The 71,903-nt window shown below is 44.7% G+C and overlaps 2 protein-coding genes across 2 annotated transcripts; both read left to right on the forward strand.

Annotated features, from left to right (window-relative positions):
- Nucleotides 1-996: 996 nt before the first annotated feature.
- On the forward strand, nucleotides 997-13,628 carry Umod (uromodulin). The gene is made up of 10 exons (XM_052175123.1): nucleotides 997-1,090; nucleotides 1,859-2,638; nucleotides 2,731-2,838; nucleotides 4,849-5,057; nucleotides 5,918-6,066; nucleotides 7,620-7,865; nucleotides 10,562-10,724; nucleotides 11,271-11,352; nucleotides 12,056-12,097; nucleotides 13,564-13,628. The coding sequence occupies exons 1-10, from the start codon at nucleotides 997-999 to the stop codon at nucleotides 13,626-13,628; spliced, it is 1,938 nt and encodes a 645-aa protein (XP_052031083.1).
- A 3,972-nt stretch (nucleotides 13,629-17,600) lies between these two features.
- Nucleotides 17,601-33,231, forward strand: Gp2 (glycoprotein 2). The gene is made up of 11 exons (XM_052200314.1): nucleotides 17,601-17,683; nucleotides 18,787-18,922; nucleotides 21,373-21,816; nucleotides 23,137-23,247; nucleotides 23,751-23,962; nucleotides 24,466-24,614; nucleotides 25,746-25,991; nucleotides 26,910-27,072; nucleotides 28,622-28,706; nucleotides 30,291-30,335; nucleotides 32,930-33,231. The coding sequence occupies exons 2-11, from the start codon at nucleotides 18,835-18,837 to the stop codon at nucleotides 32,986-32,988; spliced, it is 1,602 nt and encodes a 533-aa protein (XP_052056274.1). The 5' UTR covers nucleotides 17,601-17,683; nucleotides 18,787-18,834; the 3' UTR covers nucleotides 32,989-33,231.
- Nucleotides 33,232-71,903: the final 38,672 nt, after the last annotated feature.

Below are 71,903 nucleotides of genomic sequence, written 5' to 3' on the forward strand. Positions count from 1 at the left end.
AATCTCGAGGGGCAGAAGCAGAGGATAACTGGGGGGAGAGGGCCAGCCTAGGGCAGACGTGTATATATTGATCACAGGCACTGCCTTGTGAATGGACCAGTCCTGGCCTGGGTTCAGGTAAGGCTGTCTGGAGCTGTCACCCCCACAGCCACTTCTCCTCTATCTAATCCCATTCTCTTTCAGGGCAGTGGGGGAGGAAGTTTAGCCGCCCGTGCTAACCATCATGCCATCCTAGCAGCTGCTGTAAAACTTAGGGTAACACTTGTATCCATCTGAAATTATTTCACCTGTTGCAACCACAGTCGTTTTGGAAATACTGGTATGAATTGTAATTATATATGTCTATAAAGTTAATCCTCTCTAAAATTCCTTATCTCTTGTCATTTCTTTACATGAGTTGTATGAAGACGTAGACTATATTCATGATTCTCCTTGCTCTCTAGCACCTTGTCTGGCACATAGCAGCCACTCAATAAATGTTTGTTAAAGGAATAGGCAGGTGTGAGCAAACTGTTAAGTTCAGGTAATCGAGAACCGCCAGTAAAACTCCAAGGCTCTCTCTAGTAAGATATAAGTCCTGAGCATGACATCATCTTGCCACTTTTTGCTCCAAATGAAAGATTCAGTTCTTCAAAATGTGTACCATGTGGAGGTTTGGTGGATGGGCACGGGTCATGGGGCATAGGGGTGTCTCCACAGAGGCTTTGGAAACCTACCAAACCTAGAGTTAGAGCACCACACAGTCTCCCTCATCCATAGAAACGGTGCCTCCTGGTCTATATAAATGCTGTTTTCTGACCCATGTCGATGGTACACAACAAAAGCATTTCTTCTGTCCACAGGAAAGGGAGTTAGATCATGCGTGTGCCTCACCCATCTCTGTTCTCAGGATTTCAGGCATCAGAAACACAAGGGAAATCCAAAGTGCCCAAACTCTCCTAGCCTTTGGGCAGGTGTTTCCAGCAGCAGAAGGAGAGGACAGTGTGTAAAGAAAGGATGGGGCGGCTGCTCCCTTTCACCTGGATGCTGCTAGTAGCGGTGGTCACCCCCTGGGTCGTTGCAGCTGGAGCCAGTGACTTAGCAGAAGCAAGTAAGTGTGTGTGTGCTTGTACATGCGTGTGCTTGTACATGTGTGTGTGTGTGTAGCAATATTCCCTTTGCAGAAGCAATTTTAATCCCTTTTTTTTAGCACACAATGCGATATTTATTCTAAGTCCATTTCTCAGATTATAATGAGCACAGGCCTCACTTTGACGTTTTGTTAAGATACAAATTCTGCTTTAGTAGGTCTAGCAAGAGGCCTGGGACTCTGAATTAGTAACAACAATTTGTGGGTGATGCTCATGGTAGATCAAGGGGCTAGAACATCTCTGAATCATTTCTGCACGTCACAGTAAAGTCCCAAGCATGCCCAGTTATATAACAGATTTGACTCACCTCTCCAGTAAGTGTGAAGTCTTCCCATGGGGGTAGCTTTGCCTTGTACTCTGGAGTACTCTGGAATTACGCTAAATATAATTGTGAGGCCATGGTTAAGAGCACATGTTCTGTGCTCAGGCCATGTGCAAGTGCCCTGTTTGACAACTTGCAAGGGCCTTGTTCTCTTTCTGAATCTCCGTGTTCTTTTCTGTAAATAAAGAAAATAAAAATGGATATGGGCGGGGGTGAGGGAGTATGCACTGGGGAGGATTTAGTAAGCTCCAGAATGAAAAGTAGATGAATAGAGGACTCTACTCAGGACCTTGGATGGGTGGGGTTCAAAGGTATCAACAGTGTAACAAGTCATGAAAAGCAAGGAAGTCTGTGCCCGGGCATGTGCAGCTGCTGCTGTTCTGAGGCTGGGTTCTTTTGTCCGCAGGAAAGTGTTCTGAATGCCACAACAACGCCACCTGCATGATGGATGGGGTGGTCACAACATGCTCCTGCCAGGCAGGCTTCACAGGCAATGGGCTGCTGTGTGAGGACGTGGATGAGTGTGCCACTCCGGGGACTCACAACTGCACCAATAGCACCTGCGTGAACACACTGGGCTCGTACGAGTGCTCCTGTCAGGATGGCTTTCGTCTGACGCCTGAGCTGAGCTGCACTGATGTGAATGAGTGCATAGAGCCGGGGCTCAGTAACTGTCATACCCTGGCCACCTGTGTCAACACGGAAGGCAACTACTCGTGTGTGTGTCCCGAGGGCTTTAGAGGGGATGGTTGGTACTGTGAGTGTTCCCCGGGCTCCTGCGAGCCAGGGATGGACTGCTTGCCCCAGGGCCCGGATGGAAATCTGGTGTGCCAAGATCCCTGCAATGCATACGAGACCCTGTCTGAGTACTGGCGCAGCACAGAGTATGGTGCGGGCTACTCGTGTGACTCTCGTCTGCACGGCTGGTACCGGTTCACAGGACAGGGTGGCGTTCGCATGGCTGAGACCTGTGTGCCAGTTCTGAGATGCAACACGGCTGCACCTATGTGGCTCAATGGCTCTCATCCCTCGAGCAGAGAAGGCATTGTGAGCCGCGAGGCCTGCGCACACTGGAGCGGCCACTGCTGCCAGTGGTCCACAGAGATCCAGGTGAAGGCTTGCCCAGGTGGCTTCTATGTCTACAACTTGACAGCGCCCCCTGAGTGCAATCTGGCTTACTGCACCGGTGAGTCTTGCAGTGCTCTGCATCCTTAGTCTATAGGGGTGCGTCCGTCTTAAGGTACAAGCTGTTGACTATATATATTGGTAATATTGCAGATCCTAGCTCTGTGGAGGGGACTTGCGAAGGATGCAGGGTAGATGAAGATTGCATATCAGATGAAGGCAGATGGCGCTGCCAGTGTAAACAGAACTTCAACATCACAGGTGAGACCCAGAGGGAGATTTATTGAGAAAATGATCAGCACTTAGCCATGAGGCTTATGCTGGTGTGGGTCCGTGACCCAGAGGACACATATCCAGTCAGTGAGCTGGAAAGGTCACTAATAGCCTGGGCAGTTTGGGGGTTCCCCCTCAGTTGGCTCCAAAGTCCTCAGAGGGTAGGGACCGGGCACGGCCTCTTCCTGTTCAGTGTCTTCTTTCTGAGGACCCCGTGGCAGGCCCACTAGGTAACCAGAAACTGCAGAGTCACCTGCCACATCAGAAACTGATTGCAGTAGTTCTATGGCCAGTGTGGGATGCAGGACAAGGCACTGGCCCTCTCTCATCCTGCTTTCTCACGGTGTCATTGAAGATGGCTAAGTCTCTCCCAGACTTGGGTCATGAGCAATGCTCAATGGTCTGATTTTGCTGGTATCCAAGTACTCTCTGTATGGTGAATTTTATGAGGAACATAGTCCTCTCCAAATTGGTGGTGCTTGCTTCCCTGAGGTTAGTTCAGGGTGTGGGCACTCATACTGCATTTGCAGATCACACCTCACAAGGTTAGCTGTAAAAAGGAACACAATGGAAGGGAAGTTAGTACACTTCTCTAGTGCTTTAGTAAAATACTTTAACAAGACTCAAAAGTGAATTATTTAAAAAAAAAACAAAGGTTTTAAACTTATTTATGTGCATGGTGTGTGTGTGTGTGTGTGTGTGTCTGTGTGTGTTTGTGTGTGTGTGTGAGAGAGAGAGAGAGAGGAAGGGGGAGGGAGAGGGAGGGGGAAGGGGAGGGGAAGGGGAGGAAGAGGGAGAGATGGAGAGAGAGAGGAAGAGGGAAAGAGAGAGGGAGGGAGAGGAGGAGGGAGAGAGAGAAGGGGAGGGGGGAAGAGAGAGGGAGAGAGAGAGGGAGAAGGAGAGGGGGAGGGAGAGAGATTGGGAGGGAGAGGGGGAGGGAGAGAGAGATTGGGAGGGAGGGGGGAGAGAGAGAGAGAAGGGGAGTGGGGGAGAGAGAAGGGGAGGGGGAAGAGAGAGAGAAGGAGAGGGGGAGGGAGATGGGAGAGGGAGAGAGGGAGAAAAAGAGGGAGAGAGAGAAGGAGAGGGGAGGGAGGGGAGAGGGGGAGAGAGAGGGAGAGAGAGGGAGAAAGGGAAGGGGGAGAGAGAGAGGGAGAGGGGAAGGAAGGGGGAGAGAGGGAGAGAGAGGGAGGGGAGGGATGGGGGAGAGAGGAGAGAGAGGGAGAGAGAGGGGGAGAGAGGGAGGGAGGGAGAGAGAGGGGGAGAGAGGGAGGGAGGGAGGGAGAGAGAGGGAGAAAGAGAGAGGAAGAGAGAGAGAGAGAGAGAGAGAGAGAGAGAGAGAGAGAGAGAGAGAGAGAGTCATGTATACATGAGGAGGGCCTAAAGTACTATAGCACATGAGTGAAGGGCAGAGGACAACTTTTGGAAGTTGGTTCTGGTTTTCCACCGTACAGGTCCTAAGGACTGAACTTAGGTAGTAAGGCTCGGCAGCAAACACCTTTACCCCAATATCAACCCCCAAATACTTGACTAATAAGAAAACTTTCTAGCCTTTCCTCATAACCTACTCCAAACCCTGAGCCTATTCTTTGTCCAAGAGAGAAACTAACCAGTATATGGCACAGAGTCACTGTCAGTGAGGGGACTGGCACCTGTATGTAGCAAGGAGACCCCCCCAAAATGGCAATAAACTTTTTCTTCTTTCTATTTTTCCCTGTCATAGGGGTTTGGTGTTTAACAATGGATGAATGAAAGACCTTCAAACTAACCTAAATTTTGTATACCATTGACTCTTAAAGGAACATGGACCCGGGTGGCGGTGGCTGGACCCACCCACCGATGCTCATAACTCAGTTTTGTCTGAGAGAGGACTGTAATTAGCTGAAGGCATCTTAAGTGCCACCATCTGGTGGCCAGCCCAGTGAACATGCTGTGCCCCTGGGGACATGCCTGGCCCCAGAGGCACAGGTTCCTAATCCTGTTGTTCCTGACCATTTTCAGATGTCTCCCTCCTGGAGCACAGGCTGGACTGTGGGGCCAATGACATCAAGATGTCCCTCAGCAAGTGCCAGCTACAGAGTTTGGGCTTTATGAAGGTCTTCATGTACCTGAATGACAGACAATGCTCAGGCTTCAGTGAGAGGGGTGACAGAGACTGGATGTCTATAGTGACCCCTGCTAGGGATGGTCCCTGTGGGACAGTATTGAGGGTAAGTCTTTGCCAGTAGAGACAACAGGGTTGGAGTAGTTGGTGCCTAGTTAAGCCCCAAGTCCACTGCTTATATGAGCTTTGGGTGAGTTGTATGACCTGCCTGAATAACTTCATCATGGAGGAATTGTTACTTCTCTGTAGGGTATTGAGAGGATTAAATTAATCCACGTGTCACACCTAAGCTCCAGCTATAAAGATGACTGCCCATTTTTCAGATGGGAAAGGTAGGGCTTGGCTGGTAGTGATGGCTTCCAGTCAGTAAGGTCAACACTGGGACCAGAGGCAAGCCGGTTTGTGTCCAGGGATTCTGGAGAAGAGCCTCACCCCGCCAGAACCATCTGCAGAGATCAGCCCAGAGATGTTCGTGTGGCTGGTTCCTGGCTTTCTCTTCTCTCCTTCATCTCTGGAAAGAAAGTGGGAAGGAGCAACAGGACAGGTGGGAAAGAAGAAACTGTCATTTGTTAGAGACAGTGTACAAAGAAATTAGTGATAGCCTGCATATGATTTTTAGTTTTGAAGAGAAAACCTGCCATTTTGAAACTAGCCCAGGCTTTGTAGATCCCACTCTCTGCAGGGCCATACTCAGATCCTAGGGAGCGGTGAACGCCCATCCCTTCATCCGTGAAGCAGGGATTCAGCAGTCCTGCTACTTCAGGCCATTGGAAGCATTGCCGGGATGATGCAGGAGGAGGATGTAGCTTGGGAATCTAGAACATGATGTCTTCTCCTAATGTTACTTCTGTTGTGGCACAGAGACAGATAGGGCAGCGTTCCGGTGTCCACAGACAATCGCGTTGACTGTGAAACCCTCCTCAGGGTCTCACCACCCTTTCTCATACTCCTCTTCCCCCAACGCAGAGAAATGAAACCCACGCCACCTACAGCAACACCCTCTACCTGGCAAAAGAGATCATCATCCGGGACATCAACATCAGAATCAACTTTGAATGCTCTTACCCCCTGGACATGAAAGTCAGCCTGAAGACCTCTCTACAGCCCATGGTCAGGTGAGGCCATCAAGGACCTCCAGTGCTCCTGGGGGCTCCACCCAATATCCCTGACCCCATTTAGCCCCTCACCCCCTCACCTCTTCAGCTCCTCATCCCCTTAACCCTCAGCCCCTCACCTTCACCCCATCAGACCCTCAGACCCTTAGCCATGCCAAACCCTTCAGCTGCCTTGCCAAATAGGAACTGGCTTTGGAGGCTGGGAGGCAGGATTACTTAATGGAGACACCTAGTGAGGAATTCCAGAATCCAGATTCCAGTCCAGGCTTTGCCATACATTAACTGGATAGCCTTGGGGGATCCCTGCTCCCATTGCCCGGGGGCTTTAACAACACTTCCACTGCTTTTCTTAGGACAATGATACTCTACAAAGGTGAAGAAAATAGGAGTCTCTGTCTTTTCAGAAGGATTGGGCGGCCTTGCTTCTGGAGGGCACTCTGGGCAGTCATATCTCATCTTTAGATTTCAGTTTTTAATCCTTCTCTGAATTGAAAATGTCTTATTAAAGAAGCACTTACAGATCATGCTCTTTAGAGCTGCCTTGTTTGGGTACAAAAGTAGCTGGAGAGGTAAACCAGAAAAATTCCATCCATTTCAATTTTTTAAAAAATAGAATTCCATTGCTAAATAAAATTGAAAGTGTCTTATGGTGAGTCACAAGCCACTGATGTTCATGTTGGGAAAGAGAACAGTTGCAATCACTAGTTTTTATTGAGCATTTGCTCTAGGCTAAGTATCATGTTAAATGCTTTATAGGAAACATCTCATCAGAGTATTTCAGTAACCCTAAAACAGTGGTCCTCAACCTCCTTAATCCTGAACCCCTTTAATATATTTCCTCGTGTTGTGGTGACTCTTCCAACCATAAAATTATTTTTGTTGCTACTTCATAACTATAATTTTGCTAGTGTTATCAATCATAATATAAATGTTTTGGGGATAGAGGTTTGCCAAAGGGGTTGTGATCCACAGGTTGAGACCTACTGCTCTAGAAGGGAAGAGTTCTGGGCTGATATGTGTCTGACTTGCTTACTTTGGGCTATTGAATAGAGTACTACTTGGCTAGCCTCCCATTTATAAGACCCAGTCTCCTGTAGGTACTGAAAGTAACATCATGATGGAGCCTCAGAATTCAAGTCTGTATGACTCCCAACAGCTCATCTCTTTCTGCCTTTTGAAGGCTGAGACTTAAGAAGTTCAGTCAGGCCCCTCAAGAATTTGTCCTATTTTGAAGAATGGTATCGAGGGGAGACTAGCAGTGCACTGGTCATGATACTCAAGACATGGCCTATGGATCTGTAAAATCAACATCATTGCAGCTTGCTAGAGATGTAGAACCCTCAGTGCCACTTCAGATCTACTCAACTGGAGCATGTTTCTTCCCAGCATCCCATGCCCCTGAGTGCTCACTGCAGTTTCCTAAGCTGTGGGGAGGGATTCGGTGCTGCCACTGAATAAGAATGCCAGATAGCTGCAAGGAACCAAACAAGACTGCTGACCAGAAAGGGTAGCCAACTATGAGTGTTCTCAACTTAGCTCTTCTTCCTCTACAGTGCCCTGAACATCAGCTTGGGTGGGACAGGCAAGTTCACTGTGCGGATGGCACTGTTCCAGAGCCCTACCTACACACAGCCTTACCAAGGTCCTTCTGTGATGCTGTCCACTGAGGCTTTTCTGTATGTGGGCACCATGCTGGATGAGGGTGACTTGTCCCGGTTTGTACTGCTAATGACCAACTGTTATGCCACGCCCAGTAGCAACTCCACAGACCCTGTGAAATACTTCATTATCCAGGACAGGTAAAGCAGTTGGTCCTATTTGGGGGCTCATGAATGGGGTCTGGGGAGATGTGTTTATAATTAGGGGGGGTGAATAAATCTTCACAATCCTGTAGCTTAAACTTAGCATTCTGACCCACCCCAAATATAGGCAAAAAACCACAGAAGGGCTTGATAACACGCAGATCTACTTATACTATCCCTTAATTTTTATGTGCTAATTCATTAGGATCCTTCCTAGATCATATTATGTAATGAATTATCAAATATGGTTTTGCAAGTATAAGAAGCACATATCAAATGATTTTTTAAAACATTTTAAGAGATGAACTTCAATTTAACTTTTTTCTTTGTATTCTTGAAAGATCTTGTTTTATACAATAAAATATTATATCTGGAGAGGGTTTCATACATTCATTGGAGTGCCACGTGGGCATCCATGACTCAGAAAATATTAAGAAACCAGATGGAAAGGCAGGCTCAGAGCAGCAGGTAGAGAGGACCTGGCTGAAAAGAGTAGGGAATTGGTGTGGTCAGCTTAGGAGCAGTTGAAACCATGAGGGCACAGGTGTGCTGTCCCTTCCACCAGAGACCTTAATTAACATATATTTTGAAAGTTTGCTGATCACCAGGTGTCCTGGTTACCCTGGTGAGGAGAAGAGTTGAAACCCTTTACACTCACACAGCTTAAATTCAGAAGGCAAGATGGACAGTTGAATGAAAGTGAGGTGTGCAGTGTTGGAGAGAAAAGGCCTCTTGGATGAATGAATTGCAGAGGGAGAGGCTTCTCTGCCTGTGGTGCAGGCAGGACAGCACTCCCAAGAGGCCTTGACTTACCCTTTCCTGAGGGTAGTTGTTAGAGTCAGTCTGATTATCTAGAAGATAAATGCTCAGTTGGGTGCTCATCCAATTTTGACCCTGTTTAGAATATCCATATAATAAAATAGAAGTCTGTTCTAGAATTTCTTGATAGTAATAGTGTCCAACTAACATCTGATAGCTCTCATGTTTAACAATGTTTTTCTCACTTGTGAGATCTCTTCTGTTCATATGACAGGTGACTCAAAGTGATTGCCATGTGTATTTATAATCAAAATGTATACAGGAGTGATCATAAGAAAGAAAAAAGATGAAGTAAACAACAATCCAGATGTTGGGACACACAGGCAACCTGGATTGTGACAATGTTGTTGTGATCTTGACAGGGCATTAGAAGAATATGAGTCCCATCCTTAGCTTTTCCATTTCCTTGCTCTGAGGTGCAAGTCAGCTCATGTACTTGGATGTTTGTTTTCTCATGCAAACAAACATGGGGATAAATAACACATGCTCTGCAGGAATCACTAAAGTTATTTTTCATGAGTATAAAATTGTACCAAGTATGTTCTGAAAAACAATCAGGAAGAAATGTGATGTGTATTTGTGTCTCTGTGGGTGTATAAGGAAGCTGGCCTGAGTGTTATGAGTCATGGAGAAGTATTACAACATCACAAGACAGGAGGCAAATCGAGGACACTGAGGGTGACCAGAGAGGACACTAGGATATCTGCTTGTGTTGAGTATTTGGAGCTGTTATGGGCTGAGTTGAATATAGATTTCCCTTTTGGAATAGGATACTGTTTAATCTCAAGTCGTCTTCTTCTTCTGCTTCTGCTTCTTCTTCTTCTTCTTCTTCTTCTTCTTCTTCTTCTTCTTCTTCTTCTTCTTCTTCTTCTTTTCTCCTCCTTCTCCTTCTCCTCCTCCTCCTTCTTCTTTTTCTTCTTTTTTCTTCTTTTTTCCTCCTCCTTCTCCTCCTCCTTCTTTTCTTCTTCTCTTTTTCTTCTCTTCTTCTCTTCTTCTTCTTCTCCTTCTCCTCCTCCTCCTTCTCCTCCTCTTCCTCCACTTCCTCTTCTTTTTCCTCATTTCCTATTCTTCCACCTCTTCCTCCTCCTGCTCCTCCTTCTCCCTTCCTCCTTTCCTTCCTCATCCTTCTACTCCTCTTCTTTCTTCCTCCCTCGTCCATCTTCTTCCTTCTTCATTTTCTTCCTCTTCCCCCTCCTCATTTTTTGTCAAGTAGAGTTTTGGATGCTAGGATTCAATCTGATCTATTGTGGTGATCCAATGCTGCGTGAATGCCACCCTGAATGATCCTTTTCTTGGTTCTTTGATTTGACATTCTAGCTTTCTTCTAAATTATCTTCTAACAAATGTGAAATGGAACAGGGGTACCCACTTTACCTGCCTAGAATGGCCAGTACACCTGTGAATTTCTGGGTACCATTACATGCAATGCAGTTGGGTACACACACTTGTGTTGGCTCAGGAGCTGGCAGGACTCCCTGGTTTCTGCTGAACAGGCACACACTCAATAGCATACATAAAATAAACAATGATTCTTGGATATATTTCCTTGGCAATGAGAAATTTATGACTTCTGGATTATTCCAACTCTGTAGTTAAAGACTTTTAACAATGTTTTTAGACCCAAAGATACTGTGTGTCACACACTGTTCTAAGCACTTTGCAAAAAATAACTAAGTTAATTCTCACAGTTACTTTTGACATGGACTATAATTATTACTCCTGTATGCCTGAGGAGAAATCGAGGCACAGAGAGGTTAATGGGATATCCAAAGTCACACAGCTAACAGGTAATGATGTAGCATTAAAACCCAGGAAGTAGAGTTCCAGAGTCATGGCCTAACCAACTCTATTATATCTTCATGTTCCCCATTCAGATGTCCACATACAGAAGATACAACCATTCAGGTGACAGAGAATGGCGAGTCCTCTCAGGCCCGATTTTCTGTTCAGATGTTCCGGTTTGCAGGAAACTCCGACCTTGTCTACCTTCACTGCGAGGTGTACCTATGTGACTCTATGAATGAACAGTGTAAACCTGTGAGTCATATACCCACCGTAACAGTCTTCTGGGATGCCCATCTCTATCATCAAGACATGTGGCCACAGGCATAAAAGGAGACATGAATTTGTGATGGTTTTCTATCTTAACATAAGGGCACAGAGCTTCGAGACAGAGTGGGCAGGGCCAGTCATGACGCCTGGTCGACCTGACAGTTAGGAAGCAGTGACTACCTCAGGGTGCTTGGCTGATAAATTGACCTTCTTTGTAAGCTGCAAGCATGTCTGTCAATAAGAGGAGCTAAGCCTTCAGAATTCATTATGTGCAACTCAGGTGTTTGAATGTGTTCAAGTTTCACAGAAATTCACCAATACTCGCTTACTTTCTCAATTGGAAAAACTCAAAGAGCCCAAGTGACTTGCCTGCACTGAGCAGTCAGGCTGGGATGTGAGCTCCTAGCTCCTGTGTGAGGCAGAAGGATGCTCTTCTGACCTGGCTGCCCACATCTCATGCAGGATCACATTCAACCTTCCTCCCCACACATGAGTGATTTTCTGTCATTCTCCTCCCCCCACCCCCCACAGACCTGCTCTGGTACTAGATTGCGAAGTGGGAACTTCATAGATCAGACCCGTGTCCTGAACTTGGGTCCCATCACACGACAAGGTGAGAGATCTACTCTTCCATCATGCCTCTGAATGGGGAAGAGGCAAGGTGGCACAGCCTGGCTTCTTGGGTGTTACTGGGAATGGAAGAATGAGCATCAGTAGATTCTCTGAGCATAAGATGGGCTATCTGCTGCCTTGCTTTTTTCTTTTTACCAATTGTAAAGGATTCATTCATTCATTCATTCATTCATCCATTGCAGAGACATGCTTTGGTGCTTACTGTGGTTTAATATCTGGTGATAAGCAGAACAGATCTGCCTTGAATCTTATTGATCTTATTGATTAGTAGGGGAAATGGCATTTAGCTGTGTAGAACTGCAGTTGCCTTAGTGCAGAAAGAACATGTACACAGAGTTTGGGGCTGTTCTGACAAAGGAACCAGACCCAGTCTTGGTGATGGGGAAAGACAAAGGAGAAACTGCCCTGTTAGGAGAACTGAGGGAAACTAGGACAGTGGTGTTGGATAGGCTAGTGTAGGTGGAGCTAGCCCTATGGGACTTTGTAAATCATGATAGGTTTTAAGGCATTCTTCTGAGGTCAATGGGAGTAGAGCTCTAGAATGATCCAGTTCAGGAAAGAGGTGTGGTCAGATTTTGGTTTCAGAAAGATGACCTGGACTATGCAGTTGGAGGGAAGCTTGTCTCAGCTTCCTCCAAAGTCACATGCCTCACTTCTCACGGATCCTTCTGTTTCCCCAAAAGGTGTCCAGGCCTCAGTGTCCAAGGCTGCTTCCAGCAACTTGAGTAAGTTTAGTTCTTTCTGTATAGTTACCTGCCCCATAATATCCCTCTGTGGTTTCTCTCTGGGGGTCTGAGTGTGGAGGGCATAAACTTCAGAGCTTGAGCTGCCAGTGATTTGTGATGCTGTCTCACAGTAGTGTGCAGAAACAAAGGCATAACCTAACATCCTGAGAGAATGCAGTATCCAGATATATTTGCATACATGCTCATATCTCTTTGATATCACACACATTTATATCTATATGCATACTTGTATGTGTCTGTATAGACACAGATCATACACAATCCTATTTGTACAAGCATACTCACATATGTATGCACAAACAACACATACTCATATCTACACACAGATTACACACATATCTGTACACAAACCATTGATACTCATATACCCACAGATCACACACGTTCACATCTTTACATACATTCAAGGGCATACAGAGCACATATGCTCTCATCTATACATGAATCACAAATGTTCACATCTGCACACACAGACCATATACACTCACATCTGTGTATAAACCATACATACTCATATCCTCACACAGACTGTACATACTCATATATGCATATAGACCAGGCACACTCATATTTGTACACATATCACAATATTCACATATGCATATACAGATCCCATATGTTCATAAATGCACTTGCTGATCGCATTCGTTCATATCTGCACACACAGATCATATGTTTTTGTGTCTTTTTTGCACAGATGTACACACAGCTGCAGTTTTATGCATGCATGCATATTTGCTGCTCGATCATCTACATATATTTATTTCAAGCCTGCTTCCCAAGGTCATGTACATCTGCCCTGCCCTTTTCTTGGCACTTCCTGAAGCTGAGGTTCATCTCTAACATCTTCAGGGGCTGTCCCACAGGCTACAAATATTTGCTGAGGGCCACTATTTGCCAACTGAGTCAGACAGACACAAACTGAATTTGTTTCTTCAGGCCTCAGACCACAAAGGCCAGAAACTGGTGATATTTTTGTGGCCTTTCTCTTATGCCTGCTGCATTATTTGACACTTCAGATAACAATTGAATCCACATAACCGATGCCTTTCTTGGCTTGTGGAACCTGGATCTAAGAGAGCTGTGACACCGACCTGGAGTTTATCGTGAATTCTGTACACTGAGCTCAGAGCTGGACAGTTGTGCTGCTCCTGTGACTTAGGCTTGTCCTCTGTGACTAGTCCCCCAGGGTCTCTGGGATGGCTGAATATGTTAGGTCCTAGAAGAGAGTCTGCACTAAGTATTCAGGAGGCTCTACTGCCATTTTCAAACCGGTCTACATGGAATGGAGCCTACTCTCCTACCCAAAGCAGACACCTTCTCCTAAAGGCCTAGTCAGAGACAGTGGTCTTCCTTCTTGGCTATTCTGTAGGAAAGCATTGTATGTTATTCTGCGCAAAAGCACACCAGCGTCTGCCATATCCCTGTATTCGTTCTCCTTCCAGGGCTCTTGAGCATCTGGCTACTGCTGCTCCTTCTCTCAGCCACTGTGACCCTGATGATTCATTGACAGAAAGCAGAAAACCTGGTGCGGCTCCCAGCTCACTTCCTGCTGGCCAGGAGTTGGGGATGTAGGCTGGTTACCAGCCAGGAGAGAGGGAGCTCACACTGACTGCAGCTTGCATGTACTCTTTTTCTTTAATCCTCGCCATCAAAACCAACATGAAACTTGTGATATGTCTGTACACGAAGCCCCTGTCTCCTTAAGGAACGTGGTAAAATAATAAGTTTAAAGCATCAGCTTTTGGAGTCACTAATTCAAATCATTACAGAGCACACAGTTGCTTCGAGCACTGTCTATTGGGCTGGGCTTTACATGGTGGGGATAAAACAGAACCTTTCTCTATCTTTATGGACTTCACTGTTGCTCCAAGGAACTAGGCTCAATGAATGTTCTACTATGTGATCTTAGATGAGACACACAATGTATCTGAACTTCACCTGTCCATCCATTCATCCATCCTTCAATTCAATAAACATTTGCCAAGTCACTACCGTGCTAGTTACTAAGATATTCTGGGGATATAGCAGTGAACATAGGCAGGGGGCAGTTCCAAAAGCTGCCAGCGACATCAGGAATGGAGACTTTAACAGACCTCAGGAGCTGGCTGATTCTTTGCAATGGAGGCCACCCTGATGTCCTCACAGGACACATTTGGTTTTGTGGAAATGAATTTTGAGGACTCCACATGTTCTAGGCCTATACTGGTGCTAAGAAATATTGACAGATGAAACAGAGCCAGTCCCTGCCTTATAGATCTCAGGTCTTAAGAGATGTAGAGGCAGTGGGAGGTGTCTTGTACCTCCTTGGGACTCCTGTTCACTGGGCTTTTACTTGCTAATCCTAAAAAAGGCTACTGCCTTTTCTCAACCCTCAGCAGTAGGGGGGAGCGCATCCATCCACCTTCCATTGGCATAGAGTCATTGTGAGCCTTCATACATGAACAGGAACCAGACACCCACTGATCCCAGAGATCTCCAGAGAAAAAGGTCACCAATGCTGATGGGAACTTTTTTCTCTGACCCAGCTGTTCCCTGGCCTCCTATCAGAGACTAGGGAAAGTCAAACTTGGGAGTCTGAAGCAAGGGCTGCTGGGACAGTGTGTCTTATGCTAAGAGCTCTTATCACACGCAGACATACACAGACTATGCAGGCCTCTTGCTATTATACAAGAGCTAAGCAAGTGGCTCAAAGGCTCGTCTGATACTGCCGCATCCACAATCAGTCTGTGGTCAGCTTGGACTGGGTGACTCCATACAGTACAGTCTGTGGTGTGACTCGGGAGCAGCAGATCCTGAAGAGAAGGTCTAGGCCCTGGGAAATAGGAGCAGCAGCTAAGACAAAAGCTGGATGAGGGGCAAAGAAGAAACATCACAATGATGTCTTTGCCCCTTTCTTGTCTTTTCCTTACTTGTTTTTTTTTTCCCCCAAGATAGGGTTTCTCTGTGTAGCCCTGGCTGTCCTGGAACTTACTCTGTAGACCAGGCTGGCCTCAAACTCAGAAATCTACCTGCCTCTGCCTCCTAAGGGCTGGGATTAAAGGCGTGCACCACCACCGCCCAGCTCCTTACTTGTTTTTATCTCCTAGCTACATATCTTAATGTATCCCTTAGATATTTTGGGCACAAATTAAATGCCAGATACATTTACAGGAATGAGGAAATAGGAAATTACCAAAATAGAGCTATTCGGTAAGGAAGATACTTTGATATCAATAACCATGAAATGTGGCAAGGGATGGCAATCACTGGGGAGGAGAGAAAGGGCCACATATGAGTGTAACTGGAGTATTGTCCCACATAGAATGACAGGGCACAGTCTCTCTGACAAGCAGAGGCTGAGAGAGTAAAGGACTGAACCATCGGCTGTGGACAGGTAGCCGGGACAGCAGGTGCGAATATGCTGGACCTTGTGTCTTTCCACCAAGGCTGACCAACACCTACACACCAAAAGCAAGACTCTCAAGAGGAGGCTTAGCCTACACATTTGCTTTTACCCATTTGTTTATTAACCAAATGTTTTCTCAGTAAAGATCAAAATTCCTGTTCACAAATGCCTGAAGACTCAATGGGCAGATTAGTAATTAGGCCAGCCAATGTGATTTGAGTTGTCTTTGAGAGTCCTGGGAACAGAACAGAGGGTCAAACAGGATGTAGGTGAGGGAAGGCTTCCTGGAAGAGGTGGCAAACATGAGGCAACCAGGACAAGGGAAAGATTACACAAGCATTTGGAGATGAGAAAGAGCCCAGAGAATCTGGCATTGAAGCAGAGCTGGTAAAGTAAAGTAAGAGGAGAAGTAGGAAGTATAAAAAAGGTCAGAGCCCCAGGGCAGAGTGCGAGGGTGAAGGATCACACAGGTTACAGGGAAAACTGCAGAAATGAAAGCACAGAGACCCATAACCAACACCAAAATCACCCTGGCACACAACGGTGACCTGAACTTGGATTGGTGAAGTAAAATTGAAGAGAGTATTCAAGACATTTGAAATGTAGGAAGTCAAGGGGTCAAGCTTTCTGGAAGTAAAGGATGAGAGGAGAAAGTCAAGCCTCTAGCTTGGAAGGCTGGGGAGCAGTGTTACCACTGACCAAGGTGGATGGTAGACACAGGGGCAGGAGAGGAGTCAGGATTGCTGATGAGCTCAGATTGGAAGCTGTTGAGTTTTGGGGACACTCAAGTGTCTGAACCCAGGAAGAGAAGTCAAACAGGAAGTAGGGACTGGCTATGAAACTCAGGAGAGTCATACAAGCTGGGGCTCAGCCTGTGGATAAATTTCATTTGACTCTGAAATGGTATTCACAGGTCCCTCTTTCCAACATGTGTTTTCCAGATGGTGATATTATCTGAGATGCTATGGAGCCTCTAAGAGGTGGGGTGCAGTTGCCAGAAGTAGATTACACCTTTCAAGGTTAGGCCTGAGCTGACTTCCTGTCTTGCTCTCTACTTCCTGTTTTTTCATAATGTGACGGAACTCTGCCACAGGCTCCCACTGCCACAGACTAAATTCTGTACTATGTATGGTCTCTGCATTGGTAGACTGAAGCCCTCTGTCCTGGTTGGTTTTCTGTCAGCTTGATACAAGCTAGAGCGAGTTATCAAGGAAGAGGAGGGTCAGCTGAGCAAATGCCTCTCTAATATTGGCTGAGAGAGCGAGAGTCCATTGTGTGTGAGAGTGGAGTTCCTGGCAAGTCAACTACACCTGAGGACAGACTCACATGTCCAAGAGTACGTGGGCAAGTAAAGACAAAACGAGACATAAAGTTGAGTGCGTAGGAGACAATGGAGCTCGACATTGGAAGACTCAGGGAAGGGACAGAATCTGAGCAAACCTTTAAAGCTGTTCTCACAGTTCTGTGCTGGCCAGTGCCTAGACTAGTCCACTTGTTTTGAAGACTCAGAGGCTACCCTGGTGCTGATATTGTTCAAAAGCCTTGGACATCTCTTTTCCGTCTGAAATTCGCCCTTTCTAAACATTGCATCAAAAATTGGGTAAACTGTGTGCTAAGAATCAGAGCTCTCATACTGCCTCCCTTCTTTCCCAGCCCCAGGTGAATCAAGCAGAAGTGTTCTAATGCAATTAGCTAGCAGGAACTGAATTGGATATCTACCAAGCAAACAAGCTCATTTGGTTTCTGTCTACTTTGCTTTGGCCATTTTTGCTTCCTTCTTATTAGTGTTTACTCGGTGGGAACGGACATGACTTTGGCTTTATGGGCTTACTGGAGGATCTGATGTGAGAAAATAATGATAGCAGGGTCTTGACTGTGCCTGCTGTAGCCAGCCTTAAGTACATATTGCAGGTGCTTACGGAGAAACATTTGTGTGAAACAGTGCCTTCTGGAAGAGTTTCCGTGCCGGTGGCACAAAAGCCCTTCTTTCACTATCCTTGATGGCCAATGGCTTATCTTACCCGTGTTCATCAAGACCTAGTGCCTGGGAACTTAGTGCCAGTTCTACCTCAGCACCAATCATGAAGAGCCACATGGGTGGGGAGTGTCAGTATAAAGGAGGCAGGCAGCAGGCTATCTTCCCACACTGGGCAGACACTCTGGGTTCTTCTCTTACGGTAAGTCCTGCTCCAAAGTCCAGCACGATTTATTCTCCCTTGCAGGTGAGTTTCAGCCTCTTTATGTACTGGGCTTGCTAGGGTCATCTACAAGCTTCCTGAACCCAGAAGAGACTCTGGACCTTAACCGTTGTCAATTGTTCCTCAGATCAGTCAGTTCATAGTCCAAAAAGCCTGCTGGGTAGTCATAGGTGCTCACTTGTGTTGGCATCTCTGAAAACATAGTACTGGGTGCTCCTCGTCTCTGTTCTCTCATAATGTATCCATGCCAGAAACAGGTTCCTAGCCCCAATTTGCTTCTTTTAGAGGCTGCAAAAAAATCACCCAGAAGTCCCCTTTTGGGGCACAGGAGGGTAAGTGTCACCTGAAGTCAGTAAACATTTTTGTCTTTCTATTGCTTGTTTACTTATTTGCTTGCTTATTCATTCATTAATTATTTCATCATGTGATTCTTTTTAAACTGGGAAGCCGGTGTATGTCCTCTTCTGTACAGAGAGAAAGGGGCTTAGAATTCAATCTAACATAGTGCTACATTTGTGAAATCCCAGAGGGCCTATCATCAAGACAGCCAGAACTCTCCTCCCTAGATACCAATAATCACTAGAATTCTTGCTTTCAATTTCCAGAGAGTGTCTTCTGCCACCTGTGCAGGGACTTTGCAAATACTGCTATTGGTCATTCTGCAGCACTGACCCACCTTTTGCTAGCTTGCTATGGATTTCTTCTTGGAAAGCCCCTATTCTCATCCCACTCCATTTCTGCATGTCATGCCAACAGTTTGGGTTCTGAGAGCCTGGACCTATTGCCATATGTTGGCTATGTATGTCCATATTTGCAGAGATGCAGCTGTATAAATATTGTTTGGATTATGTACTCTTAAAACAAAACTTCTTCACCAACAAAATGGGAATCATAACAGCACCTTCCTATGGAGTGGTTCAGAGACCTAAGTGAAACAAATTATGAAAGGGGCTTCAAGCAAATAGAGTCACATGATAGGTGCTGAACCGATAGGAGTTTCAACCTTACCCCCCCCACCCCCCCCCCCCCTGGGGCTAAAGGTCTGTTAGCTTGGCCTGATGGGAACCTTTCCTTTTCTATAGATTTATGGAGAATCTGCAGGCTGCAGAGTAACCTGCAAGCCTCACTTTATGAAAAAGATGGTGGGTTGTGACCTGCTGTGGCTGGCTGCAGCCTCCTGCGTTCTGACCCTGGTATCTCCATCTGTAACCCATCAAGGTGAGTGTCTGCTCATGAGGGATCTCAGATGCTCAATGACACCGAGGGAGGGAGGGAGCAGAGGGAAGGAGGAGGAAAAGATGCTCGGTGGCTTCTGGGAACAGAGAATTGGAAACAAAGACTAGAGGGCAAGGCAGTCATGGATCCCTCATAGCCTGAAAAGGCAGGGGAGCCAGTAACCCTTGCTTCTGCTGCCCCTTCCAGGTGGTGATTAGAGAGCACAGACTGCAAGTGGAAGGGAGAGCCTTCTCCCGTCTTTAATCAAGTTCTCATGTTGAACAACAACAAAAAAAAGTGCTAGATTTAACAATATCTCTATTTTCCAAAGATCCTCTCCTTCTTTCCCTCTCCCCCTCTCTTTCCCCGCCCTTCCCTCCTTCCTCAGTGTGTGTGTGTGTGTGTGTGTGTGTGTGTGTGTGTGTGTGTTGCTGGCTCTCATCCTCTGGTCTTGGCCTGCAGAATACTGGGATTAAAATGATAGATCACCACACCCAGCTCCTAAGATCTGCAGATGGGAACAACCCAGACAGTTATAGATAATGTTCCCAACTAAGCTAAAGGTGCAAATGTAAGCTCTGTGGTGGGAGGGTGGAGAGAGAAGCGAGCTCTTACTGTCGTGGGAAAGCACAGGGTGTGTGGGAAATGATCCAAGAATAACAAGGACCACAATTCCTCTCCTTAGAGCAAACACATACATGAGCAAGGCTGAAAAACAGCTTTCTCCTTCCTTTTCAAAGAAGTCTCACTGATACATATAATACTGTGAGCCCAACGGTGTGCTTCATTCATCCTTCTGGAGGTAACCGGCTGGACCTAGGCTCTCGTGTGGCACCACGGCAGCCATCTCATTTAATCTTGAAGGCTTTATCTCTCAAATGAAACATACCTACCAAAAAGGACCCTGGGAAATTCTTCACAAACTTTAATGGTTGCATATTTATTTTATGAATATTAACAGAATAATGGAATAGAATCTTCTCTACATCCTGTGTGTGTGTGGGGGGGATCATTCAGGATGGTGTGATTCTGGCAGGGGTCAAAGCAAATTCCAGCGCTTGGAGAGTTAGGGTCTACACACACACACACACACACACACACACACACACACACACGGAGTCCAGAAAACAACTTTAGATGCTATTTCCATTCTGCCATTCCTCCAGTGCCATCCACTCTGCTTTATAAGACAGGGTTTCTCACTTTCGGTGTCGGCTAGGTAGACTGGTTGGTGAGCCCCCAGGACCTTCCTATTCCCACCTCCCCAGCACTGGGATTAGGAACTCATACCACTGTGCCCAGCTTTTAAAAGTGAGTTCTCCATGCTCAACATCACATCTTCACGCTTACAAGGTGCTGTACTGACTGAGCTATCTCTTCAGACCTCTACACAAAACTAATTTTTAAAGAGAATCTCTGAAAAAAAAAATCTCCGGAGAGCATAAGCACCTTTCCAGGTCAGCAGCCAGCAGGTCTGCTCTTAGATCCCCTCTTCCAGCATCTGATCACCCCCTTCATTATTTCTCTGCCTCTTCATGCATGATAGCTCACTTTCTCCTAAAACAGAAATGGTCCTATTAGGTGAATGGTTTTCAGTGGAGATAATTTTGGCTTTCAGAAACCATCCAAGATGCTTGGAGTCTTCAGAAGCAGCCTCTGTGTTGGGTGGGTAGAGGCCAAGGGTTGATTCTATTTTGACAACACCTGCACAATAATGAATAACTCAGCCAATAATATACCAATAACACTAAGCTTGGGAGTGATTGACATGATACATCTGTAGATGCTGGCTCTTTGTAACTCTAGGTGGATCAGTTACCTACTGATAGGGAACAATGTTGATTTTATAATAGGTTAAAAAACTGCACACTCCTCCCCCCTTTTCTTCCTCTGTGTGTACATGTATGCGTGTGTGTGTGTGTGTGTGTGTGTGTGTGTGTGTTTGTATTCACACATACATGGGAAAATTCTAAGGGCAATATAACAAATTGTAATTGCTTCTAGAGATGGGTCCAACTTAGGACAACTTTCATCTTAAGCTATTTATCTTAAGACTTTTATCTTTTGCCAAATTAAGCAACATGCCAATATTTATTTCTGCTTAATTCACTTTACTAATGTCTAAGGATTTTCTCAGAGAGCCTTGTATTACATTTATGAGCAAAACAAGCAGTGGTTGAGCAGGATACATACAATGTCTTGCTCATGACCCACAGGGAGGCTCTTTGTAACTCTGGGTGGAGCAGTGGGGGTTGTGCAAGGTGGTGGCCTTGATGTCCTTGCTAGTGATCATTCTGCTTTCTGAGTGACAATGTTTAGTGTTAATTACTACAGTGTATACCTATTGGCCTCACTGGGATCATTAGGACATCCAAAGCAAAATAGAGAAGGGATAAGAACCCCCACAGCTGTGGAGTTGCTCAATAAACCCACACGTGTTCTATTCTTTCCAGGTGATGGAAGTCCCAGAAACAGGTCCAATTCAGACTTGGACTGTGGAGACCCTAACTCTCCAAGCGCTGGAATTTGCTTTGACCCCTGCCAGAATCACACCATCCTGAATGATCCCACCAGAAGCACAGAGAACACGGAGTCATCAGAGGAGTGTGATAATCACCTGAGTGGCTGGTACCGCTTTGTGGGTGATGGAGGAGTGAAGATGCCGGAGACCTGTGTGGATGTGTTCCGGTGCCACACCTCCGCTCCCATGTGGCTGAGTGGATCTCACCCCATCCTTGGAGATGGCATTGTCAGCCATACAGCCTGTGCCAACTGGAATGAAAATTGTTGCTTCTGGCATTCTGAGGTCCAGGTGAAGACCTGTTCAGGAGAATCAGGAGAATATTATGTGTACAAGTTACAGGGCACCCCTGAATGCAGTCTGAGATACTGCACAGGTAAGCAGCAGCTGTAGGGAAGGGTGAGCTCTAGTGCCTAGGACTTAGTGGATTCAGGTGAGGCAGTCAGGAGGAGACTGATCAAAGCGGCCACCACTGGGGCAGGGATACACATGGAAATGTAATTTGGGACCTGCCAGGTACAAGCTTGAAACTTATATTTGAGTGTGAGATAGTCTGACTTATAAATGAATGTTGCATTATATTGGGCTAGTTAGAAGACTCAGCAGGTAAAAGTGCTTGCAGTGAAAGCACAGGTACACAAGTTCAAATCCCCAGCAGCCATGTAAAAAACTGAGCATAGCCAAGCATGCCTACTACCCCAAGACTGTGGGGACCAGAGACAAGATGACGGACCTAGGTTCAACGAGAGACCCTGGCTTAAGCCATTAAGGTGAAGAGTAACTGAGCAGGACACCTGACATCCTCCTCTATCCTCTGTGGATACGTAAGTGCTCACACCCACAAAGATGTATACAGCACAGACACACACAGACACACATACAGACCCTAATAGACACACACACAAACACACAGAGAGACACATTGACACACACAGAGAAACACACAGACACACACATAGGCACACACAAACACACACATAGAAATACACACAGACATACACATAGACACACACAGACACACAGATGCACACATAGAAACACACACACACTATAAAGAACACAAGCTCATTCAAATTTTACTTGTCTCAAATTGTACTCCTCTTAGAACCTGCTTTCTGATCTGAAACAAAGGGTAAAGTTAACAGCTCACACTGTCTACAGTACACTGCCCACAGTGTACCCACTACCATTTTGCTTTAATCACACCAGTGCACCGAAACTCCCTGCTTGCTCCATGAACTAGGATCCATGCAGTCATTCCTATTAGGGTCTGGAACACAGGAAGGTCACACAGCTGTCTCTGTATCACAGAACTGGAATGGGAAGAGCTGGGACTTAAACCCAGACCCTGTAATGCTAGCAACTCTGTGTGTGTGTGTGTGTGTGTGTGAGAGAGAGAGAGAGAGAGAGAGAGAGAGAGAGAGAGAGAGATTCTGCCTCATCACACGTTTCTACCACAGGGGTCAAGTGAACCAAATAGGACTGTAGTTAGCATAGTGCTTGGCTGGCCTGACAGTTTCAGGGATGTTACTCCCTCTGCTGGGTTTGGGAGACACAATATGAATTGAGTCTGTGGCTTTTCTGGCAAATACCTCATGTTTAGAAAGACTCTGATGTAATGAGAGCCTTGGCTTGAGAGGACTCAGACCTATCCTGCTCTGCATTTTAATCCCTTTTCTCCATTCCTTCCCTCTAGAACCCTCCACTCCATTAAATGAGTGTGAGATTACTTGTCGTCCCGAGGAGGAATGCGTGTTCCAAAATAACAACTGGACTTGTGTCTGTAGGCAGGACCTCAATGTTCCTGGTGAGCAGCTCCTAGGACTGAGTAGGCAGGGCAACAGGAATTTAGCTTGTGGGTCAGAAAAAGGCAGGGACCAGAGTCAGGGACCATAGAATGAACATTGGGGAAATCCTGAGAATTATTTGGGCCATTTATTACAAAGCCAGTGGGTTTGCAAGGAGAAGAGAGGGTGGGGACAGACCAAGCTTCCAGGTTAGCTGCTGGAATACTGTATCAACAGGTGGCTGTAGTGTGGGCATCTGGCTTTGGTTTAGTCTGGAATACAGGGGGGCCATTTGTTTTCCCAACAGCAGCTAAGCCACACCTGTTACTCAGATGCTTAGAAGTCTTGGACCAGAGGCTTCTTTATCTGTCTGAGTGTGATTTCTATTGGGGTCCCAGACCTCATCTATTCTATTCAGCAACTTGGTGGGTATGGTGGGTGTGCTGCAAGGCAGAGAACGTAGATGCCCATCATTGTTTCTAGTCCCCTGTCCACTCCACTGACCTCACGCTTGGCCTCCTAGACTCTCGGAGTTTACAGCCTCTTCTGGACTGTGGAGATAATGAGATCAAGGTGAAGTTGGACAAGTGTTTGCTGGGAGGTTTGGGTTTCAAGAAGGAGATCATTACCTACCTGAATGACCGGAACTGCAGTGGTATCATGCAAGATGAGCCCAACAACTGGGTGTCCATGACCAGCCCTGTTGAGGCTAATGCCTGTGGGAATATCCTGGAGGTAAGTGCTATTCCCACCATAGCTACTAGAGGATAGGATCTGTGCTAATGGGGACATCTTCCTAACTGTGAGATCTTAGGCAAATGTCTTATCTTCTTTGGGACTCCAGAGCTATGTGAATCTACACACTCTGGTTCATGTTAAAAAGCTTAGGCTGGGATTAACACCTGAGCTTTATAAACTTGGCTCTGATTTTGATGATCTTAATTAAGGGCAGTGCGGGAAGAACAAGAACATAAATCCCCAGCTTTTCCACAGGGTCTGTCATTCATTTTCTAGTGTTTACTCTGAGTTTCTCATACTCTGGGCTAGCATGACAGGCAGAAGAGAAACCCTTACTCCCTGGAGAGAAACCCTTACTCCCTGGAGGCCAGAATTCAATGGGGTTCCATGTCTGGGAACACTGACTATAGAACCAGACAGATCTGAGTTCAAGATATACCTAAACACATCTGCATAATAAATACATATGGGTTTTTGTTTTGTTTTTGTTTGTGCCAAAGAACAATGGGACCCATGCCATCTACAAAAACACCCTCTCCTTGGCCACTGACTTCATTATCAGGGACTTCCTCCTCAATGTCAATTTCCAGTGTGCCTACCCATTGGACATGAACATCAGCCTTCAAACTGCACTCCAGCCCATTGTAAGGTATTGTCTTGACCTTTGACCTTTGACTTCTAGGTCTGACATTGATCACACAATCTATGATGTCCACACAGTGTTACCAACCTGCTTCAAGAGCTTCCACTCCCTAAAATTCTTCATTTCTGAATTATAGCTTAAGAAAATTCAGCATGATCAAGGCACTTGTGAATAGTGAAGACATTCACTATGAGGCAGTGCTTAAGATATGCCCAGGGGAAAATAAACCTCCAGGAACTGTCGATTCAGCTTGAGAAGAAAGGCAGTACACAACTAATCATATCTTGATTATCAGACAATGCTATGTAGATGAAGCTTGGGGTGCTTTGGGTCAGTGGACATGGGTCCCAGACCTAATCTCTGTGGGGTAGAGATCAGAAGGGGACAGGAAGGCTTTATTGCAGGCTTGGGATTTAAGCCCAGTCTGCCTTTGAAGAAACAGCACCTATCCTCAGCAGTAATGAAGCAACAGTTTGGGTAGGACGGGATCCAGGCTTCTGTTTGCATCTGTTTCTCACTGCACTGCTGCCTGGAATGAAACTCATTGGACTGGGTTTTATATAGTCCTGGAATTGCCAGGCGATTTTTCTAAACTGTCATCCAGAAATCCTGGGTGCCTGTCCTGTCTTCCAATTGCCTCCTGGGCTCTTAATTGCAGGCTAAAACAGGATAAAAATGCCAAAGTTCAAAAGTTTACAGGCTGTAAGTGTCTTGGAGCCCATGTTAATAAATATAAAAATGAAAGCTGCTCATCTGGTCCAAATTGGGTTCAGCTGTAGATTGTGGGGTGGAGAGAAGAGATGTAAGGCTAAACACAGTGGGCCTGTAAGAGCTGACCTCACACCCTGTGGCCCAGGTGATAAGATGGGGGTGCTATGTACTAAGCCTTGTTCCTTGAGTAAGAGCTTACTGTACCTGTCACACAGGGTGAAATGGGTGGAGACAGGCTCAACTGCCTGTCATGTCCAGTGCTTAGATGCCAATAAGTGCTCTGCTTCAAGGGATTGTCAACTAGTTTATTTAGAGATCAGAGATGCATTTTTCTCCTGTAATTTTATACTACCACAGGGCTTGATTCATTTGCCTATTCTGGTCAAAGCCTGATGTTTCCACTCTTGTTGCTTTTCCTTGTCTCAGTTCCCTATATATTAATGTGGATGGAGCAGGAGAATTCAATGTCAAGATGGCCCTCTTCCAAGACCAGAGCTACGCAAACCCTTATGAAGGAACTGAAGTGTTGCTTCCAGTGGAGGCTATCCTCTATGTGGGTGCCTTCTTGAATAGAGGGGATACCTCCAGGTTCAAACTATTGCTTACCAACTGCTATGCCACCCCTTCAGAAGACAGGAATGACCCCGTGAAGTACTTCTTCATCCAGAACGGGTATCAGGAAACTCTGGGATTTGTTTGTTTGTTTTTGTGATAACTAAGTTTTTGGGAACATATTATCCAGTGTTGGCAGAGGTGTAAATTGGTTCACTCCATTTGGAAATAATTTGGCGTTACATATTGTAAGCATCCTGTTTGATCTTGGAATGTGATTCCTGATATTTTAGCCTAAAGTATTAAAACAAATTGGATGAGTGAGGTAAAGAAATACCAATCATTTTCCATTTCGGTGTTCTTGATAATTTTTCTATTAAGTTTACTGTTAAAACATAGCACAATAAACTAATAATGGACCACTATATAGATATTTATATTGATTAAAGTGAACATAATATTACACACATAGGACAGGATGTGATTGGATGTCATTTAATGATAAAAAACAAAGGAAATGCCTACCTAGAGGTCACAGTTCAAATCATATTAATGGTCCTTGGTAAAACTTTTCATTGAGCTCAGCTGTATGCCAAGCACTGTGATGAGAAAATATACACATCAGCCCCACTGGTGTTCATATTAGTTATATAAAATGGACAGATCATCTCTCTTTGACAGTCAAGGGATACAGGGAGGAATTGGGGGGAAGTGGAGGGCATGATCACATTTTATTGTATATATGTATGCAATTTTCAGTAATACAGAAAAATGTTTTAAAATAATATGAAAAAAAACAAATAAACTAGACCATGGAGGGGCAACAAGAATGATTAACCAGCCCTAGATTACTTACCGAAACTGGGACATGTCCCAGAAACTCTGCACTCCAAAATTTAAACCATACAAGCTTATCGAGGAACAATGGTCTAGAAAAATGTCATAAAAGTATAATGGGAGGAGGGTGGGGCAGAGAGATCTTTAATATTCTCCAGCATTTGCTTAGAATTTACACCCTTGCCCTTTTCATTCTCCTAGATGCCCAAGCCAACATGATTCCACCATCAATGTGCAGGAGAATGGTGTGTCCTCAGAAAGCCGATTTTCAGTGCAGATGTTCATGTTTGCTGGAAATTATGACCTAGTTTTCCTGCATTGTGAGGTTTACCTGTGTGACTTCACTGCTAGACAGTGTCAACCAGTGAGTGTCATTTTGGATTGGTGCCCAGTAGGCTCTCTACATACATTTATTGGGTTTACAGATGGAGGTATGGATGGAAAGAAGGTTGGATAAACACATGGAAGGAAGGAAGGAAGGAAGGAACGAAGGAACGAAGGAAGGAACAAAGGAAGAAGGAAAGAAGGAAGGAAGAAAGAAGGGAAGGAAGGATTGAAGAAAAGAGGGAAGGAGGGATAGAGAGAGTGGGAGAAAAGGAGGGAGGAAAGAGAGGGAGGAATTGGCTGAATAGATGGATGATTAAATGGATGGACGGATGCTTGAAGAAGTGGAAAGACAGGTGGTGGTAGCTGACTGTAAGAAAGGAGGGCAATGAAGACTGCCGCACAGACTTGGAGTATCCCCAAGGCCTATTTATGAGTATTTGTTGTCTCTTTAAAAGGCAAGTCAGTTTTCCTTGGCATAACAATCTATAATGAATGATTATGATATTATAGATTAAGCATCCTTGATTCAGCTTTCAAATCCAAAAGTGTTCCAAACTCTTAAAGTTTTTGAAGGCCAAGATGAAACTCAAAAAGTTTCAGATTTTGGAATAGTTGGGTTGCAGATTCTCTTATTATAAATGAGTAACTTGTAAAGAGTGTAGATATTCCCAAATCTGAGAAACTCCCAAATGCTGAAGACTTCTGGACCTTAGGCTTTCAGATGAGGCATACATGTGACCCTGTGGTAAGGCCTTTTCAGTCCCCTCTTTATGTCAGGCACTGCACTAAAGCTCTCACATCTTTACCTAACTGAGCTCTCCCAATGGCCAAATGAAGGCTCGCTATGCAGATAAAGAAACCAAGGCCTAGAGAAGCCCCTTTCTCATAGCCCCACAGAGAGCTAGAATATCAGATTTGAGATGTTCCCCCATCTGATCTGAGATTCTGCAGAATACCCATGCATTCACCCCTACTGGACGCTGCTTTGAATGGCTGATGCTCCTTGTGTGCTTTTTGACATGTCTCTATGGTGCTACTGTTATGGTTCATTTTAATATTTAAAGCCAGGTATGCAGAGCTCTATAGTCAAATATCTGCTGTGCCAACACAAGGACTCATGTTTGGGCACCCAGAACACATGTGAGAACCAGGATTGGGGCATGTGTCTGTAGCCCAAGTCCTGGAAATGCAGATCCAGGAGAATTTGGGGGAACTCACTGTATCACCAGCCTAGCCAGAATGTCAAGCTCTAGGATCACTGAGAAACCTTACACGTGTGTATGCTTAAGTGAATAAATGAATGTATGAGTAACTGACTAGAGAAAACAGATATGAATTGTTTGACTATACTAAAGACATTTGTTCCAATTATATAAGAGAGGATAGAGATGAGATTCAAACTCAGGTGTGCTAAAGCATTGACTGAATTCTCAGTTGACAGACACCACACCATCACAAAGAAGGCCATATGATGGGCTATCCAAGTGCTTAGGCCACAGGTGGACAGATATCCATATCCATGGCATGCTGCACATAGGGACCAGGTGTTTACATTTTGATATAACAAGAGTTCTATGTCTCTACAGTCTTGCTCTACAAGCCGACTTCGAAGTAGTGGACCAGCCATCGACTATACTAGGGTTTTGGATTTAGGACCCATCGCTAAGAGAAGTAAGTGGGTGAGACTTGGTGCTAGGATAGCTGGCCAAGTGCTGTTAATTAATCTTAGATGCACAGAGTCACCAATGTCAGTAGCCCTGGGTTTTTCTACTTTCTTGGTTCACCTATCACTGATGAATGTGTCTTTCTATGAGCAGAACTGTTTTGGCATTTATGGTGGTGCCTAAGTATTAGAAACTAGATGTAACTCTTGCATTCATTAGAATACTTAATCCATCCTATGATCGTTTCCATTTAATTGGTTAAAATTCAAGGCTCAGAGAGAATAATAGATTCATCTAAGATCACTTGTTTATGATTGGCAGAAGATAAAATGAAACCAGATGAGTCTATTTCACTGCCTTTCCCCCACAGCTTCTACAGGGCCTTTAAGGGTAACTGTGCTTTCCAAAATGTAGCTATGGTCCTCTGGAGATAGGCTAGAGGGGTAGCTATGCAACTATGAAGCCTCTAAGTCTTCACCTAGCCTATACAAGTGACTACAGTACTGTCATGGTCTTTATTGCTACCCGAATGGAGGAGTCAATAGCTCCTCCTACCAAAAAAAGAAAGAACTTTCTGTCTTGAAGAAATGAAGATGCAGTAATGTTAATTCTAGTCAAATCATGATATTTTCACTTTCACTCTGTGCTGAACAGTTTTATGTGTATCTTCAGCTTGGCTGCTCGGGCAGCCTCAGGAGGTAGCCCTTCTCCGGCTCTGCCTCTGTGATGAACAAGCTGAGCTAGCCCATGAAGGAGGCTCTGCCCTGAGTGGTCCTGTCTCCGTATCGAGCTCTCAGAGCGATGAGGCATTATGGGCATCCACCTTGGAAACAAGCCCACAGGTTTTGTTAGCTGTCTGTTTCTGTGACTGGGTAACCAAGGAATTGACTTAAAGGAAGGAAGCACTGTTTTGCCTCCTGGTTTCAGAGGTTTCAGTCCACAGTGGCTTGCCTCCAAATCTATGGGCCTCTAGTCAGGTAGAATGTCACAGAAGAAAGGTAAGGTAGAACAAAGCTGTTCAATTTATTGCAACCAGGAAGGGGAAGGGAGGGGGAGGGGTAGAGGGGGAGGGAAGGGAGAGAGAAGGAGTGAGTCATATGGAACTTTCACACTTCCTGCTCTTAACCCCACAAGGCCCACAGGCTATAGAATAGCACTATAGACATTCAGGGAAGTTTTTGACTCCTTTAGTTGACTTCTCTGGAAAATCCCCTCACACACACTCTCTGAGCTGGGCTTTACCATTTTCTATGCACCTCTAGCTGACAATGGGAAGTAGCCACCATCTGGGGCTGGAATTCCAGCTCTTGCTACTGTCTGAAAAATCAACATAACAAGCTCCTTAACATCACTGTGCTTCTGTCTTCCCGATGGCAAGTGGGGAATGGAGGTACTTTCTTCACAGATCCATTAGGAAAATTAGATGGAATGTGCTTAGCTCTGTGCCTGCTGGTGACAGAAGCCTTCACAGTGAGGATTGCTTGTGGGGGTGGTGATTGGGACCCAGCAGGATTGGGAGCAGCTATGGCTCTATGACAGCAGCCATCAGAGCATGACCAAGGAGACCTTCACCTACTGCTCTTGTCCACAGGTGCTCAGACTTCTGATACTTCGAATGGGACTCCTCGCCCTGCAGGTACATGACTTATGCCTTGCTCACAGCCCTGCCAAGTCTCTTTCCTTCTGTCCTTTTGCCCTCTGGACACCTATGCATCCCCTTCAGTGTGTCAGGCTCTGCTGGGGACCATGGCTTAGTGAAATGAGGCTAACCCGAGGGTGCTTCGATAATCTAGCAGTGGAGCCAGTTGCTGAACAGCAAGTGTTTACCAAGGGAGACTGTGTGCCAGGCACTGCTCTAGGAACTGATAACATCATGCCGATCAAAACAGAGCAGGTGCCTTCCCTAAGAGAGCCTGTGTTCCAGGATGAGAAATAAATAGGTAAAACCAAAACCAAATAGTTTAATGAGCAATAAAAGATGGATGGTGGGATAGTAGCTACAGGCATAAATAATAAAGTCTTAAATTAGACAGAAGTTTATTTCCCTAACATGAAAGTGAATTCTTATGTGTAAGAGAATCGAGCGATCAATCAAATATTCAAGCTCCTTCCAGCTTGCCCTTTCAGGTGAGGTCATCATCTTAATGGTCCAATTTAGCATCCAGAGTTCAGGACAGGGGAATGTGAAGGAAGACAATGAGCGTTATGGAACATACTGGCAGCTGGCACCTAACACTTCCATTCATATCTCATTGTTTATTATCTAGCTATGTGGCCATACCTGGCTGCCAAGGAAGCTTGGAAATAGAATCTCTGTTTTGGATGGCCAGATGCCCAAACAGTGTTTGATGGTTTAGTGGTCAAAGCAGGAAGAGATCATGAATCAGAAGATCTGTTAGAGAAAATATTTGACCTAGAGAGAAAATGTCTCTGGATCAGGAAGTATTGGGTAAATGGAGCTGAACAGGCACAGACAACAACAGCTGACTAAATAAACAAGACAGGGGCATAAGATGCTAAGTGACAAGCAGGTAAAGAGAGCAGGAGTGTATGGTGGCCTAGTTAACCACACCAGAGGTGGTCGAGAGAGTTCAGATGGCACAGATGGGGCTTTGCTGAATGACTTGGAATTTAAGACCAGGGACATTGAAGAATGTGTTTTGGACAAGATAGGAAACTTATTTTTTCTATCCTCTGAAAGACAGATATCAGTGAACATAGACAGAAAAATGTTCTTTTCATGTTCAAGACCTCAACTTTGTGATGTTCTAAATATTTCCCAGACAAGAACAGTTCAGTGGTAACTTCTGGTGGTATCCAGAAAAGTAAAACTCACTGTGTGGTGTGCACAGAGCACAGAGCAAACACGCTTTGGAGTCATCTACTCAGTTCTTCTCCATTTCCATCACTCCTTCAGCTCAGCACTGATCAGAACAGTGACTTCCCAGCCTGCTGAGCTGTCTCTCTTCTCCAGTGGACTGTTGGCACCTTCTAGGGGTGGAGGGAATGGATCTAACAAGAGGGAGCAAGCTGCCACAAGAGGGTTCTGTGGTTCTCATAGTTTGCCATTACTTTCAATTCTGGTGTTTCAGCATTAACTCATCATTCACGTATGTCTCATAAAAACTCTCTGTCATACATTCATCTTTCTGAAGATCATGCTTTTCCATCCCCACTCTCTATGGCACCACCAAATTACTTTGAATTGTTGGGGGTGGGGAGATGCCATATTTGGTAGTGGTGTCAAAGGGGGTTGAAATGCTTATACTAATCAACTGCCATCCAATATTTCCCCCTCCTTCACACTGAACATATAATAGTATGCAGAACACACACACACACACACACACACACAAGATATCAAAGTCTAGTTTTCAAAACCAACACTATACAATGCTTACCATATTCTAGGAACATATTTTATGTGCATTTATTTATGCATATTTATGTGCATTTTATTGTGGCATTGGGGATTGAACCTAAGACCACAGGTTTGCCATGTAAGCAGGTTGCCACTATAGTTCCCAGTCCACAAATGCTACACTGAGTGTTTTATATGAATTGATTCATTTAAACCTTATGAAACCTGATATATCAATAGGTAACATTAATAGTTACATTTTCTATATAAGGAAATTTGGGCAAAAGGAAGCATAATGTTTTGTCCATGTCCACCCAGGTAATTGCAGACTTGAGATTCCAATCTAAATAGTCAAACCTCAGAGGTGGTGCATTCTAATTTCATCTTTCTGCCTCTTCATTATTAGTCAGTATAAGTGATGGACCAACTATAGCCAATAACCCTAAATCCTCTATGCCTTTGTGCTAGGGGATACAGTTCTGATCTAGTCCTTAGAAATTCATATTCCTCCTACCCTGTGGTAATTCCTGGGAACATCACTATGTTCTGTGAGTCAGATCCGGGATATTTGGCAAATGAGAGAGCATGCTGGAGGCTTTTTATTACTATTCAACAAGTAAAAATTTGTAATTTCGATCCCTTTTGCATTGACAAGAGATAGACTCATGCTATCACCTCTCTGCAAAGAAGGCTGAGAAGACTCCCTTCTATGTGGCCAGAAGAAAATGGAAAAAGCAGTTGTTATCCCAACCAAATCTAAAGCTATGCTACCTTCTGGTTCTTCTGCAGCAAGTGACAGGGAGGCCATCTGGCATTGGCTGCTCAGTGTCATCAAAGCTTAACATTTGACTTATGTCTTTGTGTTTCAGGGTTCCTGTTGGCTTGGCCCATGATCTTCCTGCCTGTCTTCCTGGCTTGGCTGTTCTGAGAGGCCAGCTGGGCACCTGGCCTTAAAGTTCTTCCCTCTGGCAATGGTTCACATCCATCCCTCAGTAACACTGGATCCTTCTGTGAATCATGTGAACAGCTCTGGAAATGCAATGCATATTGATAACTCCTAGAAGAGTTGTCCTGTTAGTGGGTGGGAAAGGACAAATCCCATGATTCTTTCAAAATGTCTCTTGTCCTGGCATCTGATAACTTGAATACATTGACCCTTGCATTTATTCTATGTGATATGTTTCCATTCTGGTCTATTTAGTCACCCTGGGAACATGTAATTGTGGGGAGGAGGTTGAAGACTCTCAAAGGGGAGACTGGTACTTCTACTTCTCTATACCCTCCACCACTACAGTGGTTGCTAGAACTACATGCATCTCTACACTGGGAGCCTGTACACTGGAGGTATATCAGATACTTTCCTTACTATGATTTCTAGAGATTATATTAAATAACGTGATGATAGTTGATCATGAGGTCTAGACATTGTAAATTTCTCCCGTATCCATGGTCGATGTCTTAGTCAGGGTTTCTATTCCTGCACAAACATCATGACCAAGAAGCAAGCTGGGGAGGAAAGGTTTATTCAGCTTACCCTTCCACACTGCTGTTCATCACCAAAGGAAGTCAGGACTGGAACTCAAGCAGGTCAGGAAGCAGGAGCTGATGCAGAGGCCACGGAGGAATGTTACTTACTGGCTTGCTTCCCCTGGCTTGCTCAGCCTGCTCTCTTATAGAACCCAAGACTACTAGCCACCCAGAAGAGAAAATGCCTTACAGCTGGATCTCATGGAAGCACTTCCCAACTGAATCTCCTTTCTCTGGGATAACTCCAGCCTGTGTCAGGTTGATACACAAAACCAGTCAGTACAACTGACCCCTTGTCAGCTTGATACAAAAACACATCACTATTAATTCTCAACCCTTACTTTCTTATTCATCCCCAAGATCTAAATAACTTTAAAAGTCCCACAGTCTTTGCAAATTTTACATATTAAAATTTTAATCCCTTTAAAATATCCAATCTTATAAAAAAAAATCCAAAGTCTTTTTACAATTAAAAGTCCCTTAACTGTGGGCTCCACTAAAATACTTTCTACCTTCAAGAGGGAAAAAATATCAGGGCACAGTCACAATCAAAAGCAAGATCAAACTCCAACCGTCCAATGTCTGGGATCCACTCATGATGTCCTGGGCTCCTCCAAGGGCTTGGGTCACTTCTCAAGCTCTGCCCTTTGTAGCACACACATTGTCTTCTATGATTCAGCTGCCTATGCTCCACTGCTGCTGCTGTTCTTTGTGGTCATCTCATGGTTCTGGCATCTCCAAAACACTGCTGTCTTCTATTACAACTAGGCTACTAATAGCCTCTCACAGGCTGCCTTCATGGTGCCAAGCCTCAACTCCTTTGCATGACCTCTTCAGTCCTGGACCATCAATTACAGATGAAGTTTCCAATGGCTGTCAGCAGCCTCTCACAGTGCTGAGCATCAGCTGTTCTTCCTGACCCCTTCATTCCTTCTAAACCAGCACCATCTGGGTGACTCTTACACATTACCAAGTCCAGGCACAGCACAAGGTCCAACCTTGGCTATCTCTGTAACACAGCCTCAATGCTCTCAGTAAACACTTCCCAGAAAATTTAACCTCAGTGTTACTGGTCTCTTTTTAATCACTGCTAATTTCTTAGCTCCAGCTAACCAGCATCAATAATCCCAGTAACACAAAGATTCTCATTAGTATTTCTGGTATTTTGTTAATCACAGCTGATTCTTCAGACCCAGCTAACCAAAACCACAGAATCTTCACAATCAAAACATCGTCCAGAAAAGAGTCTTTAATCTTCCCTCTGAAATTTCACAAGCCATGCCTCCATTGTCAGCACCATTCTCAACATTGTCTTCTGAGCTCTTGCACAACATCCCACAGAGCTCTTAACACTGAATGGATCTTCTAGCCCAAAGTTCCAAAGTCCTTCCACAGTCCTCCCCAAAACATGGTCAGGTTGTTACAGGAATATCCCACTATGATGGTACCAATTTGTCTTAGTCAGGGTTTCTATTCCTGCAAAACATCATGACCAAGAAGCAAGTTGGGGAGGAAAGGGTTTATTCAGCTTACATTTCAACATTGCCGTTCATCACTAAAGGAAGTCGGGACTGGAACTCAAGCAGATCAGGAAGCAGGAGCTGATGCAGAGGCCATGGAGGGATGTTCCTTACTGGCTTGCTTCCCCTGGCTCGTTCAGCCTGCTCTCTTATAGAACCCAAGAGCACCAGCCCAGGGATGGTACCACCCACAAGGGGCCCTCTCCCCTTGATCACTAATTGAGAACATGCCTTACAGCTGGATCTCATGGAGGCATTTTCTCACCTGAAGCTCTTTTCTTTGGGATAATTCCAGCCTATGTCAGGTTGACACACAAAACCAGCCAGGACAGCTGAGTTTCTCTGTTTGGTAGACTAAAAGGTTTGGGGCCAGAACTTCTTAAATCTTTTAAGAAGTACAATTATCCTGCTAAGTATAATTCTACATGAACCCAGATAGTCAGAGGTGAAAGGAAATAGACTCTTGTGGATGTTAGGTAGCAGAGACTTCACTTTTCACTCTGTGGCTCCCGTCACATCAGACTCTCACAGCAAGTCCAAGATAACACATAAAGCTACGAGGAACAAAATGTTTAGGTTTCCTGAGAGAAATGAAGTTGAAATCTCCTTTTGAATAAGTAGATAGAATTCCACCCAACTAGAGCCAAACTTGGATATATAATGTCTGCTGTCTATCTGCCTTTAGTATCTATCTATAGCTATCATCTATCTGGCCCTCCATCAATTTATCTTTCCACCTATGTATCACACATCTAACTAGGTAACTAGTTGTACCTGCGTTTTACTCTTTGTTTTTTTTTTAAGTGAGCATGGAATTTGAGCAACAGTTTCTAACTAGCCCACCCACTTCATTCACTTCATCAACATAAATGCACTGAATAACTGCTAAATCACAGGCCCAGGTTCTAGATAAGATAATTCATGAGACACAAACCTTTCCCTCAGACAGTCCTGTTAGAACTTTCTTAAGAAAATTACTCAAATACATATGTACCTATTCTTGGTTTCCAGCCCTATGCACCTAGATAACTCTGTCTACACTAACATAAAAAGTTTAATAGCTTTGCGTACTCTCTCTCTCTCTCTCTCTGTGTGTGTGTGTGTGTGTATGTGTGTGTGTGTCTCTCTCTGTCTCTCTGTCTCTGTCTCTGTCTCTGTCTCTCTCTCTCTCTCTCTCTCTCTCTCTCTCACACACACACACACAAACACAGAAGGTTGTTAAGGTTATGTGGGCTACATCTTCACATACAAAAAGCCACACTTAAACCCTCCAAATCAGCCACTTGCATATTTATTACTAACATGAATAACCTTGTAGTAATCACATCAAATACTGATGGTAGGTACAATTATTCTCTCCAATTTAAAGATGAGTAAACCAACTTTGTGGTGGGAGTATTATATATTTTTAAGTGCTGAGGTCAGGGCTTATGCCCAGGTAGGCAGACTTTGGAGCATAAATGCTTAGCTAAATTCTGTGTTCTGACTCCATTAGTATAGTACACACACAATAGCACAGCCTCATATGTCCTATATGTATAAATGTTACATTATAGATATATATGCTAATAGAAAATGTATGCATGTGTGTGCACAGGCACATGTGAACAGATATATGAATTAGCAAACAGAAGCATGCATACCTGTGTTGATATTCAATGCTAACTGTATATTGTCCTATGCATGGCTTTTTAATACAAACTCATACACAGACCCCTCACATATACTATACAGGGAGACTAAGCTGATTTTCATGCATGAATGTATATTTACACACACACACACACACACACACACATACACACACACACACACACAGATGGAGGGGAGAGAGAGAGAGAGAGAGAGAGAGAGAGAGAGAGAGAGAGAGAGAGAGAGAGAGAGAGAGAAAGAGAGACTCATATACAAACACACCTCCAAGATACAAGACCAAAATTCTGAATTCAAGTTCCCACAAGGCAGGCAAGACTCCAGCCACATAGCCTTTCCCACCAACTTCCTTCTTCCTCCTCTACTCCAAGTGCTGCCCAGCAAGGTGCTGAATAAGAAAGTGTCCAGTCCAGGATGGCACAGTTGATAATGTGCTCTGGGTGCAGCATCTGGATGCTCTGTGGGAGAAGGATGATGGGGAAAACGAGAAGAAAGCTGACCCAGATTCAGAAAAGCCGACTTAGTCCTGATGGAGCTTCTGAAACAACTGGTGTTAGGAGCACAGGGCACAGGGCACAGGGCACAGGGCACAAGACACATGACACAGGACATAGCATAGGGCACAGGACACAGGACAGAGGGCACAGGACACAGGACACAGGACAGAGGGCACAGGACACAGGACACAGGACAGAGGGCACAGGACACAGGACACAGGACAGAGGGAACAGGACACAGGATACAGGACACAGGGCACAGGGCACAGGACTCAGCTCAGGGCACAGAACACAGGACATAGGGCACAGAACGCAGGGCACAGGGCACCAGGACACAGGACACAGGACATAGGGCACAGGACACAGGGAACAGGACACAGGACACGGAACAGGACACAGGGCAGAGGACACAGGGTACAGGGCACAGGCCACAGAGCACAGGGAACAAGGCACCGGACACAGGGCATAGGGCACAGGGCACAGGCCACAGGATACAGGGCACAGAACACAGGACACAGGGCACAGGACAGAGAAGAGATCACAGGGCACAGGACACAGGACACAGGACACGTGGCACAGGACACAGGACACAGGGCACAGGACACAGGACACAGGGCACAGGACACAGGGAAAAGGGCACAGGACACAGAACACAGGGCACAGGGCACAGGACACAGGACACAGGACACAGGACACAGGGAACAGGACACAGGGCAGAGGACACAGGGCACAGGGCACAAGACACAGGGCACAGCTCATGGCACAGGACACAGGGCACAGGGTACAGGACACAGCACAGAACACAGGACACAGGGCACAGGACACAGGACACAAGACACAGGGCACAGGACACAGGACACAGGACACAGGATATGGCACAGGACACAGCACAGGACACAGAACACAGGACAGAGGGCACGGGGCACAGGACACAGGGCACAGGACAGAGGGCACAGGACACAGGACACAGGGCACAGGACACAGGGTACAAGACACAGGGTACAGGACACAGGGCACAGGACACAGAGCACAGGGCACAGGACACAGGGCACAGGACACAGGACACAGGGCACAGGACACAGGGCACAGGGTAGTCTTGCCCCTGGGACTCAGATTCTCCTTAGAAAAAGAGGGCATACAAACCAGCAGCAGTCAAAGCCAAGCAAACCAAAACTGAGACAGACTTGTTCATCTTGGAGAGGAGGAAAGTTCTTTGTCCCAGTGAGCCTAGTTCTTTCACTTCATAGTTGGGTACTGAGTTTCAGAAGAGAAATGGTGTGTCCATTCTTTATCCATGTTATAACAAGGTGGACATTAAAGAGGTACAGCGATATAGCTAGTATCCTGGAGATTGTGGAATCAGGGCCTTGGGGCATGAGTTGCACTGGTGTGTGTGTGTGAGACTGAATCAAGGAAGAGTGGGGTAGAGAGAATGTAAGAACTCCATAAGGAGGAAGGCTGTGCTTTATCTTTTTTTTTTAATATTTTTATTTTCTATATTCTTTGTTTACATTCCAAATGATTTCCCCTTTCCCGGATCCCCCCTCCCCATATGTCCCATAAACCTTCTTCTCTCCATCCCTTCTCCAATCACCTCCCTCCTTTTTCTCTGTCCTTATATTCCCTTCCCATGCTAGATCAATCCTTTCCAGGATCAGGACCCTCTCCATACTTCTTCATGGGAGTCATTTGTTATGCAATTTGTGCCTTGGGTATTCAGGGTTTCTGGGCTAATTAATATCCACTTATCAGAGATTGCATTCCATGTGTATTCTTTTGTGATTGGGTTACCTCACTTAGGATGATATTTTCCAGATCAAACCATTTGCCTAAAAATTTTGGGAATTCATTGTTTCTAATTGCTGAGTAGTATTCCATTGTGTAAATATACCATATTTTCTGTATCCATTCCTCCTTTGAGGGGCATCTGGGTTCTTTCCAGCTTCTGGCTATTATAAATAAGGCTGCTATGAACATAATGGAGCATGTGTCTTTATTGCATGCTGGGGAATCCTTTGGGTATATGCCCAGGAGAGGTATAGCAGGTCCTCCAGAAGTGTCATGTCCAGTTTTCTGAGGAACCGCTAGACTGATTTTCAAAGTGGTTGTACCATCTTACAGCCCCATCAGCAGTGGAGGAGTGTTCCTCTTTCTCCACATCCTCGCCAACACCCGCTGTCTCCTGAGTTTTTGACCTTAGCCATTCTGACTGGTGTAAGGTGAAATCTCAGGGTTGTTTTGATCTGCATTTCCCTAATGACTAATGATGTTGAGCACTTCTTAAGGTGCCTCTCGGCCATCCGAATTTCTTCAGGTGAAAATTCTTTGTTAAGATCTGTACCCCATTTTTAATAGGGTTATTTGGTTCCCTGGGGTCTAACTTCTTGAGTTCTTTGTATATATTGGATATTAGCCCTCTATCAGATGTAGGGTTGGTGAATATCCTTTCCCAATTTGATGGTTGCCGTTTTGTCCTTTTAACAGTGTCCTTTGCCTTACAGAAACTTTGTAATTTTATGAGGTCCCATTTGTCAATTCTTGATCTTAAAGCATAAGCTATTGGTGATCTGTTCAGGAACTTTTCCCCTGTGCCCATGTCCTCAAGGGTCTTCCCCAGTTTCTTTTCTATTAGTTTCAGTGTGTCTGGTTTTACATGGAGGTCCTTGATCCACTTGGAGTGAAGTTTAGTACATGGAGATAAGAATGGATCAATGTGCATTCTTCTGCATGCTGACTTCCAATTGATCCAGCACCATTTGTTGAAAAGGCTATCTTTTTTCCAACTGGATGTTTTTGGTTCCTTTGTCGAAGATCAAGTGACCATAGGTGTGTGGATTCATTTCTGGATCTTCAATTCTATTCCATTGGTCCACTTGTCTGTCACTGTGCCAATACCATGCAGTTTTTAACACTATTGCTCTGTAGTATTGCTTGAAGTCAGGGATACTGATTCCCCCAGAATTTCTTTTGTTGTTGAGAATAGTTTTAGCTATCCTGGGTTTCTTGTTATTCCAGATGAATTTGAGAATTGCTTTTTCTAACTCTGTGAAGAACTGAGTTGGGATTTTGATGGGGATTGCATTGAATCTGTAGATCACTTTTGGCAAGATGGCCATTTTAACTATATTAATCCTGCCAATCCACGAGCATGGCAGATTTTTCCATTTTCTGAGGTCTTCTTTGATTTCCTTCTTCAGAGACCTGAAGTTCTTGTCATATAGATCTTTCACTTGTTTGGTTAGAGTCACACTAAGATACTTTATACTGTTTGTGGCTATTTTGAAGGGTGTCATTTCCCTAACTTCTTTCTCAGCCTGCTTATCCTTTGAGTATAGGAAGGCAACTGATTTGCTTGAGTTGATTTTATAACCAGCCACTTTGCTGAAGTTGTTTATCAGCTGTAGGAGTTCTCTGGTGGAGGTTTTCGGGTCACTTAAGTAGACTATCATGTCATTTGCAAATAGTGATAATTTGACTTCTTCCTTTCCAATTTGTATCCCCTTGACCTCCTTATGTTGTCTAATTTCTCTAACTAGAACTTCAAGTACTATATTGAAAAGATATGGGGAGAGAGGACAGCCTTGTCTAGTCCCTGATTTTAGTGGGATTGCTTCAAGTTTCTCTCCATTTAGTTTGATGTTGGCTAACGGTTTGCTGTATATTGCTTTAACCATGTTTAGGTATGGGCCTTGAATTCCTGTTCTTTCCAATACTTTTAGCATGAAAGGATGCTGGATTTTGTCAAATGCTTTTTCTGCGTCTAATGAGATGATCATGTTTTTTTTCTTTGAGTTTGTTTATGTAGTCGATAGCATTGATGGATTTCCTTATACTTAACCATCCCTGCATCCCTGGGATAAAGCCTACTTGATCATGGTGGATGATCGTTTTGAAGTGTTCTTGGATTCGGTTGGCAAGAATTTTATTAAGTATTTTTGCATCAGTATTCATAAGAGAAATTGGCCTGAAGTTCTCTTTCTTTGTTGGATCTTTGTGTGGTTTTGGTATCAGCGTAATTGTGGCTTCATAGAACGAGTTGGGTAGAGTTCCTTCTGTTTCTATTTTGTGGAATAGTTTGAAGAGTATTGGTGTTAGGTCTTCTATGAAGGTCTGATAGAACTCTGTAGTGAAGCCATCTGGTCCCGTGCTTGTTTTGGTTGGGAGACTTTCTATGACCCTTTTTATTTCTTCAGGTGGTATAGGTCTGTTTAGTTGATCTAGTTGATCCTGATTTAGTTTTGGTGTCAGATATCTGTCTAGGAAACTGTCCATTTCCTCCAGATTCTCCAGTTGTGTTGAGTATAGGCTTTTGCAGTAGGATCTAATGATTTTTTGAATTTCCTCAGTTTCTGTTGTTATATCTCCCTTTTCATTTCTAAGTTTGTTAATCTGGATACTGTCTCTGTGTCCTTTGGTTAGTCTGGCTAAGGGTTTATCTATCTTGTTGATTTTCTCCAAGAACCAGCTCCTGGTTTTGTTGATTCTTTGTATGGTTCTCTTTGTTTCTACTTGATTGATTTCGGCCCTGAGTTTGATGATTTCCTGCCATCTACTCCTCCTGGGTGAAATAGCTTCTTTTTGTTCCAGGGCTTTCAGGTGTGTCATTAAGCTGGTAGTGTATGCTCTCTCCATTTTCTTTTTGGAGGCACTCAGGGCTATGAGTTTTCCTCTTAGCACAGCTTTCATTGTGTCCCATAGATTTGGGTATGTTGTGTCTTCATTTTCATTGTGTTCTAAAAAGTCTTTAATTTCTTTCTTTATTTCTTCCTTGACCAAGGTATCATTGAGTAGAATATTGTTCAGTTTCCACGTGTATGTGGGTTTTCCGTTGTTTTTGCTGCTATTGAAGACCGCTTTTACTCCATAGTGATCTGATAGGAGGCATGAGATTAGTTCGATCTTATATTTGTTGAGGTCTGTCTTGTGACCAATTATATGGTCGATTTTGGAGAAGGTACCATGAGGTGCTGAGAAAAAGGTATATTCTTTTGCTTTAGGATAGAATGTTCTATATATATATATATATATATATATCTGTTAAATCTAATTGTGCTGTGCTTTATCTTAATTGAATTGAAAAGGACTTGGGGTTTAAACAAAAATAATGGTTATTGATGGGGTGAAGAGAAACACAGTCAAGAGAAACACAAAGGTGAATATTATTCATTGACAAAATGAAGAAGGAAGAAACTTGTTAAGAGTTTGGAAAGAGACTGGCACACCGTCACACCATGCAGTGTCTGCAGGTGGAGGACACACAGAGGCCAGTCTGCCACCACATCACAGAGGGCAGATGGACAGAGAACACTATAGACCTGCCCACCACCACGCTACACGGCCCAGGCTGGGAAAGATGCCTAGAGATCTGATACTCCAGAGCAGAGCAGCTTGAGCAGGTGGAAGACACATGATGCCCAACACCTGTGTGTCCACCCACAGAGGGAGCCACTATGAGATGCAAGTATGTGGTGGAGAGAGGGGGGGCAGCACATTTTGAGCATTATAAAGAGGAGGAACTGGAGACCTGGGCGTGAGGAAGAGCAGCCTGTTGTGAGCAGCCAGCCCTGACATCTGGGGCCATGGTGAAATCCTAGTTTGTACTGCAGCTGAGGCCATGTATGGGTCTGTGGCCATGCAGCAGCAGGGATCTGTGTTGATGTCCATGGCTCATGCTATCACTAAAGACCATGTGAACACTCCTAGTCTGGGATGCCTCATAGGACCCTGTAGATGTCCAAGGGCTATGCAGAGCTGGCCCTGCCCCTCGCTGGTGGCAGCACTCTGCAGAGCTGACTCCACTTCTCACTGGCTACAGCACTGGGGAGTGTGGGCCCTGAACTTCACCTGGGCAGCACAGTAGAGCTGGCTCTGGTCAAGGGGACCTCAATGAACCGGCCCTGAGGGTGTGAGCAGGGTGAGCTGGCCTGCCACACATCTGCTTGCCTATGAAGTGGCATGGACATGAGGTTGATGCCTGTCCTCCCTTCCCCCTTGCCACCCGTGGCAGTCAAAAAAGCTGTCCCTGCACCCTCACCAGCTGCATCTCTCACCAGAGCAGGTCCTAGAGCTTGCCTGGGCCACAGAGTAGAGCTGGCCCTGATGGCCAAAGCACAACTGAGCCAGCCCTGAGCATATGAGGGTGGCAGAGCTGTCCCAGGTCCTCATTTGACTGCAGCACTTGGGAAAATGGGCCTGCCCCTCAGCTGGGCAGGACAGTAGAGCTGACTCTGGTGATGAGGATAAGATAGGCCCAAGGGCATGAAAGTGGGAGAGCTGCCCCTGCCCCCTGCTGGCCGTAGCATTTGCTGAGCTAGCTGGACAGTGCTGCAGAGCTGACCCCTGGTTGTACAGGTACAGGAGAGCCGGCAGACTGACCAACTCAACTGCCACCCAGACCCAGATCCAGGGATTTGAGCTTGCCCACCTCAAAACCTACCTCATTTATGAATTGCTGAAGCACATGAATGAAGTGGTCCTGTAGATCCAAAGCTACAGGACCTCCATGACACAAGGCAACAACAGGATATCTGAGAAGAGTCCTAGTAAGGATCCACTATTGATGGTGTAGCAGAGACCCAAGGCCTTGCACCAGACCAATGGCTCAATGCAATGAACATTTGCAAGTGAAGATATGTGGACAAAAGGGTATACTGGGACACACCACGACACACTGCAGCTTCCATGATGTGCTCTTTTCTATGCTTTATTTTTGGAGGTTGGGGGAGAAGGTTGCAAGGGGAGAGGGCAGATAGGAAGGGATGGGAAGATGAGTGGGACTGGGGTGCATGATGTGAAACTCACAAAGAATCAATAGAACGTTTTTGCTTTTTGTTTTTTAAAGTGTTTGGAAAACTTAAGTTTAGTCCAGAATTTAATGCATGCAGCAGCCAATGAGCAATCAAATCTTGGGAAGTCATATAGTGATGTGTTTTGGTACACAAGTATCAGAAAAGACATGTGGTGGTGTGGAATGTAACAATACCAGATTTTTGGAGCTCCCATCTAGAAGCAAAACTAGGTTTGTTTTCATAAACATCTTGTAAGTTGGTTGTATTGTCAAGGGAAAGATGGGCTTGTTTGAACAATTTCTATGTTGACTCTGGGTTACTTGAGAAGAGCTCATTTTGAGGGACTGAACCAGTGCCCTCTGGTCTATGGGTTTTCCTTCAAGTAAAGTAGCTGCAACTAGAAGGAGACAAAGGAAACAAAAGCCATGATGTCACTTTGCAATGCATCATGGGAGGATAATGGCAGCAGCAGCATCACCATCAGTCACCATGACTATTGTTCTCATCAGAATGACTGATAGCAGCTTCTCCCAGTTCTTTACTGTCTCACCTCCTACATACAACCAAAAGGCCCTCCTTGAAAATAATGTTTTCTAAGTCAGAAAGGAATCAAAGTCAGCACACCACAGAGAACTACATGCACATCTGTTTGTTTCTGCCCTATGCATACTAGCCAGACTATAGAGAATCAGCCTATTGATGTTTCAATGAATAGTTAGCTAGATGAATGCTATGTGGTGTGCATCTACACAATGGAGATTTATTGAGCCATAAAGAATAAAGTTGTACTGTTTTCATGAAAATGGGTGTCACCGGAGAACGTCATGTTAAACAAAGCAAATCAGATATTACATATTTTCTCTCACATATGACCTCTGAATCATTTATCTATGTGACATAAAAATGGGAACAAAACTTTGTGGGAAAAGATGTAGGACTGGCAAGAGGGGAACTCAAATGAAGAAGCCTTTATGAGCTGTCATTACATACTTGGAATATCCTTTATGAGCTGTCATTACATACATGGGATATCCTTTATGAATGTGCCATTACATACATTGAATATATGCCACTGTGGTTTTGGTTTCAAATCTGTTGCTATGATAAAATGCCCTGGGGGAAAAAGCATATTTAAGAGAGAAGCATTTGGCTGCATTTCCAGGTCACAACCTGTCATTTTGGGGAAGTCAAGGCAGAAACTTGAAGCTATTGGTGGCATCACACTCATAGTCAAGCACAGGAAGAAATGAATATATGTATACTTGGTGCTCAACTCACTCTTGAAGTCTCTCTACACTTAGCCAGTTCAGGACTCCCTGCCTAGGGAATAGTGGTACCCAAAGTGGACTGGGTTTTTCCCAGAGTAGCTAGTGTAATTGAGACCATCCTCTCCTCCCCCACAGACATGGTTTCAGGCCAACCTGTTCCAGACAATCCTTCATTGCAACCCCCTTCCAAGGTGATTCCATATTTTATTGACAATCATCACTGGCCATCATATATGCCAATTAAACACCCTATCCCCACAAATTGGGTCAAAACTAGAACGCTATCGATTATACATTGGACCTATTTATAGAAGGCAAAAGGTAGGCTAATCACTGGTTCAGAAATGCTCTTCAAACAGTGCTTGTGGGTACACCCTACATTGTATAAGACATAGTGCTATACAAATAAGGAAGTTCTGGGGGTGACAGGGCTAAGCCTATACTCCACACTGAAACTCTGCTCAGAATAATGTTCCTCTTACCAAAATTAATGTTACCCCCTCTCCCAAAAAGAATTTCAGTATTTTCATTAGTAGATGAATGCCTCTTACAAAAGCATTGTATTCAATTATTACATTTTGGATTTTAAAAATTACATTTGTCATTCTTTAACACGTGCAATATAGTTTGTGAAGCTTTAGTATATAAAAACCAGCCAGTCAAACACTTTATATTTATTGATTGAGTCTATAGCTTAATTCTCACAATAGTCCTTTGATGGGGGGCTATTATGCCATTTTATATAGGAAAATTTGGACACAGAGAAGCTTAAGGAACATCCTCAATATCATACAAATATCACATGCCTCCCATTTATTTGATGTCTATAAGTGGGCCAGTAATCAAAGATCACACTTTGCAGCTGAGACACAGATTCAAGAGTATTATGTTACTTGCCCAAGGCTTCACAGTTCAGATAAGACCAATTATAAAGATGTAACTCAGTTGATCTTCCTTGACACATGACCTACTCATATGACCCTTGTTGGTCTATGATCCAAATTCTGCCCCAGAATTTTGTCAAGTTATCTGTGTACATTATATATATGTATAGGTATAAGTATAGATATAGATATAGATAGATATAGATATAGATATAGATATATGTTCATGCACCTACATACATGCCTATGTGTAGGAGCATGTGTGTGGTGACAGTTACAAGCTCTTGCAAGGCTGAAGAATATTAAAACCATTCTTCCTTGGGCATCATTAAAATCTCTTCACCATCAGTGGGAACAAGCCATTAGACCTGGGGGACCCAGGAGAATGTCACCGGCGTTCTAATTCAGTCTCCTCTCCTGTCCCCAAGAAGACTAACACCCTGTGTGCAATGGAGCTGGGGCAAAGCACTCTGTGCTCAGTCTGACTTTCACTAGTGTAAAAGTTCAAACACTCCGCCTGCCGTCCATACAGCTGACTGTAAATGAAGATGCTCGATGCTCCATCCAAGTCTGCCGTGGACAAGCTGTGCATTTCAAACCTCCCTCCCCAGCACAGCTCTCTTTGACCTGGTCCAAGGTGGTCCCAAGACAAAGTCCCTCAGGCAATCTTGACTTCAGAACCCTCTAGTTAGATTATAACCCAGGAGAAAAGAAAAACTCTTTAGTGTCAAAAAGCCCAGGAGGAAAGGAGGTTCAAGGTCAGAGAGGAACAGAGAGGATTTGATTCTTTGGGGCCCCAATTGAGGCACCCAGTGAGCTCATCACTGGTGAGTGCTTCCTCCCTCCTTGGGAACTGGTTTGCCCTGTCACGCTCTCCTGTGCATGCAGCGGAGGCTTACCAGGTAGAAGATAAACACTTACGATCTTATCTTCAAAACAGCTGTCTTTTGTTATTTTTTATTACTGCTGGTGACGAAGTAGGTATGGCTGTGATGATCAACTTGAGGTCAGTCTACGGTTACAAAAAAATCCTTTTATATATTTTATTGGCACTTAATATACATCTCCTGCCCATTCCTCTCTGTGGACTGATAGGTCTTAACACAGTGACACCCACGTTCTGAAATAAGTAGATGCAATGATGCACGTTTGTAATCCTAGCCAATCTGGGCTACACAGCAAATTTCTGTCTCACAGGAAATAAAACAGAACTGTAGACACTCCCCAGGAGCCATTCTCCGATCTCCCGGCTTCACAGCTCCCCAGGCTAACCTGCTACAGCTCTGTCTATTTTTTGAAATTTCTACAAAAGGAGTCACACAATAGGGATGTCTGAGCCCAGCTTTTTATGTTCAAAGTTTCCTTTGTAAGTTCAGTAACTGTTTGTTGTGTTTAATTACACTTTGATCATTTTAATTGCTGACATCTTTCTATTGGGAAAATAGAGCTTGCTTTTACTGATGTTTATTGATCTATTCTACTGTTGATGGGAATGTGAGTTGTTTCCATCTGTTAGCTATAGAGACTCTTTAGACTAGTTTATGTCATTGTGTATATATTCAGCATTAGATCTATTGTCAAGCCATTTCACAAAATGTTTGCTAAACATGATAGCCTGAACATTCCAAGATTCATTAGCACCCAGTAATAACTGCACATGCCACGCCCTTTGTTTCCTTCGGTCCTCACATGAACAAGTCTTCATTCTGCAGCTTCATATAGACAACAACCTCTCTCAGTCAGGGCCTGGGGTCTTCATACATATCACCTTATACACAGCAACTAGTCTGGGAATTGTTAATCCCTAAGCAAGTGCTGGCTTACACTACTCTGATGCAGTGGTCATAAGTCTCCCTCCATAAACTCCTGTGATTCTGGGAAGTCATTTTCCCAACTCTTATCTGGTGTTCTAAGCACCCCCCACAGGAGGGAGCAACTGATGAACTGATTTCCTTAGGCCTGGCCCCAGAGAATTCAGATTGGTGTTGCTCCTGCTCTCTGTTGAATGGTCAATAGAGGGCGCTGTAAGAACACAACTACGAGGGGGAGGACAGCCTTGGTACCAGTTCCGCAACCGATATTGCCAGAAGGGATTTGCAAAATTTATCTACTTCCAAATATTCATTTTACAGATGAGCAATCAGATACTCAGACAAGAGACATGACTTGCCCAAGGTCATATGGCTAGTGTGTGGAGAGTGCCGATGACTCTTAGCCCCTTGGCATTCTCCACTCTAAGGAGGCGTTGGCAAGCACCCAGTGTGAGGGCTGCTCTGGAGCTGCAGCCTTGAGCCTGACACAGCCTATTTTCAAGCTTCCAATGCCAAGTGATCACCTTCCTCCTACTCCAGCAGGGAAACGAGCTAGAGGCTGGAGGCAGGGCAGAACATGCATGGCCTTTTTGATTCCACGATCTTTGGGAAAATATTTTATTTTTTGGTTATTGAGAATATTCTAGATCCCAGAACTGTGCTGTGTAAAATGGGTTTTAGACCTAATTACTTCTGAGAACCTTCTGGCCTCCGAATTCACAGACCCATTTTTACAATCCCATAGCTGAATAGTTAGGGATTTGTCATTTCCTGTCCACCACATCACCTGATCTATAGTCCCCACTGCTCTGAACTTATTTTTATACTCACTATTATTTGCTCATCTACTTATAAGTGACCTGCTTCAATGTCTGTCTTTCAAGTCAGCTCCAAATTCTATGAAATAAAGATCTGAATTAGGCAGGCCTAAGTTCAAACCCCAACTCACTGTGTGCTTAGCAGCAACATGACCTCAGCCATTCCCAGAAGCCTCTGTAAAGGGAGGATCTATGCTTAGCCCTAGTTTTTAATTGTTTTGTTTCTGGGTAATAAACCCAAGAGGCAAGAATACCTTTCTTCTGTTGGAAGAAGAGTCAAGATGCTTGGATGAGAACTTCAGATGGGACACAGTGATTCAGTCTATACTTTGCATGAGTGAGGCCTGGGTTAGATTCTCAGCACCTCTGCCAAATGATCAGAAGTATTGAAAGAGATCCAAGGAGAATATATTTTCAATACTCCTACTATAAATTGATGACTGGGCACATGGTTTTCTAGACACCAATGGAATGAAGAGAAAGGGAGAAATGGGAAAAGGATTTGATTCCAGGAGATGGGTTCCAGAGTCCACATTGCTAGCCCTAACCCCCTTTTTACTTTGATCATGTATGCTCCCTCAAGTTCCCTGGTCTGTTATGATAGATGAGCCATTGAACTTGGGTTTCCAATACCTTAACCCAAGGATGCTTCAGGCTCAACATTATCCATGATATTAGAAGAAGCAGAAGCAACCAAGCCTCAAAGCAGTTACACTATTTTCTCTACACTGGACAGAGGTTGGAGAAAGCTGGTTCCAAATCCTTAGCCATTCTGCTATGGTCTGTTTCATGCCTGGAGCAGTGGACTCTGCTCTCGCTGACAGGCCTCAGAGTCAAGATGAAAAATTACCAATGTGCTGCCAAGAAGTCTTCAATCTCATTCAGCGGGACACTGGGGGATTGGCTCATGGGAAGGCACAGTTCATTCTGGATGTGTCTGTGTCTCTACTTCCTGGTATCCTCTGGGGAGTTGTTTCTGTTTGTTTGTTTGTTTGTTTTGTTGTTTGTTTTTGTCTTTGTCCCCAAGTCAAATTCCAAGGCTGCCATGTCCATTTGTCTTGCTCTTCCTCTCAAACATGATCCCCATGGCCTAGAAGTTCTCACCCTTGCCACCCAGAGCGATGAATGACTTGTTGGTTTTTCACTTCCCATCAGCACTTGGCAAATATCACTTTGGGTAAGTCCTTCCCCACATCTCTTATAATTCACTGCTGTTATGTTATGTTATGTTATGTTATGTTATGTTATGTTATGTTATGTTATGTTATGTTATGTTATGTTATGTTATGCTGTGAAGTAATGTCTTTGTGTCTTCCTACCCCTGTAAGTTTTAAATTCTTACAGAGAGTGAACCATCTGATTCCCCTCAAACATCTAATATAGAATATGGCACTTGAAAATACTATATAAATACTTGCTGAAAGGATAGATAGATGGATGATGGGTGGACAGGAAGAAAGATGGTTAAACAGATAAAACTTATAGATGTATGGGTAGACAGATAAGGAATGGGTAGTATTCTAGTCACTTTTGCTGTTTCTGTGGTAAATGCCACAACCAAGGCAGGAACTCAAGGCAGGAGCTTGAAGCAGAAACTGTAAAGATATGACGCTGACTGGCTTGTTACCTCTGGGATTCTTAGCCTGCTTTCTTCTGCAGCCCAGACTCACCCGCCTAGTACTGAATCCTCCCACACCAGTCATAAATCAAGACAATTTGCCACAGATATGTCCACAGGTCAATAATGGAGGCAATTCTTCAACTCAGGTGACTCTATTTTGCCCTAAGCTGATAATAAAAACTAACAAGTATAATTTGCTAGATAGATTGGTAGATAATTAAATGGATATAAGGATGGAATGGGTGGGTGCTATGTAGGTAGCTGGATAAAGGACAAATAGGTCAATAGAAGGGTGGGTGATTATACAGTTGGATGGGCAAATGGATAGATCTATGAAAATGGGTGGGGTTGGACGGATGAGTAGTTTATATGGATAGGTGAATTAGGGGTGAATGGATAAATAGCTCAATGTACAGATAAGTGGGTGAATAGAATATGTAGATGAGGAAAGGATGGGTGAGTAGCTGAAAGAATGCATGGTTGGATGAATAGGCGGGTAGATGATAGGTGTATGGATGGAAAAGGAATGGATTCATGAGCAGATGAGTGGACAGGTAAGTGAATATGCCAGATGACTGTCTGGAGATTCACACCCCATTGTGTCATCCATGCCCCGTTTCTGCTAATGGATCCCCATCTATTTTAGAATAAAATCCAAGTTCCTGCCCCAAACAAAGCTCCAATGGCCCAGCAAGGTATGGTGTCTTTTGAGTATTTCAGTCCTAATCCATGCCAGCTTCCTTCTTACTAATGGTCTTCAGGCATACTAGCCGTCTTTCATTTTTCTTGAAAGAGTACAACTCTCCCCTGCCTCAGTACCTGTCTAAACATCCTGTTCTTTGCCAAGGATGTAATTCCTCTGAGTTCAAATAGTGGGCCCTTTCTCCCTTGTAGTTCAGTTTCAAAAGAAATAAATTCTTGGGGAAGTCTCTTCCCTCAACTTCCATCTAAGTTATGTCCTTCTCATTTTCTGCATAGCCCATCTGTACCTCGTCCACATTCATCATGGCTCTTGACTGAACATTTGCAACATTATTTGTTAGTGGTGGTTTTCTTGGTTTATCTGTAAACTTCAAGAGGGTAGGGGAGCAGGACCATGTCTGATTTGCTCAATGTTTCCTTGATACTTAGGAGCTGCGTCAGCTTCATGCTTACATTTTAGAGGTGGTCAGATGAATGAATGAATAAGCCTGGGTATGTTCTGACATCAAGGTGATACAAAACAGAGCTGGAGTGCTGCGTGGGCCACAGCTAGACTTCTCTCCATATCAATGAGTGTCACCAGTGAATACTTTCAGAATCATGAAGTTCAATACATCTTCAAGTTGGTGATAATCTATCTCTCTGATCAATACATTCAATTAATTTTGTGTTTGGAGAGATAGCATCTGAAAGTAGAAGATGCCGAGGTAAAAGACTACTATTACTTGATCACTCGCCGTTCTCTCTCTCTCTCTCTCTCTCTCTCTCTCTCTCTCTCTCTCTCTCTCTCTCTCTCTCTCTCTCTCTCCCTCTCTTTTCATCACTCTACCCTCTCCCTCCCCATCTCTCTCTTTGCTTTTTTGAGAAAGGATTTAGTCCTGGCTATTCTGGAATTCACTATACAGATGAGGTTGACCTCTGGCTACTGTTCTCCTAATGATCATCAGAAGTAGAACCTGTACTTTGCTGTTGGTGGCGATAGATCCAGGTTTAAAAAACAAACAAACAAGGGCTGGTAAGACAGCTCAATGGTTAAGAGTACATGATGTTCTTTCAGAGTACTAAGTTGGGCTCCCAACTCCTAGGTTTAGAAACTCATGACCATCTATAACTCTAGATTCAAGGAATCTGATGCCCAAGGACACCTCAAAGCATTAACATAAAAATAAATTATTTTAAACATTAAAGAAAAAATTAAAAAACCCAAAGCCTTGTTCTCATCCTTTGCAACGGAGGATGAATATGTAACTCAGCTCCAACCAGAGTGGGATTGTTGCCCGCAGTCCCAGACAGTCTCCTTCAGGAGTACTCTGACTTTGGGAGTAGACGCTTCGAACCTCTTTGTGTTTCTGGATTACAAGTCTGAGAACCAAAGCTGTGGTGGCCATTCTGTATCCCTATAGCAATGGAGAATAATAAAAGACAATTGTGGATGTTAGGGAGATTAGGATACCAAATTTAGTCTGGAATACTGGGGACATCAGAGAACTAACAGCCCCTGCACCACCCACCTCTGCACACCTACGCTGCATTTTATGCTCCACCCCCCACCCTGGAAAAAAGCTTTTTTTTTTTTGAAGTTTGAAACATTTAATATGAAACAAGAGAGAAGAAATGTCTTAGAATTATTTCATGCAGCTCTATGGCCTCTGTCGACATACAGTGTGGTTTTGTTTTTTCATGTGTCTTTGAAATATGTAAAACAATGTCTTGTTTTCTTTTTTTTATTCGATATATTTTTTTATTTACATTTCAAATGATTTCCCCTTTTCTGCCCCCCCCACTCCCCCAAAGTCACATAAGCCCCCTTCCCTCCCCCTGTTCTCCCACCCACCTCTTCCCACTTCCCTGTTCTGGTTTTGCCCTATACTGCTACAATGAGTCTTTCCAGAACAAGGGGCCATTCCTCCGTTCTTCTTGTACCTCATTTGATGTGTGGATTATGTTCTGGGTATTCCAGTTTTCCAGGCTAATATCCACTTATTAGTGAGTGCATACCATGATGATCTTTTGAGACTGGGTTACCTCACTTAGTACTATGTTCTCCAGTTCCATCCATTTGCCTAAGAATTTCATGAATTCATTGTTTTTAATGGCTGAATAGTACTCCATTGTGTATATATACCACATTTTGTGCATCCATTCTTCTGTTGAGGGATACCTGGGTTCTTTCCAGCTTCTGGTTATTATAAATAGGGCTGCTATGAACATAGTAGAGCATGTATCCTTATTACATGCTGGGGAATCCTCTGGGTATATGCCCAGGAGTGGTATAGAAGGATACCACTGGAAGTGGTGTGACGTGGAAGTGATGTGCCCAGTCTTCTGAGGAACCGCCAGACTGATTTCCAGAGTGGTTGTACCAATTTGCAACCCCACCAGCAGTAGAGGAGTGTTTCTCTTTCTCCACATCCTTGCCAACACCTGCTGTCTCCTGAATTTTTAATCTTAGCCATTCTGACTGGTGTAAGGTGAAATCTCAGGGTTGTTTTGATTTGCTATTTTCAACAAACCAATGTCCTTTGGATTTTCTATTATGTGCAACCAACTTGATCCACATCTGCTGTAGTCACTAACAATTTGATTGGCACAGCTGGGGTTTGAAAACAAGTCCTCCATGTTTAATGCCTCTTTCGTGGGATGGTACATGTCACCTATAAGCAGCCGATCCATCCACAACATTCTCTGCTCTTTCTGCTTTTACCCTTAATGACTCCCTCAGACCTTGGTAAAAGAGATATATATACATGCATGCATACATACATACACAGGGATATGTATATATGTGTATATATATATGTATATATACATATATATATATACAGTGAGAGGGAGGGAAGGAGAGAGAGAGAGAGAGAGAGAGAGAGAGAGAGAGAGAGAGAGAGAGACCTTGTTTCAACTGTATAACTTCTTGCCATGTGATCTGTAAGTCTGAGCCTTGGTACTAACTTCATGGAGTTGTCATGGAGATTAAATGAGTTAGTGCTTCTAAAACACCTAAACTAGAGCGTCATGCTGGATCCATATCAGCTTCACCAGAGGACTTTATAAAACACACCAATGGCTGGGCCACCCCAGACTGATTAAGTAAGAATCTCCAGGAATGCAACCTGGCACTCAAATCAAAACAGGTCAAAGAGAAGTCTCTGAAGATCTTCCTGATGTACAGCAACCAGGACAGCCAGCCTCTGGCTTAAAGCCACAGTAGGGATACAAACACACACACACACACACACACACACACACACACACACACACACACACACACACACACACTTTCTAACATTTCTCTGCCAGATCTCTCCTTTCCTTTAAATGATATGCCTCTCTCAATAGCTATTCCTCTAAGACTCTGCAAGAAGTTTGAGGCTTTCTTGAAGTCCTTTCTCAGTATTAACAGTGTTGGCCACTTCCTCCTCTGGGTCTAAGTGTCACTGTGTATATCATAGTACCTGCCTGTATGTCTGTCTCCTACTCCCTACATGTCCCATGTCCCATGTCACATGTTACTTGTACTTGCTCATCTACCACCACTGCCTCTGATGACATTTCTGATTCCCTCTCTACCTTGGAGGGAAGAAAAAAAGGCAGAGAGAGAAATTTAACTTTATGGTTTTCAAGAGCAAGGAATAGTGCAGAAATATCATTACGAGTCTAATTGAATTAACTGAATATCACGATGTGTGTGTGTGTGTGTGTGTGTGTGTGTGCTCGTGTGCATGAGCCAAACATGCTACCACTGTCCAAAGGCAAGAAGCTATATATCTCAAGTCTAAGAATTTCAGTTATTCTCCCCGCCCCCATGATCAAGCCATTGCCTTCCCTTAAGCACCCTTTCCTATCTGTAATTGGAGACAACCATGTGGCAACATCATAGGACTGAATTATGCACATGAGACACCAGTTCCTAGCTCATGAGAGCTACTATTAGCATCTTATTTTGCCTTCACCATAACCTAGTGAAGTTTGCACTATTTCTGTATTTTTTCATTTTAACAAAAGAATCTGTCCGCAGAAATCTTGTCTTCCAGAGTAAAACAAAGCTAGTAAGTGGTAACTCAGGGAGTGGGATCCAGGCCCAGCTGACTCTAGGATCTGAACTCCTCCCTCTCCAGTTGCATTCAGGCAAAGTGGCTCAGTGATTTTGTGCCTTCTCCCTAAGGAAACTTTGGCCTGAGGTCAAGGAATAAATAGACTTATTGTAAGGAAAGCAAAGAACCTGACTTGAGTAGCCAGGCTCAGAAGGAGATCCCATCCTCCCCTGGGCCCTGAATCTCTAGGTGCCCTGGAGACTGCCAGTAGGCTGCTGCCACACAGGCCGTAGACCTCATGGCCCCAGAAGAGCAGAGTGATGGAAGAAGTGAGGGAGCAAGCGGGGCTGGTCAAGCAGGAGGAAAGGACTAAGGTACAGAGGAGGTGGAGAGGAGGGCAGGAGAGCACCCAGACAACTGTCAAGAGCAGAAAGAAAGGCAGGGAGGGGGCAGGGAGCTAGGGGGTAAAGAGAGCCCAGTGGTGCCCAGCTGATCTCTCCCCAAGTGGAAGAGCTGTTGCTATGACAACATCAAGAGGCAGATCGATGCTTGGCTTTGGATTGAGTGCTCAGTCACTGCCAACTCCCTCCCCTCTTCTCTCCAAGATGTGAGGAGTGTGAGCATGGGGGAGGGGTAACCACCATTCCAAGAGCCCCATAGAGCCAATGTGAGTCTCTGTAGCACTCGACTAAGGCACTGCACACTCTCCCTCCAGAATCAGGCGGTCTGAGACAGTATTTCTGCTTTCTGGCCCTTTGGCTTGAGTGTGATGGATGGAGAGCAGTTTCCCAAACACTGAGAGCTGAGGAATTGCCTGGTTGCTGTCACTGGGGTTGGAGGGTGCAGGAGCCAAGCTTCACTTCTCTCTTTTTCCTCTAATTTTTTATTTATTCTTACGTATATTACATCCTGACCATAATTTTCCCTCTGTCTTCTCCTCTCAGTCCTAACACCCTCTCCTCCACCCACTTCTCTTCTGTTTCCCTTCAGAAAAGGGCAGGCCTCATAGGATTATCAACCAAACATGGCATATCAAGTTGCAGTAAAACTAGGCACCTCCCTCATGTTAAGGCTGCATTAGGCAATCCAGTAGGAGGAGAAGGGTTCCCAAAGCAGGCAAAAGCATTAAAGATGGCTCCTGCTTCCATTGTTAGGAGTTGTACAAGAAGATCAAGGTACACAACTGTTACGTGTGAGCAGTGGGCCTTTGTCAGACCCATTCAGACTCTGGGAGCCCCTACAAGCCCAGGTTAGTTGATTCTGTGGCTTTTCTTGTGATATACTTGATCCTTCTGTTTCCTACAGTTCTTCCTCCCCTTCTTCACAGGATTCACCCAGTTCCACCTAATGTGTAGCTGTTGATTTTGGCATCAGTTGCTGGATAGAGCCTCTCTGGCTACCATTATGTGAGGCTCCTGTCTAAGAGTAGAGTAAAATATCATTAGGACTCATTCTCCAACCCCTGGTGTGCTTGGTTCTACCCTAGATCTCTGGGCTATCAGGCCTCTGGTTCTTTGATGCACTATGCAGTGTTGGGTGTGGGCTTCTTAGCTATAAAGTAAAAGATAATCATGCTACAATGTACAGCCCTAGAGAGGCTAAGTAACAAGGTCTCAAGGGGGAATGTGTGAATCTCCCTGTGAAGGGGAAATAGAGTAGACAATGAGTAGACTGCAGGCCAGCAAGGATGGGAACAGGCAGGACCACATGGGAGGAGGTTAAGGAAGAGAGTACTGGGAGAAACAACTGGAATTTGGAGGCTTTCCAAAAAGGTAGAAACCTAGGGCAATGGAAATTCCCAAGAATCTATGAGGGTGACCCTAGCTAAGACTCCTAGTAATGGGGTATACGAAGCTGGAACCAGCCATCTCCTATAAACCAGACAAGACTTCCAGTGGAGGGATTGGTCCACTGATGCATCCACAAAACCTTTGACCTTCAGTGTGTCCTGCTTGCGAGATGTGCTGGAGTAAAGGTAGCCCAGAAGTTATAGAAGTGATGATCTGCTGACTGATCCAGCTTGAGACCCATGCAGAGAGAGCTGCAAAGAGGTGGCAAGGCAGGTCCTGAATTCTTTCCAGGACATGAAAATGGAAAAATGCAGCCAGAAGACTTTCTCTGGCAGGAGCGGAACATTTGGAGACAGCAAGGCTGTCCTCCATCAGCCTCAGGAGACAGGGTCACAAGGAGGATCCCATGGAATCCCACCCTGCCTCGACAACCAAACCTTCGTTCAATGGTCATTTCTTTGAGCTTATAAAAAGCGCTAGTACTGCATGGCAGGACCACATGTTGGCATCTTTCCTAGGGGAAGGCAGGCAGGGTGGGAGTGTCAGGAAGGGAGTGTGAATGCTCTGTTCTTTAACCCTGGTGTGTTATTAGATTAGATTTATTTGTGTTTGGACCTTGTTTTGATTTGGTTTGGGCTTTCTGAGACAGGGTCTTTGTAGCCCAGATTGTCAGAACTCACCATGGACGGGAATACATGGTTATCCTCCTGCCTCTCGGCCTCCCCGAGTGCTAGGATTACAAGCATGAATTACCATGCCAAGCTTAAGTTATGGGACTCTTTAATTTCTTCCTCTGCAGAATAAATCTTTAAAAAATATTAATATGGGAGTTACTGTACGCATTATATGAGTTAAAAATAAGAATATGTTTGAAGGCAAATCTCATCACGTAAGTAATGGAAGTTCTCACCAGTTACACCTGAATGACCTTACCTGCGAGCATGGAAAGATGAGAAAAAGGGTTGAGTCCCATTGGGTACCAGGGACTATATTAGCATCATCCAATGCGTGTTCCTCAGCAGTCTTGGAGAGCATCTCACCCTCAGTTTTCAGAAGAGGAAACGAGTCTTGAAAAACCAAGTGTATTCACTGCCAAGGTCACACTGAAGGCTAGGAACAAGCCTGGGATTTGAATGATCTCAGGTTTCTTTGGCTCCAGAATGTTCATTGAAAACGCTGTTGCAAAGCACTTGTTGCTGGCCATGAAGAGCTAGGCTTAGGGGTCATCTTGACATAAGAATGCAAGTTTCATCAAGGAAGGCAGTGGAGAACAGGCTGGGGGACCACTGAAAGCTATTCTACCCGTCTCCCCTGCTGAGGCTCCATTTACACATTTTCTCACCAAGATCAAGTTCAAGGGGACAGATGGACGCTGGATAAATCCTGGGAGCAGTTTGTCACTGATTTCAGCCAAAGAATGAAGAGAAAGGTGGATAAGAAAGACAACCTGACCAGAGCAACAAGCCTCCCATTCTCTATGTTTGGGCCACAGCCTTTCTCCTACAGCCTCACCTGAGCAACAAGGGACAAATCCCGCCAGTCCTTCCTATTTGCCCCGCTTTGTCTTCACAAAGTGCAGAGGTAAGGAGACGTTTCTTAGCAAAAGGGAAGCTGACAGACTGGGTCTTTTCTGGATGGGCAGAGGGAATGATTGTCAGACAGATGAACACACAGGTGCCAGAGGAAGGGTAAGACTGCAGAGCAGAGCCTCTCCAGCTGTCGGCCTGCAGCAATGTGCAGAAAGCTGTGGGCAGGAAGCTGTGGGCGGGCACTGGCTCTGAGGGGAAGGAGAAGGGAACTTGGGGTCAGGGTTGCCACCAAGAAGACATTGAGCTCTGCAAACAGAGCCATGGATTCAACCCTCTGCTGTCTGCTTTAGCTTGGAAAATAAACTTAGGTTTACTTAATTAATTCAATTAAGTAATAATTATGTGTGTGGGATGTGTACATGTGGGATGTGTATGCATGTGTTTGTGTGTGTGTGTGTGTGTGTGTGTGTGTGTGTGTGTGTGTGTGTGTTGTGCATGTTGATGAATGTGCAGGTATGTGAGCATGTGGAAGCGCAGGGGGAAGATGTCTACTTTCTTCTTCTGTCACTCTATCTTATTTTCTCAGGACGAGAACTGCCACTGAACCAGAAGAAAGCTTGCTGTTTGGCTAGGCTGGTTGGTCAATGAGCTTCCTGTCTCTGCGTCTCCCTCAATGCACACATAGCCATGGCAGCTTTTTACATGAGTGCTGGGGATTTGAACTCATGCCCACATGCTTGTACAGAAAGTTCTCTTAGCCACTGAATGATCTCCTCAGCCCCAAATCCATTCTTTTAAAAACAATAAGGTTTGTTTTTACTTTGAAACTGAATTAGAAGCAATCCTGGGGTGGCCACCAGAGCCAGCCTCATGTTAGTTGTTTAAACCTCAGGTATTGGCACCATCCTAGAAATAAAATAAAATAACATAAAATAATAACATAATAACAAAATAAAATTTAACAACGTGCAGAAGGGACTTCCTTCTGGGATGACCATAGGGAAAAGGAGAGACTAATGACGCTGACATGTGAAAGGCTTCATGAGGTTTCTACTAAGATCTTGGTTCTCTCAGGCAGGGAGGGAACAGGCTCTGAGGAACTCTGAGACACACCACTGAGGCTGGGAAGAAAAGACTGTAAGGAGGTGGTGGTAGGCGTGGCATCTGGCAAGGGCAGTGTTCCCTTTCCATGGGCAGGATGACCTTAGCCCTGGTTCACAGATGAGGGACACTAGGGGAAAAGGCCACTGAACCTGCTACCCAGGTTCACCTGCTCTCCAAGTTGCACCAAGAAATGGAACTAGAATGCAGGGGTGGGCTTTTTCTTCAATATTTCTATTAGGTTCTTTCGAGAATTTTATACATTGTATTTCGAGCCTTTTCCTCTCCTTCCCCCATCCTCTTCCAGACCCACCTCCATTTTATATCTATTTTATATTCACCTAACTTCGTGTCATTTATTTTTTAATTCATAAAGTTCCATTCGTGCTGGCTAATATATTTTTAAGTATGTTAGAGCTAAGGGGGCCTGCACTCTTCAAGACAACTACCCCACCCTCTTCCTGAAACTGTTAGTTATCATAGCTCCTCTGCTAGGAGTGGGGCCGCATGTGTACTCCCACCCCTGCCTCAGTCCCTGTTGAGATTTCCTCTGGCTTGAGCTTGCTCAGACCTTGTGTTCCTATGTGCAGCTGCACTGTTGTGTCTAGAGAACAGTTTTCTTGGAGCCATCCACTGTCTCTGCCTCTTATGGGCTTTCCATGTGCCCTTCTGGAAGGATCTCAGAGCCTTGAGAGGAGGGGTGTGTGATAGATTCTGTCTCCAGGGAGGGCAGCACCCCAGGACAGGCATTCCTAGAAGCTGATTTCACTGTTGTATTCCCAGCAAGAGGCTTTACCTCCCTGTGTCTGCTTATTCATCTGTAAACTGAGGCTTAGATATGATAATGTGTAGAAGACACTCCTCCGGTGTCAGGTTTTGGAAACAGGCATTTTGGAGAGCCTGAATATCTAACTGGTCTTGCTTTGTGGTGGTGATTAGTTTTAATTTGTCAATTTGACACAATCTAGAACCCCCTGGGAGAAAGGCCTCTGAGGATGTCTGTGAGGGATTATTTTAACTCTGCTAAGGGAAGAGGGAAGATTTGTTCACTGGGCGTGGTACCATTCCCTAGGCAGGGGATCCTGAACTGTGTAAGAACTGAAACCTAGCAGCAGTATGCATATTTTTACTGGGCCCCTTTTCTTGACTATGGACTTAATGTAACTGGTTGTTTCAAGTGTCTGCTTTGTTGGCACTTTTGCTATGGTGGACTGTAATGTGGAATTGTAAGCCAAAATAAACCCTTTCTCCTTTCAAGTTACTTTTGTCAGAATGTGTTATCACAGTAACGGGAAATGACTCTAAGATAGTAATCCTGGATAAGCTAAAGCCTCTCTGGTCTTCAGAGCATCAGAGTTACTACAGAAACAGATGATCCTCCCATCTGGAGATTCTGATTTGGTTGGTTGGGAGAAGGCTGCACACCTGTTTTCTTCTCAGCCCATTAGGAGACTCTGGATACATTCAGAGCCAAAATGACATGAGTGGTCCTCAGAGAACGGTCTCTGAACCTGCAGTATCAGCACCACCTGGGAACTTTCTAAAAATTATACTTTAGGGAAATCAGGAAAAAAAAATCAGATTGAAAAAAGGAATCTGTTTTGGCAAACCCTATGCAAATGGTATTTATTCAGATTATGGGAATCTTGTTCAGCTGTAAATTCAATTGCTTTTTTGGACATGGGCACTGGAGGAGCAAAACGAAGGAATGATGTCAGCACAGGAGAAGGTGTGCATGAACCCGGAAAACACGTGAGGTGGAAGAGAGCCAAAAATCCAGCCAAGACCATGCATGGTCTTTCCGAGTGTATTGCTGTGAAACCTGCTAAGAGAATTAAAGGCGTAGGAGTGGAGCCTGTAAGCTGCTTCCTACATAAGCACAAGGAACTCAGTCTGATTCCCAAAGCCCACATCAAAAAGCAGGTGTGAAGTAACCTGCTCTGTGGAGGTGGAGACAGGCAGACCCTGGGGATTACTGGCCTGCTCTCCCAGCCATACTCAGATAGCTCCAGAGCAAATGGGGGTGGGGCGAGTGCAATAGGAAGGTGCGAGGGCACAGAATAATAATGGCGTGTCTTCCTGCAAAGTCAATTTACCAGAAGATGCTTTAGGAGGAAAAAAGTTAAATTACTGTGCCAATGAGCAATAGGAAACATGACAGTTAGATTAAAGCCAACAGATGTATTAGGGCACAGAATGCCACCTGGTTCTACACTGCTAAGGTAGAAGAAAGGCCACAGAATCGCTTTATACTTGAATTTGGGAATTCTGGACTGCAGCTGTGGTTCCCAAGTCCCTCTTCTCACCCTGTGGACTCTTCAGGGGAAAACATGGCTTTTAATGAGCGAATTAATGAACTGACTAATTCATCAATTGCTTGATGGATCAGACAAATGGTTGAGTTCCTACCTTATGCCAAACCTATTATTGAATCCAAAGAAATTCTTGAAACAAAAAAATACATGAGTTTCTTCCATGCCAAAGCTTACAGCTGAATGTGGGGGTGGGGGGCAGGGTGGCTGTATTCATGGACAGGCTGGGGCATAACCCAACTATTACACAGATAGATGTGTAGTCGAAAGCTGAAGTGTTCTGAACAAAAACAGCAAAGGGATGTCTAAGAGTGGGTGACGGGAGCAAACCTATAGTCAGGTTAGTCAGGGCTTTTCTGGAAAATGCCATAGGAACTCTGAGTGGAGACATGTGAGAGGCCTTGTGTCCACCTTGTCCAGAGCAGCCTGGTCTGGTTTTGCTCACTCTGCCTTCTCAGCTGTGAAGCCCCTCCCTACTCCATCTGTTAATGTGGACCCTTGTTAGAGGTGTGTACCTGGTCCAGCCTGCTCCAAGAAACAGTGATCCCTGACCTCTGTGACGGCTTCATCCTCTGAACCTACATGGTACTTTTCCAGCACCTACTTTAATGACCAACTCCTGATTTTTGTCATTTGGGTCCCATCTACATATCTTTTGTACCAGGGAACAGCAGCAGCACACATGGCTTGATCAGAATCTTCTGATTGTATTTATAGGTATTTATTTTGAGACATTCTCATGTGGCCCAGATAGGCTTCCGAGTTATTAAATACCTGAGGCTGGCCTTGAATTTCTCATCTTCTTGCCTCTTCCTCCTGAGTGCTGAGATGGCAGGTGTGGGCCACTGTACCTGCCTCAAACTCTATTTTAAAGGAAATCTTGATTCAACATCATTATAGAAAAGTTATATGCAAACAATGACGTAAACATGCTGATGTGATTCCTCTTTCATGACTTCTGCCATTTGACTCACTTTCTCCTGCATTTCTTTAAGTCTATTTTGCGTTTCTTCTTTATTGGCTTCTATCTCTTGAGCCTTATTCTCCTGAATTTCTTTTAGTGATTTTTGTGTTTCCATTATACGGGTTTCTAGCTTATTCATGTTCCCCTGTATTTCTTTAAGAGATTCATTTATGTCCTTTTTGTGTTCTTCTAGCAGCATCATGACCAGTGATTTTAAATCCAAATCTTGTTTTTCTGGAGTGTTGGCATATCCAGGACTTGCTGATTTTGGAGAGTTTGGTTCAGACACTGCCATATTGCCTAGATTTCTGTTAGTAGTGTTCCTACGTTTACCCTTTACCATCTTGTTACCTCTGAAGTTAGTTGGTCTTGTCTCTGGCTGATGTTTGAGCCTCCTGTGAGGCTGTAGGGCTATTTCTGCAACACTGGATGGCTGGGTTTCCCCTGTCACAGATTGCTGATGTGCTGCCCTCCTCTTGGGTGCCCTTGGAGCTCTAGTGTGCCTTGCCCGAGATTGTGTCTGTGAACCAAGTGGTGCCCATTTGCTCCTTCTGGGAGTGCTGATGGTGTATGCTGCGGGGACCTTTTCTGCAGGTATCAGCAGAGTGCTGATCACTCTGCTGGGCAGCCGCTTCCCTAACCAGGTTGGTGCACACAAGGCTAGCCTAGCTGCTCAGGCCCTGAATTTAGACAAAAGCCTGGCAGGCCAAGGCCTGAGCAATGTTCGCCTCGGGCTATGACTGTTAACTGGTTCTGTCTGATAGCCAAGATGGCAGCATGCATGTGCTCCCTGAAAGTGCTGGGAGAGTCTGCCCGCTCCTGGCCAGGTTGGCACGCAGATGGCCCACTGGACAACCCAGGGCCTGGGTGCAATTCAATGACCCCTGCTATGTTAGCCTTGAGCTATGACTGTTAGCCGGCTTTGCCTGCTAGAACTCTCTGGCGTCCCGTAGCCAAAATGGCAGCGTGTGTGGCCGGGTTGGCACACTGATGCCCCTCACCCCCCCCAATAGCCCAGGGCCTGGGTGCAGGCCAATGCCTGTGGGGCTTAGACCCCTGGAATGTTGGCCTTGGGCTAAGTCTGAGTACCTCGGGCTATCGGTTCGCTCTGGCGTCTGAGATGGTGGAGAGTCTCTCATAACTGACTGGCTGGAGGCAGAGTTCTGATGTAGCTTCTGTGCTGTGCGGTGAAAGGCGCTGTAAATCCGCCTTCGATTGCAGCCCGGCTGGCTAGCGATGGTCAGTGGTAGCGGGTCCAGGGCCTGCCAAGGACCCTGTCGCCTTGGTTCCACTGCTGATGGCCCTTCCGTTGGACTAGCTGTTGCTGCCACTGCTGCTGCTGCCGCCGTTGCTGCCCAACATGCCGATGTGAAAGGTGGCTAGTTAAGTAAGTGCTTCTGCCAGACGTGGTGGTGCATGCCTTTGATCCTAGCACTCAGGAGGCATGCCAGCCTGGTCTATAGAATGAGTTCCAGGACAGCTATGGCTATGTGGCAAGATCCTGTCTCAATAAAAGGAGATTTCTCCCTTTGTTGTAAAAGGAGACAAGGGAGTGATGGAAGTGTATGAAAGGCTACATTTCTGTGTGGCTGTTGCTTGTGAAGGTTACATTGCTACTGCTGCTGTTGTTGTTATAGTTGCTTTGGGGAGGATGTCAGGATACCAACAAAACTAGAGTCTCTTGATATAGAGTTCTTTGTCATCTCTGTGGCACTCACAGGAGCTGTCCACTTGACTTTTAAAAGGAAGATTCACAGACTCACCATGCCTGTGTCCCATGAGTTCTGGGATCTGTTGAATCCATAATCTCATCTGCTAAGTGCTCTACATGTTTTAATTCCTTGAATTCTTACTACAACACCTCTGGTGACAGATGTGGTCTTGCTCTTTAGTTCTACAGAAGAGCCTGAGGGTCAAGACAGGGAAGGAAACACTTGAAGAGGCTTATACAAAAAGGAAGGGGGGGGGGCTGAGCCTCGAACTCAGGTCTAGGCATTGTGGCTCCTCAGACTTACTCCGTGGTCAAGTGCTCATGGTCACTGCAAACAACTCAGCATCCAGACACTGCAAAGCTTGGTCAGACCTGAGGCACAGACATCTACTTTGAAGGAAATGCTCACTTCCTCAGAGGGAGTCCATCCAAAGGATTTTCATGGAAAGAAAATAAGGACACAGAAGTGAAAAACAATGGATGAAAGAGATTGTGGCAGGCACCACAGACTGTGTACTCACTTAGTGAAGTTCATCATACAACTCCTCCCTTCTTCAGCTCTTAGTGTCACCCACTGTCTTCAGTGGGGGACCAAACACTCGCTTTTCACACACTGCCACAGTAAGGTTTGCTGTAGATGCTACTCGTATGGTGATTAACATTCAAGAATTAGACTTCATTTTGAATTCATGTACATACAAAACATGGAAGAATAATGGAAGAGAAAGGTGACTTGGCACAGTTCAACTCACAAGTTCTTAAAATGGTGTCAAAACAGCTTGTATTCCGCAGAAAGCACACTTCATTTGTGTGTGTTTGTGTGTGTGTATGTGTGTGTGCACGATTATGTATCACAGTGTGCTTGTGTAGATCTGAGGACAACTTGAAGTCAGTGCTCTCCCTTCACTATGTGGGTTCTGGGGATCAAGTCCACACTATCAAGCTTGGTGGAAAGTGTCTTTACCCACTGGGACATTTTGTTGTTCCCTAAGCTTCAACGTTTCATCTTTTCCCCAGGCTGATGGTCTATAACCTAGCACCATCAAGAGATGCTGGCAACAATCACAGATGCAGCACCCAGTGAATCATATCATCTCCAGTGATCTCCATGTTGCCACACCTATGTATTCCATAGGGTAAGTGTGCTAAATACATTGTAGCCTACTATTTTCAATGTGTAGTAGATTTAGAGAAATATACAGAGAGCCAAATATCTCCCACTCTACCCATCAGAGCTGATTCCTCAGAAGAACTACTTTGTCAGTGTCTTTGTTCTCCTTCCGCAGAGTTTATACATGTAAGCATGCATATACATACATATGCACCACCACTGCCCTCAGAGGAAACTCTAGTCCCAGTGTTTGTCTTATGTGTCCTCTCCATCCACAGGCCTCAGGAAATCACTTGCCTGAACCCCGCCTTTATGTTGACATACATATACATTTTGTTCTCATCTATTCAACTATAATTGCATATCATCAAACCAATGTCCCTCTTCCCCCTAGTCTCCTGAGATTTATGCTCTTATTATTTGAATTTGCCAAAAATACTCCCAACTGTTATAGGGAAATGTAGATAAAACTCTGGGCAGTAAGCTTATCTCCAAGCCCTAAGTACATGACCAGTTCATTAGAACTGTGTTTGAAATCTGTTTGTGGCTGTGTGATATATTGTCTGAGGGGAGACAGTGAAATATACTGGCCTTCAAACTACCAACTGTGCCTAACTTTTCCCCCAATGAATGGACAGATGAGATGTGGTATATTCATATAATGGAATACTATCCAGCCAGGAAAAGGAACAATGGCTCTAAAGCACAATTGACAAAGATCTTGGCAAGATGTTCTGATGGTGAGCGCTAGATAGGAAGTTTCTTCTTGAACAATGGTTTGGTGAGGAGTGGTTGATGGAGGTGACTGCTGCAACGTGATGTGACAAGAAAGGAGACATTCTTTCTACTGACTGAAGGGCACTGACCAAAGGTGAGTGGCTGGCCTCCAGTGAAGTCATTTGCAGGGTGGGAGTGGGCTTCTTAGCCCTGACAAGTGTCCTCTCTCTGTGTCACCATCTTTACTAGCCAGAGGTCCTAAAAATGGAACACTTGCACCCAACAGCTCAGATCCTGCCAAGGTCATCCTAAGAAATCCTGTCTTAGGCTTTCAATTCTTATGTATATTAATGAAGCTCAGCACATGAGTGACCTTGGACATCATTTAAGGAAAATATTACGCTAGCTCCCCTAGTTCACTTTGCTCTGATTGTAAAACCTTCACTTAATTGAGGATTGACTCAGCCACACTTCCTCATCCACCATGAGAAAAGAAAGTGGACTACAGCTCTGTCTTTAAAAATCTTTTGTAGCATGAAACCGGTATCGATCCTAGGGCTTAATTTTGTCTTCAAAAGTCAATCTCTGGTGCTCCTAGCTTAACAATACCCAATTTGAAGATACAAACAAACAAACAAACAAACAGTTCAGACTACATGTCAAGCTTCTCAGCAATTGGAGTATATAAGCAATCCCTGGGATGGACTCCTGCCTCTGCAAAGAAAAAGGATACTGAGAAAATTATCAGCCACGTGGGTAGACATTTTAGAATGTGCTTGGTATAATAAAAGCTCTGGCTGAGAAAAATGGTAACTGAGGCTCCCTTGCAGGTGTGTTGGGCTGAGAGACTTTTACCTTCTTGATGACCCCTTGTGGAAAGTGATTGATAGAACCAGGGCCTCGTGGATATGTTTCTGAGATCTGAGAAAGGGGTCCTGGCACTATTACTCTGGGGCAAGAACTGTGTCTCCTCTGTGTGCTATCTTGACAGAATTCCTGAAGATGGCTAGTGCATAAAGAAAAGGGATTCTATTCACTCAGCTTTAGAAACCAGAAGCTCATAATCAGGAGGCCTCAATGACAGCTTTCATTGTCAACTTGATGAGAACTAGTTACTAGGAAACACTCCTGTAGCAGTGGTGGTAAAGCTGTCTCCAGAAAGGTTTAACTGAGCAGGAAATTCCCACCCTGAATGCAAGAAGAACCATCCCATGGGCTGATGGCCCAAGATGAATAAAATGAAGAAGTGGACTGAAAATGAGGGAGTCCCCTATGCAACCCCAGTCCTTCAGCTGTTGAAAATCCCCCATTTGAATGAGTGCATTATTATAAGATTGGGTATAAAGGAAAAGCACTGGTGTTTGTGCGGTCAATAAAGGTTTATTGGAACACAGCCACACCCATTTGTCCAAGCCTCATTTCTAGATGTCATTACAAAGACAGCATTATATAGTCATTATCAAAATGTAATGGCTTCAAAACTAGGGGCAAATCTGTTTCTTTGCAGAGGAGTTTGCTAACTCCTCTTCTAAAGGATGAAGCCCCGAATATGTCTGGACACATAGTTTTTCAAAAGATGGGTGCGCAGGAGACTTCTCAGGAAATGAGTATAGGGGTTTGCAGATGTAAAACTTCTGCATTCTGTGACTCGAACTCACAGGGAATCTGAACCTCTCAAGTCTAAGTTCTTTGACTATTAACAAATGGAGATTGATTTGGAGGATCCGTGGAGCAAACGGCTGCTTCATCCTGCATCTTGCTCATTCCCTGCTACCTGCCACTGAAATTCTTGTTCGCTTACTGAAACACGCCTACACATACACCTAAGCACATGTATACGCCCTCAGAGGATGCTCATTATTTCTGGCCTTCTTATCTATTCCTGCTTGCTGCTCTGTGCTCTGTATCTGCCTCTCCCATTCAGGGGAGCTAGCCTGTTGCACTAGCATGGACTGGGGGGTGGGAAAGTTAGACAGGGTGTATGGGTACAATGCTGGGCCTTGTTCGGCAGTGAGTGCACAGGGAAAGAACACATACATACAGGAACGGCTTCGGAGAAGTGGTTCAATTTAATGGGGCCAGGGAGAAAGGGGTATTTATACACCTAGGGATGTGGGCAGTGTATCTGGGGCAACGTGTGGCTGTGAACAATTGGCCAGGACAGGGCTATTGGAAGGTGCTTCATCTTCCTACTCAGGGTCTAGGGAGCTGAGGTCAGACAAGGCCTGGTAACTGTCATGGTGGTAAATTCTTAGTGGAGTGGAGCGTGGGGCAGCTGACTGGCTTTCTGGCACCAGGTTGGAAGAGTGGAGGAAGCCAATGCCTGTGGTCCTCATATGAGGTATGCAGGGTTGAAGCTTTCTTTGACCCTTCCTCTGTTTATACTGGGTCATTATGGTCCCATATTCCCCTGTTCCTCAAAGCCCAGCACTTTATGCAGGAGCAAACACAGCTTTAACAAGTCTAGTGAGGAGTCAAAGGCATACAGGAACCAGGAAGCTGCCATTCTTTGCAGTAAGGGTTGAACTACGTAAATAAGACTGTGATGGGTATGGGGTACTCAAAGCAGACCCTAACCTAGTTCTAGAACATCCAAGAAGGCTTTGTGAGGGTGGAGATAACACAACTCTATCCCCAAACAGAGCAGAAATGAACCGATGTGTCAGAGTAGGAGGCAGAGGGTCCTGTATGCAGAAGCAGCACATGTGGAGGCTCAGGGGTAGCAAACAGGAGCCAGCAAGTAGGAACCACACGGGAGGCATGGTGTAAGGCTGTAGCACTGAAGGACATAGAGCTTCTGGGCAATAGAGTGCCCCTTCTCGGATGGGATAACAGTGAGCAAGAGATGTGTGCAACATGTGTAAGTGACCTTGTCTGCGTTATCTCGCTGAGCACTAGTGCACTCTGAGGGTGGGGACCCAGTGATCTCATCTCTGTATTCAAAGAACATTCTGCTGTGCCCTGTGTGGACAGAGAACTCAGCTAGTGTTCACAGAACGTTAGGAAAAGCTGAAACTCTTCCAGATCAAGCTTCTGGTCCTCATGGGCTTCTGCTGATCTGTTCCAGGACCCTGGCCAGGTTGTACCATTAATGCCCAGCATTCGCTGGGCCAGCAGAAGAAGGGAAAGGACACTGTCAACATCAAATATTAAATTAGCAATAGAATCAGGCTGGAAACCATTTTCTCTGTTAGATCCAGTACCCCCTTTCCACTGGGGTTCTCAGAGGGCAGATCAATGCAGAATTTTGCTGTGTGGCTGACTGCACATCCTCCATCAAGTGTGCATATTCATCTCCAAGGAGCTGATCAATTCATTTCAAGACATCATTCTTCCAAAACAAACATTGTTGGGCTGATCAACAATATTCCAATGGTGGCTTGCAGATGATATGACTCCTATACACAAATGAGGAAAATCATATATATATAAGTGAAGAAACTGACTCTCCAACAGCTCAGTTTGCTTGTGTCCACAGATGTGGCAGGAAAAAGCATAGAGTGCAGATGCAAGCACATGTCTTCCTGAATCCCAGACCCTGTGCAAATCGGGGTATAAGGCTTTGCTTGAGAGGCAAGGGCTGGGTTGAAAGTTCTGCCCAGTACAATGCCCTCTTGGACTGAAAGCTTTAGTTTGGATGAGGGACAGCTCAGTGGTTTTCAAGGCTCTTCATCAAGATGCTTTGAGAATGGAAACTAGGATGTAGCTTTTATATTTTTTTACCAGCAGTTAGGCTGGTTTAAAAGCGACTGGACAGGACCAGTGAATTCTCTGCTTCTCCTAACTGCTTAGCTTTGTGTCTCTCGTAGACAGCTTCTCAGCGGCCAGGCCTGAGTCCCATCCTTCCCTCAGCAGGAGTAGTTCCAACACTGCTGCACTGTGGAGTCTTGGCCACACCGGTGGCCCAGCTAAGACAGTGGAGACAAATCCCCCTGGTCCTGTTTAGGGTTTAGTTTACTGCCCAGGACTGATCATCTTTTGTGAGGTTATGGGGTGTGAATACTCCTTTGCTTCAGATGAAACCTCATCTGGGATGAAGACAATTTACCTCATTCTTAAGCTAAGCATGCCACTCAATTGTCTTTGAGTTCCGCAGACACCTTGCTTTCCTGACATCACAGGACCTTTGCACCTGTCTTCTCTTTACCCAGAATGCTTTGGCATGCTTGACTGCTTAAAGAAATGTGAGAACCTCAATCCTTTCCCTGTCTCCCTTCCTCTTTCTTTCTCTTGGAGGCAATGATCTGGAAGGAAAACCAAGGTCTTCTCATATTCTCCACCTATACTGAGCAGCAGAGACTAGGGTCAACGAAACATCTCCACATAGCTGCAATCAGTTTCAGCAAACAGGGCAGGCAGTGGGCTGTGGTGTTAGACATAACACAGAGAAAGCTGGATTTCTTCAATTTTAAAAGTCCCAGAATGTCTACCATGCCCATCTCCCAGTCCCATTCCCCTTCAAGAGAATCAATCTTTTCTTTCTTGCTGGAACTGAACATCACATTTAAATCCCCATTGTGTCATAAAATATGTCTCTTGCATCCACACCAATTTACAGAATGTATTACTGGCTTTCGCGTGTATCTTTTCTGTAAAGATCTATCTTAATCCAATATTGCCCTGTCTCCATTAAGGCACCTCCTTTAAAGATTGTCTCTGTAGAACACTCCTTAAGTGCCTTCAATTTCATCCCCACTGTTGGCTGAAAAACTCTAAAAATGTAGACTATTAACAATGTTGTGAGGACCTACTATATTCACTATAACTTTTGTGATGATAAAATGTGTGATTTTAGAACACAAGTTGGATGCTAAAATAACAGTGGCTCAGTGAACTTTAACTCTCTCCCATTTAACAGTGTGGCACTTACAGAGGTGTCATGGAGGCCCCATGGTGTCATAAATTCCAGGTTCCTCCTGTCTCATGGCTCTGCCATCTTGAGTCATCATCCCTGTGCCAAATGCTGTATCATGACACTGCAGCCAGTGGTGAAAGGAATGAAGACAAGGAATGCCATCTTCTTCTGCAGAAGTTATAGATGGCAGCATAGCTCTACACTTCCCAGGAGCCCAGACTTACTCAAAGGACTGTGCCTAGCTGCAAGGGACTCTGGGAAATGTAATCTTTAGTTAAATAGCATAAACTCAGAAATCAGATGCTTTATCACTGTTTAGAGAGGAAGATGGATATTTATTTGGGCACTACCAGCAACACATACTCCCACAATATAAGGCGATCCTAAATAAAATCAGCTTCCAAGATTTTTTTGAGCCTATAATAAGAACAAGGAACAAGTTAAAAATCAAATTGTCAGAGTGTGAGACAGCTTCATTTAAACCAGGGGTCTCTGCCTCAGTCATAACTTAATAGGAAACAGCCCCAAATACTTGGGTTGTCCTGTCTATGTGACAGGGAAGATAGTACTCTGTGGGTACAGATGTAGCTTCTCTCAAACAAAGGGGGATTCTCATAGCAGAACTTTCTGGAGGGT

This window comes from Apodemus sylvaticus, chromosome 1, assembly GCF_947179515.1.
Source record: "Apodemus sylvaticus chromosome 1, mApoSyl1.1, whole genome shotgun sequence".
In the NCBI taxonomy this organism is placed as follows: Eukaryota; Metazoa; Chordata; class Mammalia; order Rodentia; family Muridae; genus Apodemus; species Apodemus sylvaticus.

What these genes read in the sequence shown, in the direction of transcription:
- Umod (XM_052175123.1), top strand. Translation starts at nt 997, where the DNA reads ATGGGGCGGCTGCTCCCTTTCACCTGGATGCTGCTAGTAGCGGTGGTC. An exon ending in CAGTGACTTAGCAGAAGCAA is followed by an intron (nt 1,091 to 1,858) that starts GTAAGTGTGTGT and finishes TTTTGTCCGCAG; the next exon opens with GAAAGTGTTCTGAATGCCAC. An exon ending in TCTCTACAGCCCATGGTCAG is followed by an intron (nt 6,067 to 7,619) that starts GTGAGGCCATCA and finishes CTTCCTCTACAG; the next exon opens with TGCCCTGAACATCAGCTTGG.
- Gp2 (XM_052200314.1), top strand. Translation starts at nt 18,835, where the DNA reads ATGAAAAAGATGGTGGGTTGTGACCTGCTGTGGCTGGCTGCAGCCTCC. An exon ending in TCCATCTGTAACCCATCAAG is followed by an intron (nt 18,923 to 21,372) that starts GTGAGTGTCTGC and finishes TATTCTTTCCAG; the next exon opens with GTGATGGAAGTCCCAGAAAC. An exon ending in CAGTCTGAGATACTGCACAG is followed by an intron (nt 21,817 to 23,136) that starts GTAAGCAGCAGC and finishes CCTTCCCTCTAG; the next exon opens with AACCCTCCACTCCATTAAAT.